General features: G+C 47.7%; 3 protein-coding genes and 1 pseudogene across 5 annotated transcripts; all 4 read right to left on the bottom strand.

The window, feature by feature from the left end:
- Positions 1 to 3,235: 3,235 nt before the first annotated feature.
- LOC140220259 (uncharacterized) lies at positions 3,236 to 12,804 on the bottom strand (annotated as a pseudogene).
- Positions 12,805 to 20,046: 7,242 nt separating this feature from the next.
- Positions 20,047 to 26,725, bottom strand: LOC117833875 (uncharacterized). Of its 2 annotated transcripts, XM_034713472.2 has the most exons (8): positions 26,125 to 26,723; positions 23,827 to 23,989; positions 23,266 to 23,466; positions 22,178 to 22,420; positions 21,568 to 21,715; positions 21,358 to 21,420; positions 20,782 to 20,950; positions 20,047 to 20,669 (listed from the first exon to the last, which is right to left on the bottom strand). In XM_034713472.2, exons 1-8 carry the CDS (start codon positions 26,495 to 26,497, stop codon positions 20,314 to 20,316), a joined length of 1,716 nt encoding a protein of 571 aa, XP_034569363.1. In that variant the 5' UTR covers positions 26,498 to 26,723; the 3' UTR covers positions 20,047 to 20,313. The 2 variants fall into 2 exon arrangements, with proteins under 2 accessions (XP_034569363.1, XP_034569364.1); XM_034713473.2 differs by lacking the exon at positions 22,178 to 22,420 and having other exon boundaries at positions 26,125 to 26,725.
- A 6,274-nt stretch (positions 26,726 to 32,999) lies between these two features.
- LOC117833767 (uncharacterized) lies at positions 33,000 to 37,455 on the bottom strand. The gene is made up of 12 exons (XM_034713367.2): positions 36,952 to 37,455; positions 36,708 to 36,832; positions 36,550 to 36,606; positions 35,821 to 35,937; positions 35,602 to 35,721; positions 35,353 to 35,494; positions 35,012 to 35,188; positions 34,396 to 34,894; positions 34,130 to 34,283; positions 33,928 to 34,044; positions 33,708 to 33,831; positions 33,000 to 33,616 (listed from the first exon to the last, which is right to left on the bottom strand). The coding sequence occupies exons 1-12, from the start codon at positions 37,111 to 37,113 to the stop codon at positions 33,269 to 33,271; spliced, it is 2,142 nt and encodes a 713-aa protein (XP_034569258.1). The 5' UTR covers positions 37,114 to 37,455; the 3' UTR covers positions 33,000 to 33,268.
- Positions 37,456 to 37,604: 149 nt separating this feature from the next.
- Positions 37,605 to 49,332, bottom strand: LOC117833768 (uncharacterized). 2 transcript variants are annotated; one of them, XM_034713370.2, is made up of 8 exons: positions 48,904 to 49,332; positions 47,709 to 47,865; positions 47,188 to 47,388; positions 40,122 to 40,364; positions 39,492 to 39,639; positions 39,271 to 39,336; positions 38,302 to 38,470; positions 37,605 to 38,194 (listed from the first exon to the last, which is right to left on the bottom strand). In XM_034713370.2, exons 1-8 carry the CDS (start codon positions 49,280 to 49,282, stop codon positions 37,836 to 37,838), a joined length of 1,722 nt encoding a protein of 573 aa, XP_034569261.1. In that variant the 5' UTR covers positions 49,283 to 49,332; the 3' UTR covers positions 37,605 to 37,835. The 2 variants fall into 2 exon arrangements, with proteins under 2 accessions (XP_034569261.1, XP_034569260.1); XM_034713369.2 differs by having other exon boundaries at positions 47,709 to 47,871.
- Between the last annotated feature and the right edge of the window lie 12,952 nt (positions 49,333 to 62,284).

Here is a 62,284-nt window from a genome sequence, read left to right on the forward strand (position 1 = left end):
GCGACCCTTCACGGTGCGTGGATGTCATGGGATTAGGTTCGCCATACATGGTTGAGAAATTCGAATCGATTCGTCTGCCTCTCACAGTTTGGGACTACTTGATCGCTATGCTACACTTAGTAAGAATGAAATATGATGATGAGCTAATGTTGTTACTTGTATTAATTGCTTGGAAGCTATGCTTGGTTTAGTATAGTTGCTAACTTTGAATGGTAAAACAACAATAGAACTTGTGGCTAAAATATTGAAAGTAAGGACCTACACTAGTCGCTTTTGGCAAAAACAAACCCTAGAGCCAAAAAGCTTGCATGTCTAGGTGTTGGCAGATTAGTACCACTGGTTGGTTAAGTCTTGTTGAGCGTAGTTGCTCAACCTTATTGTGGCACATCTTTTCAGGTAATGTTGATACTCCTGAGCTCGCTGCAAGTGGCACTTGGCCTACCCAACTTCCTCCTGGTTGGACGGTTGAGTGGGATCCCTCCTCGGATGGCGAGGAAAGGGATCATTGATGTCATGATCGGCTTCTTCATGATATCCTGCAATGATGTCTAGCTTCCGCTTATTTGTTTCTGTCATTTGAAAACTCTGCAAATTTTGTTTGAATTTCGAACTTGATGTTGTAATAATTCGATGCACTGTTTAATTTGGATGGATTGTTGTAATCTCTGTAACCACTCGCCTTCGTGCGAGTCTTGCTTTCTCAATCCTGAGTTAGGTGGTTTATCAGATGAAATCCAACAGACGACCAAGTTGACTTGTTTAAAGTACATGATCGCGTGTTAAGCGACTTAAGTGTGCTTTAGCCATGTTAATTTGGGCGGTTCCACCACACCGTCTTGTCTTGGTCAAGGACCGAGTTGATGTGTCATCTTGCCTAGCCCAATTTATCGTGCAACCACTCGATCTTTGTATCCGGCAAAGGCTTAGCATAAATCCCACTAGCTAGTCTGTTAGCCATCAGGAGAGCGGGTGAGCAACGGAAAACCATGGAGAAGGAGTAAGCATGTGTGGCTTAGGTCCCGGTTAAGACCTCGTTGGTAGGTCGTTAACCCCTTGGTTGCTTCCGTGTTGGCTAGTCAGGTGTTAGCTAAGGTGGGTAATGGCTTTGAAAGGATCCGCACTAACATTAAGGTGATCGAGTTGTGGTACTCTACTTGTGTGTAAAGTGTACACCTCAGCAGAGTTAAAACCTATTCGAATAGAAGTGTCCATGGTATTGGATGAGTTATGGTTTGGACACATAACTAGCTTTTGGGATGGATGATTTTCATGGCGTGCGTTGGATTTTAGAAGTGTCCGACAGTTGTGCCGTGAGCTATCGCGGACGGGGAGTCCGGTAGCATTAAAATTTGGATCCTTTGTGTAGGATCAAACCCACTCAATTATTTGGTTACTAAATAAATGCTTTGTGAAAACCTTTTTAAAGTGAACCCTTACATGTGTTAAAAATCTAGCTTTATTGCAAATGAACCTTAGCCTTATCCTTGTTATGACTTACACACATTCTTATTATTTCCCCCTCCGTGGGTGTGGTTGGATTTGTTGAGTACTTTGTACTCACCCTTGTTTTGTTGCTTCAGAGGAGGATCTGGACTTTTTTGCCAAGGACATCGATTAGGTGGTCGTTTTCGCACCCAACGTTGTCTGTGGTGTTGGACCTTTGCAGGATGGTTCCGCTAGCATGTAGTCCCGAGTGTTGTCTAGTGTTCATCTGAACAGTAGCTTGGGTCGACCATCGTTGTTTTACTTATTTTCAGTGTAGTTTTCGCGCCTGCTCCCTCGGGAGTTGTACAGTATATGAACCATCTAATAAATAAATGTGTTATCAGCCTCCTAGAACTGATATTTGTATCATATTTAGTCTCTGCTTACGTGAGGACGCTTCACTAATTTTTTGCTTTAGCCACATTAATCGAACATTAGGATTCTTGGTTGTAATGAATATCTTCATGTGTGTCTCAGACTCAAAGACATCCAAAGAATATGACTTCTCATTATCAGTTAATTCAGCCATAGCATCCACTTGATCAACACACTTCTCAACTGAAAATTCTTCATCACACCTTTTCCTTTCTTCAAGAGCTTGCAAAGTTTTGCTATTTTGGCTCTTTTTAAAATCCACATATCCTTGAAGAGCTGATCCAATGTGACTTTGCTTACGCTTTCTCCCACTTCCACCTTCTTCCTATCTTGAATCTTGAGCTTTATTGTGTTCACTATGTGCACTAGAAGTCTCTTGGCCATCGAAACTCGAAGCAAATGGATTAGTACCCAAGTGACTGCAGCTTTGTTTAGAGTTACTTCTTTCAACAGGAGGTGCAGGAGGAGGAAGAGCAGAAGGTGCAGCAAGAGGAAGAGCAGGAGGTGCAGGAGGAGAAGGTGGATCCACTTGCTTGGTTGATGTGAAGTTTAGTTTTCCTGTAGCAACACTTCCTATTTTCAAGAGACAATTGGAACTCATATTACAACCACTAAATTGTTTGATGCTGAAAGCAATAAATTAAGCTATGCAAGTGAGAAATCTTCACTTTCATATAGTGCTTCCAATTAGTAAAAGAGAGAAAATGGCTTTTTGCGGAACTTTGATACTCTAGGGTAATTCTGTGCAACATAAAACTATAATTAGTTCTCAATGGTAACTTAGCTACTTCTGAGCATATTTTGTACTTCTAAACAGGAAATGGCTTATCTTAATTAGTTTTTCCCAGACTTTTGAATATGCAAGTATCATACACATATATTCATTCCAGCCATTCCCACTTTCACTTTTAGCATCTCTTAGTGCCTTGTAGTTAGCTTTGAGCTCCTTCTTCTTCTCCTGCACCGCTGCTTTGTGAAATGAGCTATGGGAAACTTCTCATTGAACTTGGTGGTAATAACCCTCCAGTCCTTCGATACCCAACCATTTTGACCTTTATATTTGGGGTTATCTTTGTAGTCATATAATATTTCAACATATCAAAAAAAGACCTTCCTCATAAGTGGAGTTCCAAGAAGCCCTATCAACATCTCCTGCCATGGTTGCATTTCCCAAAACATGTTAAGATGAAGTTGACAGAAACATGAATGCAAGTTCAAGGTGTTTCAAAAAAACAAATTCAAGTACAAGGATAATAATTGCATTAAATAAAGGCATTGATTACAATAATGTTTGCAGTAGAAAGTTCCAAAATTACATAAGCAAATCATACACAAACTAGAGAAACCATACTCCTCTAAAAGACATTATTCTAAACTAATTATTATTATTATAAGTAGCCCACATTTGGTGTGCGATCTGATCTCATAGAGTATTGCCATCACTTGACTCCACCTCACTTGGATAGTTGTTGTCCCCCTTTGTCGGACATACACCCTAGGCCCACGAGTAAGCCCTGAACGGCCCACCAAGGGGCGTACTCAGACATGGTCAAGACAAGGGGGCTATGCAGCAATAGGCGTATCCCAGTCAGACTAGTTAAGTATGTGTATGGAAACTACTCGGGTCATACAGAGTAGGACTGTGTAATTGTACTCGACTAGGATTCAGACTTGTAACCCTGCCCTCCCATTTATATAAGGGCGGGCAGGGACCCCCCTCCAGAACAACTCCAATTCATCTAAGATCAATACAACCAAACACACAGGATGTAGGGTATTACGCGATCTAGCGGCCCGAACCTGTATAAATCGTGTTCCTTACATCACCATCGACTCCTTGATTCTCGATGGCCCTTACCGCACAAAAGACCACCTAGGGTACCCCCTAGGTAGGTTGCCGGTCTAAAACACCGACAACTGGCGTGCCAGGTAGGGGTGCTCGTCGAGTTTCTCAGCGTGAGCTCGATGGCACCCGTTGTTTTCAAGCCTATCTTCACCATCGAAGCAGGCGCAACCTTTGTTTTTGGATCCTGGCTCTTCGTCGCCGACGGTGCTGGATTGTTCTGGCGCCAGATCATCAACGTCCAGGAGAAGAAATCGGAGGATTCGGTCGAGAAAAACCAAAATTTCAAAGTCAACAATCCCGAGTTCGACTACGCATCGGACCCGACCTCAGTTCAGACTAGTCAGTCCCAGTCACTTCCCAAATCGACTTCGACTCCAAAATGGATCCCATACAGACTCCACAATGCAGCCGAAGTCTACCAAAGTTTCCTCACTCGAACTCAACTCGAACACGGGAAAGATGAAGACGACGACTCTGACTCAGACTATCTCCTAGAGCTCCCACTAACAGGACCAGCCAAAGGACTGGTAATAACTTCAACATCACAAGGCATATTCGTACACTGGATAGGAATGAGACCATCCCTCCTTGCCCGCGACTACGAGTCGCGCCTTGTCGCTCATATAGACAACCTCCCATACCAAGAAGGCGTCCCACTCACTTCAAGCCGCGATGAAAGTTCCACAGAAATTGCAACATCAAGCTTTGGAAGGTACTACCCAGACAGAGAAGCCTTTGTTATTACTCAAAATAACAACTCGGGTACTAGCCAGCAGAGAACTCCCCGGCGACTAGCACAACTCAACAATGTCTCAGAAGACGAGTCAACAACTAACGCCCCACAAGATGAAACCTCCGATCAAAGGAAAGAAAGAAGGGTGTGCAATGCTACTCGGGCTGAGCGATGACAAACGCTGGCTACAAACATTCCCATCACAAACCTCGAAAGAGCATTTGACACAGTACAGGCTCAAGAAAACAACACTCCACTCGCAGCAATTGCCTCTATCAACCTTATATCAACGCTCACACCTCAAGACAGAGACAACGAAGTCACAGCTCAACTTGCGCAGCGAGGCAACGGACTAATCGCACAACTCGCAGAACAAGCTTACAAGCTACTCGACAAAGAATCACCAATCCCGTCTGTTCCCCGCATCGTAGTTCATCAAGAAGGCAGTAGAGATGCTGCAGCCAACAACAACGAAGTACAAAGGAACGACAACGAAGTTGTAAACCAACCAAGGCAACACAACCAAGGTCTGAGTAAACACAATGCCCCAATACGCCAGAAGGACGTTGGAGAAGTCAGCTGCACCAACTCCGTGAAAAGTCCTCGCCCCACTCGGAAAAATCATGAAATATCAAATTTCAGTGATCTACGAGAAATAATCAACAGTCGACGTGAGCGAGAAGTCGACAACTACAACCACTTTCCTGCTTTCACAAACCGGGTAATGAGGACAAGACTACCCGAGAAGTTCAAACCAACAGGAATCACCAAATATGACGGCAAGCAAGACCCAATTCAATAGCTCCGATGCTACTCTTTAGCAGTGCAGGCAGTTGGGGGTAATAACGACACCAAAGTCATCCACTTTCCCATATGCATGGAACTCGCACCGCTGACATGGCTTGAGTCACTCAAACCTAGATCAATCGACTCTTGGGCAGATTTGACAAAGGCTTTCACCAACAATTATGCCGGCTCCATGGCTAGACCGGGCAACAAGATCGACCTGAGTCAGATAAAACAGAAAGAAGGTGAAACACTACGTGACTACTTGCGACGATTCTTCGAAAAGAATGTTACTATAGTTGACATTTCAGAAACAGACGTCATCGAGTGCTTCCAGAATGGATTCTATGATCGACGAACATACCAAGACTTCGGCAGACGATGACCATCTAATGTCAAAGACCTCAAAGTCATGGTACAACAATGGGCAGATGAAGAGGACAAAGAGCGAGAATGGTTCGGCTCTCATCGCAACCGTGGACACGACAACAACAACAATGATCAGGATAGAACTCGACACAATGATACTCAAAACAACTTTTTGAATAATCAAAATCGCAAACGGAAACCCGACAACACCATTGCTTTCATAACTAACTCCGGGAAAAAGGGATCCCGCAAAAACGATGAAGGGCCAACCTTGACCGAACTACTCAAAAAACAGTGCCCATGGCACCCGACTAGCAAGCGTCATGTGGCAATCTCCTTCAGTAGAACAATATGATGAAGAAATAGCAGAAGAAACAAGACGCACGGATCTGGACAGCCTAGAAGAAACAAGATGCACAGCATTAGTTCAATTAGCCAGATACCTTGACGGGTTAAGACGATACCACGACCGCAATGTCAAGGAACGGTCCTTCAACTTAGGCGACATGGTCCTCAAACGAATCCAAGACACGTTAGGGTTGCATAAACTCAATTCACCATGGGAAGGTCCTTACATTGTATCCAAGGTTACAGGACCCGGATCTTACAGACTACAAGAACTTTCAGGAGAACAAGTACCAAACTCTTGGAATATATAGTACCTCTGTCGCTACTACCCTTAGTAGACAAAAGAACTCGAGTTATTACTTCAAGCAGAAACTCATTTCAACTACTCGAGCTAGCAGCTCGACTACCGACTACAAGATATACTACTCTTGACACCAGACTACCAACTCAACAGGCATTCCAGCTCTAGTACAAAGCCTCAAGGGCAGAGTAATTTTTTACTTAAGTCCGAAGACAAATCAAAAAGTTACATACAAGTAAAGGTACTCGAAATAGAATACAAAAAGACTACAAGCAATTGCCTACTGGCGGGCTTCATTTAAGCCTCAGGCTTTTACAATATCACAAGGCCACTCAGGTCTGCCGACTACAATGGGAAGGGCCCACACGCAAGGAAGCTGCGCAAAACGCAGCCATACCCAGGTCCTCTACCCAAGGCAACACCAGGTACTCCTGCACCGCCGCTGCCTTGACAGCGGCAATGATGAATCCCACGTGCCGCGCAAAAAAGGAAACAAGGCTGCTCTTTTGCTAGCCTTGTCGACCCGACCCACATTGCGGCAACACCTCCTCCTCTAAGAGAGCAGGATAAAGACCGCGACACTCATCACCCATCACTCGCGAGTTCCAGTGCGTACCAGGCTGGATCACGAGCTGCAAGATGAGACGCGCGATGAAACCTCCTACGAGGATTCATCTAGCATCGCGGCTATCCCTACGAGTGCTAGAGTCTGTGGAGGGAAGGTGGCCCCAATCTACGAGGAATCTTCTAGCACCGGTGTACTCTTTGAAGGCTCTCTACACTCAAACAATAGCAACCGGAGGCAATCCATCGCTACTCAAAGCCTGATGCAGGTCGATCTCCATGGCGGTCTATTTATAGCCAAGCGCTACAACCGTCAACCACCCAGGAGTTACTATACGCCCATGATCGACGAGTCTGGATGACCTCTGACTCTGCCCACATGAAAGCATTCATGCCACAAAGGATAAAAGAGTATAGTACACCCGTGCACCCCCCATTCAAAGAGTAAAAAGCAGAATACTCGACAAAAGTGCGACTACCCAAACTCAACACTCGGAACTGCTCCAAATAACAAAGGATGGACAAGTGTTCATTTTTCAAACAAAATATTGTTCCAAAGTACTCGGCAGCTTACAAGAGTACACAAAAGCCTAAGGCTCCTCCAAAGATACAAAATCAGACATCTTCGACGCAATTGGTTCAACCTCCTCGAGGTACTGCGTATAAGCCTCCTCCGTGCAGTTGCGAGCAACGCCATCACCAGCCGCCGTCAAATCTGCTCTCGGGTAATAGGACTTGACCACAGCAAGGACTTGTTTACATACAGCCTTACAGAGGCTAGCTACCTCACCCGGAGCAACCTTCAAGCGCTCGACTGGTGAACGCGGTCCTGCGTCCTCTTCAAGAGGAGCAATGGCATTCACCAAGTCCTGAGCGGCATCAGTTAACTCTTGAAGCTCGCCGTGAAGTCTTCCTATGGTCTGGCCATGATCTCTATAGGCCACCATGGCCATAGCAAGCATCACTCCATTCTGGTTTTTCCTGTCTCGCTGATGCTCGCAGGCAGCCTGCGCTTCAGTCAGTGCAACCCAAAGATGATTAGCCTCATCAGCTACTCGGTCATGCGCGTTCCTCCAGTCAAGGAGTTGGCTACTCGCAGCAACCTCCTTCCTCTTGAGCTCTGCAAAAATGATCAAGTTCAAACAACCGACTACAGTCGGACATATTCGAAGAATGGAAAGTACTCACCTTGATATTTCTTATTCAATGACTTATAGAGGCTCTCCAATTTTTCTTGCAAAACTTCGTGGTCTAACCACTCAACGGCAAAAGATTTCGCAGCATCTTCATGAACCCTCAAAGATTCTGTAAGCTCGGCACACTCCCGCTCCAATTGTTCATTCTATTCATGAAGGGCCCGAGCATTCCTCTGAGTCTTGTCATATAGATCCTGCAAGGAAAAGCAAATGGATAAGTCTCTTAGCAACAAACAGACAGACAAGAGAAATAACACACCTGAAAGCTTTGCATAGCTCTCATAAACTCCAACTCTGACGGAAGCCCGAGTATTGGACCTTGAGCACTCTTCACAACATGAGGAGTCGTACCCAAGGCTGTACCTAAAAGCGACGAACATTAGTCAACACAATACTACGACTACAACACCAGTATCCCGAGTACATACCCGGTGCAGTCGCCTCTTTGGCCTTTGCCACATCAACCAACGCCAAAACTTCTCCAGTAGACGTCGACGGGGTCCACCTCCAGAACCTAAAGCAACTGAAGGATCCTCCACCAAGCAGATCACTTCCTGAAGCATGGACATAGTGGCACCAAGATGACTAGCATCAACTCCGGATACATCATCAACAGACAGATCGTCCAAGAGAGCAGAAAAAGTTGTCGGGGGACAAGACTCTACTCCTGCCTCTACAGGGATAGTCTCCTCCACATCCCTACATCAAAATACAAAGTCACCACACGACTTCCAGAAAGTTTGAAGATACACACCAAGAATAAAAAACTCACCGAGTTGATCGTGGCAGCAATCACACACGTTTTTTCTCAGCAATAGGCATCCGAGTACTCGGCACCGCAGGAGCAGCGGAAGGTGCAGTCTTTTTGCTAAGTCCTGCAAAAAACAGGGTCACGACTACAATAAACTCAGACTAACAAAAATAGTCGGGGGGAAAGCTCACCACTAGCGATCACATTGGATAACAAAGAGCCAGTAGCAACTACTGGCGATACTCCCTTCGCAACATCCACCACTCCAGCAGGCAAACCCAGAACTGCCTGGTCAGGGACCGGTAGCGCGGTAGCCAAAGAAGTCTAGACTGTTAGCTCAGGGGCTGCTCCAGCATCCGCTGGCGGCACCTCCCCTGGCACCTCTTTTACAGACGCAACATCAACATCATCGGCGGTTGCGGCCACCTCATCAGAAGTTGCTTCATCATCACCAAGGGTCGCGTCAACAACCTTTTCAGATAAATAAAGTGATCAAGAGGGTACAGGAAAAAATCTACCAGTTACCAATAAATACACGACTACATACCTTGGTACCCTGAGACTTCTCAGGAGTCGAAGTCGAGGCAGACTTAGCAGCAGACTTCTTGTGGACTACTCGGCGTTTCTTCACAGGAGGAGAAGGCTCGTCCTCTGACTCTTCAACAACCGACTCTTCCTCGGAGTACGCCAGATAGCCAGCAAGAACCCGAGACTACAAAAAGAAAAATTATTGTTACTCAAACAACCTCCCAAAAAGCTCAAAAGGTACAAGTCAAGTAAAAGACCATACCTCTTGTGGCTGATACCAGGCATCAAACTGGCGAAAAGCTGAAGGAACAACTAGTACTCCTTGATAGTTCCTGAAGAACTTGGCCAGCAGCGCCTCCACATCATCGTCAGAAATGTCATCAGGAGACATACGTGACAAGTCATTAAAACCTGAGTACTGCCCACCCGGGTGAGCCCGCTTCTGCAAAGGCTGCACTCTCCTCTTCAGAAATCTGGCCGCCACATTAATTCCAGTCAAACCTAGGGCCTTCAACTTGGCAATCTGGGTCAGCAAGCTGTCGATCTCAGGAGAATCTTCAGGTTCGCTGACCCAGTTCTCTGCATGCTTCAGGGCGTGACATGTGACTACCGGCAAGCGAGGCTCATGGTTTCCAATGTAGAACCACTTCCTTTTCCACTCCCCATGGGAATCAGTCAAATTATAATCAAGATAGGCGCCCGAGTTCCTAAGTTGGAACCCTGCACCTCCAAAAACCTCTGTCCTAATGGCACTAGGCTGAGGCTTGCAACGAAACAATTTCCTAAATAGCTCAAGGCTAGGAGGAATGCCCAAGTAAACTTCACACAAGTGTACAAAAATGGACATATGCAACACAACATTGGGATTCAAGTGAACGAGCTGAAGCTTGTAGTACTCGAGGATACCTCTGAAGAAGTTGGAGGTAGGCACTGCCAGTCCCCTCTCCACAAAGTGTGCAAGCATGACTGGCTCATTCGGATGCTTCTCGAACTGACACGCGTTAGCAAAGGCAGGCCTCCACTCGAGTACCTCCTTTGGCTGCAGAAACTTGGCGTCGACAAGCGCCTGAACGACCGCCTCCTTCATCACGGAGTTCTGCCACGTCACTCCAGGCGGTGGCGGCGCAGTCTGGTTCTTTGGACCCACCTTCGGCACCGGCAACACCAACTCCTTCCTTTTCTTTGATTTCACCTTACCCGCCGCCGGAGCTTTTGCCTGAGACTTTTCGGGTTTCTTCCCCATCTTCTTGGTGCGCATCCGCTGACTTCAGCCGCAGCAAGGAAAAATGCGGTCAACCTCAGATCTATCTCAAAGAGCAATAGCAATGGCGGCGGTGGTGCTGGAAGATCGTGATGGTGCAAAAGAGGAACAGAACAACGGGGCGAAGAAGAAAAATAGATCTGCTCCAATGAAACGTAACCCTAACCGAAAGGGGGCCCTCCAATTCTATCTCCCCCGCCTCTGGATTCCAAGCGTCAGTTACGCAACGGATAGGTTTAAAACAGATTTATTGCCATAACACCCAACGGCTACTCCTACCAACGGGTTTTGACCACTTCATCGACAAAAATCGCCTAAGTGCTTGGGGGTTGCGGGTACCGTACCCGATGGTCAGAATTTGCTTTTTCAGATTACCAGAGTAAAATAGCCAAGAAGCAGGATTGACCCTAAGCCTGACTCTTCGACTCAACCTAAGGCTCAGGGATACTCCATATGGAGTGCGATTGTCATCGCACTACCACATAAAATTCTTGGAATAGAAGCAACTCAAAGGAGCAAGAAGAGTACCTTTCATCCACGCGACAATACTCGCGCACTTTGGACACTACAACCTCTACGAAGAACTACTCGGATGGTGCCCACAGTACTCATGGCTGTGGCGCACGACTACAAAGTACTCGGGGGCTTGTCGGGCATACACCCCAGGCCCACGAGTAGGCCCTGAACGGCCCACCAAGGGACCTACTCGGACATGGTCAAGACCAGAGGGCTACGCAGCAATAGGCGTATCCTACTCAGACTAGTTAAGTATGTGTATGGAAACTACTCGGGTCATACCGAGTAGGACTCTGTAATTGTACTCGACTAGGATTCAGACTTGTAACCCTACCCTCCCGTGTATATAAGGGCGGGCAGGGACCCCCCCTCAAGAACAACTCCAATTCATCTAAGATCAATACAACCAAACACACAGGACGTAGGGTATTATGCGATCTAGTGGTCCCAACCTGTCTAAATCGTGTTCCTTGCATCACCATCGACTCCTTGATTCTCGACGTCCCTTACCGCACAAAAGACCACCTAGGGTACCCCCTAGGCGGGTTGCCGGTCTAAAACACCGATACCCTTCAACACGTCAACATATTGATCTGTTGAGATATACTCTAGTTGGTCATCCACCCATCCCTCTTGACCATTTTGGCCTCTAATTATATTGTGAAATGCAACTGCTGCAGTTGCAATCTTGATTTGATTTTCTATGGGATGGAAAGTGCCTACTTTCATAATCGGGAACCTCTTCTTTAGAACACCAATGGCCCTCTCTATATAGTTCCGAAGTAATGCATGACAATGGTTGAACAGTTCTTTGTAGTTTGCATAACCACTTTGAGACGAACGACGCCTTCTAAGCTCCCTAAGATGGTACCAAACTCCTCGATATGTGGCAATAAAGGCGTTATATTTGTGTACCCACCATCTACAAGATAGAAATTTTCCTCTGGCACACTAAATCCTTTGATAACAGTAGATCTAAGGACTCCTGCATCTGATGCTGATCCTTCCCATCCACATGAAATGAATGTGAAGTTAAGGTTGAAGTTACAGGCTAACATAACATTCTATGATAGGGTTTCTTTCCTATTTCTGTAGGGAGGGGTCGTGTCTTCTGCAACGATGATTGGTATATGAGTGCCATCGATTGCACCAATTCAATTCTGCACAAAAGGAAAGAAATTAAGGACTTGGCACGCAAGGAAAGAAAAGATTGGAGAAAGGATTATGTCTAGTAGTGTTAATGCCCCACCTGAAAGAAAACAAGGATCTGTCGCGATTCCGATATGAGTTTGGACAAAACTTGGAAGTCTCACAAATCGATGAGTTCAAGCAAGAATTATTTCGAAAACTTCTGTTATTTTCCAATGGATCGTCTCGCCGCTGTGTTGAAAAGGTTTCTGTAGCCTTTGGTTGCTAGCATTGTGTAAGAGCATGAACATGAACATCCCAAGCTGCTCCTCAATAGCAACACCTCGTGTGTCACGGAGCAAATTATCCCTTCTAAGAAAGTCCGCTATGATTTTAAATATTTCAGGCTCCATTCGGAACTTAACTTTACACCAACTCGGGTACCCTTCAAGGATTTCCTTAACCTTTTTGGCACCAGGAAGAGAAGATGTGTGCACAGGCATTTTCTCTTCTTGTAAGTATAGAATTATGACATGAACAAATACAAGAAATAGCTCATCATCCTCTTCCTCCTCCTCCAACAAGAACTGCCTAACTTGCTCCTCCCAATATCCCATTATCTAGTGTATGTATATATAAATCATATTCTTAATTAGCACAATGAATTAATCATTTCAGTAAACATGATGGAAAAACTTTGATACTTAGCACAAAATTGACATGACACAGGCTAAGACATATATAGTACTACAGACTAAGACATAAATGAGCACGTAGGTCCGGATAATCAGCAGGTATTAACAGGCACGAAATTGATTGGCCTTTTATTCAACTGAATCTAGTGCAGGCAGACATGCATTACTCAAGAAATATTGTATACAGTTCTGAACGAAGTACCACAGGGTAGAAAGAACATGTCCGCATGCCTCACTACACATCCATGCTACTGTTCTTTGATGTTCTACTATGATGAACAAGCACCAGTAGCATCAGCTAGACAAAAAAAAATGAAGAGAAACACAGGAGTAGCAAGCACACCTGGGGATCTTGATGACCTGACGTTGAAGTGGTACACAGTCGAACAAGATCCTAAGTCTGGAGCGGGAGATCAACCTGGGAAAGGAGCACGTTGCGCCCACACCAGGATTAGCAGCCTCAAATCGTCATCAGTTCGTGGCCGCAACTATTCTTCACGAGATCTACAAGAAATGTGAGGGGAGAAGAGGAGAAACCCTGACGGGTCAGCAAGATATAGGCCCTGTTTGTATACGCTTTTCTGGAACTCGCTTATCTGACAAGCAAGCTTATCTGATAAGCCTGCTGCCTGGAGAATCTGCTGTCTGAATAAGCAGGGTGTTTGGCAATCCTGATTATTTTGTGTCGATTGTCTGTCCAAGTTGGTAAATTGACCTGAATGCCCCTAAGACTGATAATAGCTCATTTTTGCTGCTTGCTATGCTCTAGATTACACCGTATGCTATTCATCTGGTCAAGAGGCTATAGCCCCCTTCAGATTAGCTAGAGTTAACAGAAAGTTGCTAAACTACCCAAACTTGCCAAGTCCAATTTCAACCATCCAAACCGAGGCGGCTCTGGCGTCCGGCGGCGGGGGCGGCGCCCAGGCAGTAGGGGCGTCCGGCAGCGGGGCGGCACCCAGGCGGCAGGGGAGTCCGGCGGTGGGGGCGTCCGGCGGCGGGGCGGCGCCTAGGCGGCAGGAGAGTCCGGCGGCGGGGCCGGATCCCAGGGGGCAGGAGCGTCGAGCGGCGGAGGCGACGCCCAGGCGGCCCGCGGCGGGGGCGTCCGGCGGCGGGGCGGCCCGCGGCGGGGGCCTGGCAGGGGCGGCCGGCGGAGGTAGGGAGGCAGGCCGGGCAACCCGAGTGGCGGCGGCGGGATCTGCAGCGGCGGCGGTCGCCTGGAGGCGGCGTTGCCCGAGGGTAGCCAGGGGAAAAATGCTCCGCTTGCCCCAGAAGCGTCTCCAGACCCGCGTAGGAGATAAGCTGGGTCCTAGTTCAATTCCAGATTTTCCACTAAGCGGCTTACGTGACAAGCGGGGAATAAGCAAGGCATTTGGGTGGGTTTATCGCTTATTTTCACCAATAAGCGGGAAATAAGCGACTCCAAATAGGCCCATAGGCGGAGGCGGACTCACCTGATGCGGCGCCGGAGTTGGAGGCGGGTGGTGGCAGCGCAGTCGGCGATGGAGGAGACGCAGCAGAAGCGATGGCGGAGGGGAAGATCTGGTGGTGGCAGCGTTATTGCTCGCTGCAGACTCGAGGAGGAGAGAACGAGTCGCACGAGACAGGGAAAGTTGCCTGACCTCTGTAGGCCGGGCATTTTTTCCACGCGGAAACTAGGCTCGATTGGGCTGGAGTCCCTCGCGTTGCAGGCTTCCAAATGCGCAAGTTGGATGCCGCGTGGAAATTTTCCACATGGGCTTCCAACGCGGGAAATGATCGAGTTTCCTGTGGGGAAGTGGGCTGCCAAAGGAGTCCTGATTGGGATATTTTCAAAATTCAGATTTTCACAAATGACAGTACTATTTGCTAACAATGTGGGCCACGGCAATAAATTGCATGGACAACAAGGAGCCATCGTGACAACCATTGGAGGACTAATGAAAAAAAGCTGGTTTGCATTAATTAGATGATAAGTAGAGTTGTTTTTCTTGGTCATTGTGTCAAGATGAAATATCCCTATCAAAAGAGAATGGAGGGAGTAATTTGTAAGATTTGTCTTTTTTTTCTAGAAACCTTGTGAGAGTTAATGTCATCCTCAAAGTCCCATTTTCACCCTTCAATTATAGAAGAAGTCTGATTTTCAACCCACAACTACAAACCCGGACATGAAGGCACATCCAGCTGTCAAAAAACCGGGCAAATTTAACCCTTTGGGTGGTTTCAAGAGTGGTTTTGTATTTTCTAGAAATTTTAAAAAATAGGTTTGACTAAAAAACTTATAACTAATTCATTTCAAATCAAAAAAAATATCCAATTGGTGCCAAAAAATTTATGAAAACATAATGATGTAAACAACTCCAAATAGAGTACCAACAAAGAGCCTACACTAGGACTAGTAACAAACATGAATTAGTTATGAATTTTTTATTAAATAAAAAATAAATTTCTAGGAAATACAGAATGACCCTCAAAACCACTCAAAGGGCTAAATTTTCCTAGTTTTGATAGTTGGATGGCCCTCACTCCCTGTCTGATTTTGTAGTTGTGGGTTTAAAATCAGATTTCTGCTATAGTTGGAGAGTGAAAATATAACGTTTCCCTATTATTAATGAATTAATAATAGTAAGGTATATCTCATGATATGAGAAACATCCTCTATTTCTTAACAGTAAGATATCCCATGATCTGTAGCCATTTACAAGCACAAGGGTAAACTAAAACGGCAGAGCTAGCGTCCACTGTCAACACCTAAACTCTTGTTTGCAGCTCAGCCAAAAGCCAACTCGAGCATGTGCCGTCAAGTAAGACGAACGAACAACCCTTTTCCCTCGCCTGCACGGACGTCCAACAGCTGAGAACGAAGCACCATACCCTTGGGTCTGTCTCAGTGGCGGAGCCAACCATGACCCCTAGGGCGCTCTTCTTCTTCCTCCCCCTTCCTCCCTCTTCTTCTTCCTCTTTTCTCCTCAAAAATGGAAGGGGGATTTAAGGGAGGCTCCATTTTTTTTGGGTGGGTAGAGGGGGGCTTGAGCCCCCCCCCCCCGACCCACCGCTGGTGATGAGGATATTGCCCTCACACACGAGTCATGGTCTTCTCCAAGTCACAAGTCGTCACCAACTCGGTCGTCGTGTTTAGTTCGGATTCAGCCGACACCCCTACACAGTTTCATCCATATCTCCCTCATACGACATCGAAACGAGGCATTCTTTGATGCATTGGAAAGGGGATGACGCCGCCGTTCTTTTGGTTCTGGTCCTATCTCCAGAAGGTTCATGGATCATTCTGTGTGACCATGATAAGGTGTTGCGTCACCTATTTGGGGCAACTTGGCCTTGTACCGTGTCGGGCCTTAAGCCCATGTTGTGGGCGCCTCCTCCCTAGTCTCCCCCAACCATAGGATGCCCCTTTGGGTATGGTATAAAACTCAGTAGCCACCACCTTTAGAACTTGGGTTTTGTTTAGTTCTAGTTTTCCATCGAGAAATTGAGATTGATTCATTGTCACTGTGGTGACAAATCCATTTACAGTGATCCAGGACCCCTGTTCTTATTCTCCTCGCCTGTGACGATTAGTCCGTTTGAATCGAGAGCTTGAACCCCATATTGATCTTTGCTTCATCCATATTTGCAATTTCAGATTGCATGTTTACCGTTATCTTGCTTGTGTTCTTCGATTCGCTTGCAGGGAAAGTCTTTTCAGCGAGGTCAATCAAGTTGTGCTTGGTTGATAACCAACGGAGTAGTGGTGTAGCTATTTTAGGGTTCGAATCGTGTTTGATTTGAAGCTGGATCGTCAACGTCGAGTCTCCACCAAATCGAGTGTATCTATACCTATCGGAAGATCGGGCCAGTGCTACATCAGCTGGCTTCGCCACTGGTCTGTCTGGACATTTGTGCAATCACGCGTCCTGCCCGTGACATTCCGCGTTGTTGCAGCTCGTGCCGGAAGACACTTGAAGGGTTTGTGAACAAGACACTGTTGGATTTAGGCCCATGTGTGGCCCAATCTGAAAAATTCCAAAGCATGCACAACCTTTAGTCCCATATTGTTGATTCAAGGAAAGATTGCTTTGCTTAAATATGGGAGTTTTCTCTCTATGCAAAATAGGTGTGTATGAGAGAGAAGGAGACTGTTGCTACACGCACACGTAACTCGCGCGTATTTTCACATGAAAAATCGCGTGACTTGTGATTTGTGACTTGTGACGAGCGTGACGCGTATGTGTATATCAGGCTATTATTTGTGCGGTTTCTATTTTTTTATGCTGAGCCTAGCTTCAATGTGATTGAAACTGTCGTTTTAAATAGCAATAAGATGCGTCAATTTCTGCTATTTGATTGCAGCAGTTTCTGTCATTCAAATGGGCAGTTTCTACTGCTTGATGAGGGGAATTTCATGCGCTATGAGGCCTATAACACCAGAAGACGTCCTGGTTGTAAGGCACGATGTCACACGCTCGCCTCCCCACTTGCGCACTCCATTTGTGTAGAACCTCTTGTTGTTATGCCTCGTCGACCTTTGAATTCTGCGTGCACAAGATTCGAAGGAAAGCAGGATTTCCGAAACCACTACCGCGAGACTCCTGCACGGGGCGGCAATTTGGATTTTGGCAGCGCCTACACGCAACTGCTTGGTGATTCTGCAACATCTACTTCAACACGTTCGACTTCGTTCTGCGCGGGGATCATTGAGTAATTTTTTTGTACAATCCTGTTCTAGTCAGTATGTTATCTGTTTACATGTGTTATATGCTTGCATCATTATTTATCTATATGTTTTTCCTCCAAATAAAATTTGGACAGTAATTTAGGCACATATTTTCAACAGATACATTTTTTTTTCAATTTCTCATATCGGACAAGTTGAGTTCGAGGAAGAACTGGCCCTGCAATCCGGACCGTGTGTTGCGCAATCAAGCCCACAAAACAGCGGTGCATCTCGTTCTTCAGTGTATTTTTCCGGTTGACAGTGTACAGCTCGGCTCGTTATGGATCGTTAAGGCTCGGCTCGTTTGATAATGAGCTGGCTCGGCTCTGCTCGTTAAGGTTGACAGCTAAAAAGTTGAGTTTGGCTTGGTTCATTAGGAAAATTCAAGCTGGCTTATTTGGCTCACGCGCCAAGCATTATTCAAACTTAAGATTTAAATTATTCAATATTTATCTTAATTTCTTTGTTTGTCTCTTTTCCCCTGTACTATCTTTTCTTATATAATATATAACTAGTAGGGATTCAAATCCCTCCTGTTTCATAAAAATTAAAAATGATATTAACCAGTGTGTGACAATTTAAATGTGCTAATAATACGTAAAAAGTTTAACTCAGGATGATATTATGAAAATAAATTACATTAGTCAAGAAATTGGGATAATATAGATGTTTGGAGACTTAAAATAAACTTAATTAGCACTGTTTGATTTAAAAATTGAATGAGAAGTTTATTTTACCCAAATAATAGTAATACAACTGTATTGATAAGAAAAGGTTTGGTGTTGTCATCTTTCTTAAGCCTAACGAGCCAATCCAACAGCCTTCAAGTGGTTCACGAGCTGGCTTGTTAAAAAAATAAGCTGAAATTGAGACTTATCTCGATTCATTTAAATGTCGAGCCGAGCTGAACGGAGCCGAAACTATGAACAAGCCAAGTCAGCCACAAACATTGAGCTTTTGTATCAGCCCTAATCATAAGAGCAGAAGGTCGTGGATGGGTGGCAGAGAGCGCTGCCAAATTGCCAAAAAAACAAGATGAGTCAAGACAGCCATCCTTATGTACACAGTTTGGAACATTTGAAAAGAAAGAAATTGGTGCATTTTCCATGATCGACGGATGAATGCAGTTCAGGTGGAGCAAGAGATTAAGGCAGAGATAAAAACTTCCCAAGACGGCATGCGGAGGTCCTGAGCTACCATGGTTACTATGTTATATGATTATTTGTATATATAAGGTTGTGAGATTATCCCTTTATGTAATAACGCTTATGTAAGATTTTGTATGCTCCTTCTTAAATGACATAGCAGTGCTTCTGCAAGCTTTTAAAATAAATTACAACAGCTTGTTAACAGTAGCACTCGGAATTTGTTGAGCAACATACGTAAATTAAGCCACTTGCTCATGGGCCAATGTGCTCTGCAAAATCTGCGAGCAAATGGAGCAACTGTGGCACAACAGGGTATCTCCTGCTTCCGGTAAAATGTCAATTGTTGCTGACACCATACAGGCAATGGAAGACCAAGTGCAGGCACAGATAGGCAAAGATAGTGCAGGCATTCATTCTTTTTATTTCCAATCTGAGATGTGTTTGTACAATCACGTTCGCGCCTTCGCCCAGTGTATCTCGGCGGAGCAAAGCGAATTTGAATTTGGACATGGGTCCATGGCCATAATGTTCTTATCAAGGTTTCAGAATCATACTAGACAAAGTAATTGCTTCAAAATACCTATCTAAAAACTTCAGGTCTAGCAGCAGCATTAACACCTGATTAAACATCTGACCGGAAACGGAACCATTAGAGGCACTATATAAAACTAGCAACATAGCGAATTAAGAAGGCGCAACTCTGATCCACATTTGTGGTAAATGCAACTACAAAACTGAGCATGGGACTTTTGTCATCCAACCATAGTAAGTTGAGAATTCTATCAGGAGGGAAGATGGTAGCCTATCCTTTTTGGGACGATGGCACGCTTTGTTTTGTATGTGTGGCACTATGACCAGGGGAGATTTCCTCATGATTTTTTATAAATTTTGAGTGGGATTAGAACTTGATTTGAAATCCTAAAAGATAGAAGAATCCACAAAAGTTTTTTTTCCCAAATAAATGAATGTCTTTTGAAAGTATATGGACCTAGAAGAGAGGGTGGGACAAGTTTAAGTACCGTTATGTGAATTTTGAGAGTACCAGGATCGGGACGAGAACTCTAGACAAGTTTGAGAATCGAGATGATAGCTCGGGACAAGTTTAACGACTTCTGTAGTCTATGTGCACTTTGAAAATACCATGACCGGAATGAAAACTCAGGACAAGTTGGCCGCCGGTGAAATTTACTCTAAAACAAAACATCACTGTTCTTTTTTCCTATAGAACAATGGGTGCACACTCGCACTTCTGACGTGCAATAGATCACAACTACAATCATTCACCAGATTAGAAGTAACGGCCAAACAGAAATATACAGAAAGAGCTAGTTGCAGCAAAGTTTCAACTATCAATATAAGATGTGTGTACAAAATATAGGTACCCCTTGCCCTTTTTTTCTTTTTGTTAATTATGTACAGTATCCCTGAAAAAGAGAGACAACTAGACTTCATGAGCTTATAGCCACGAATGCTCTCAATAGGCCTGGCGTGTATAGCGATGTATTCACAGTTAAGAGAATTTACCACACATGGCACCATATGGAGTACACATAGCTTTACCTATTACCACCATAGCACCCACAAGAGACATCATCATGAATTCTTGATGTCTGATGAAAGAACACTGTACCTATCCACATGATCTTCCCTCGACCTGCAATGTGCCAGGAGTTGGCTCTCATCCACCTCCCCCGTGATTGATAACTGAACACCATACTCCGATAATCTCTTGACATCCCTCGGATTGGGGCTTTGCCATGTACCGTCCCACCACGTAGGCGGTAGGAGCGGGGTCACAGCGCATTGGTGCGGCTGGTGCCCGCAGCTCAAAGGCCCGGCATATGTGTCCCAGATATGGCTCCGGCCAACCTGCGTCGAGAGCCCATGGACCAGCAGGCTACTGTGTATGCTGCTTAAGAACGTGAAGTTTGCACCTGAAGGCTTCAGGTCTGGTATAAAAGATGAAAATAGAAAATTGCAGGCTATGTTAGGGGGATCTAGCATCCGGGAAAATTCCCAGGCATGGAAAATTTCAAGAGGTAGAAACACAAGAACATGTACCATATGTGTTAGCTGCAGCCAATGCTGCAATAAGTTGTGCATAGGTTGTCCCCACACGAGGATGTGCTCCAGTGATAACTGCGTATCTGGCACGTGATGCTAGAAAGAAATCAACAATGGCTGCCCACCTTGGAGCTGGCCCCCAGTCTCTTAAACGAAAATCCAGAGGCTGCAAATAAAAAGGGTGCAGTTTAAGGTGACAAAGATGCGCTTCTGTGGACATGCCAATTAAAAAGATACATAACTCTTCATAGAAAAATACTTTAAATAAAATTAACGTACAGGCTGAGTTAACTTCACATGTAAGTGGAAGAATGGCATAATGGGATCAGAAAACATATGCCATGAAGATATCAGAGTGAAAATAAGCATAGCACAAACGAGATCAGCTACCAAAATCAGTTCAGAAGGGAATTTGTGCAATATGACAAGAAATATACTTGAAGTTCAACTGGGATTGATCGCTTCAGAATAAGGAGAATAATATTCTAACACTCTGGAAAATTCCAGTGAGCAAGTATCAGAATTTGCTAGAGAATGCCATAATGATAATCCAGGCATGAGTGTGTGGCGTACCGTATCATTTCCAAACATCCAGTTTGACTTGTTGACAAACAACTCATAATCAAAATAAATTACCTGCTCAACAAATAAAAGGATAAACATTCAATCTTCAATTTTTAGAAAATTCGACATCAATTGATAAGACATCTAATAATCCTTGGCATCCACAATACTTAGAGAAATCCAAAATTTATCCTCTAAACATTCACCAAAGTGGCTAACCTCAGCAAACTCGCTGATGTCTGACTTTATATCCTGGACAAATGATGGTGTGTCTGATACCAATGCCACCCGAGGAGTACCCTGAATATGGCAGATCTGTATGGCTCTCTTTATACAACTTGCTGCAGCTTGTCTTGCTTCCACTGGCCTGAATTCACAATAGTAGTTATTCTCAACTGTTCAAATTGTAGAACATTTGTATCGGACAGGCCTGCAAACTCTCAAGATAAAAGTTAAGGTGCAAACAAGTTCAGTCAACACCACTTGTGATAACATAACTAATCCTAGAACATTTCAAACTATCTTCTCCGGTCCATATATAGAACATTCCATGATAGTGTGTCACTTGGTAGCATCCCCAATGGAGAGGATCAAATATTGAGATCAAGGGTTTATGCACTAGGAAAATAAAGAAAATGTGTGGCCATCCTAGGTTCAGTCAACAATTTAACATAAATCTTTTCTCAATGCCTACTGAAGTACCAGATGTGTTGGCAAGTAAATTGTCATAATTCACATGTTATTGCATTGCTCTTCTTGTCAAGTGAATACGGACAATTTACCAGTAACCTTCAACTTGTTTAAGCATATACTATAAAGTGTTCTATACCTACTGGACATCATGCGCATGTGCAAAGCAATATCTGGATCGACACCTTTCAAAGCCCAGTTAACTGCTTCCTGGACTGTCCTGGAGGGAGATACTATAGCTCGCAAAAGTTCCCCAAATGTATTAGGCCTGGCATGTAATGAATCTGGCGATCCAAAAAGAGCTGATGCGGCAGCCTTCATCCCAGGATGAACATTCTTCAGAAAAAACTGGGTGCCCACTGAATCTGTCGTGCCACTAAACCTAAATTGTGAGAGTCATATGATATCAGCATGCTTGTATTTCATAATCATATTTTGAAAAAAAAATGCTGGATATGAGAAAGAAAAGCAATCCCACCTAGCATAACATAAATCAACATTCAACTGAACACTGAACACGAAATATCCAGTAAGTATCTTTGGGCTTTAGTGTTCGTACCATAAGCAAAAAATTCAAATACTAGATTTTTGGAAATTCAGAGTAATACCCGATAGAGCAAAAGAGTAGCAGCATCTTTCGTTAAGTCATATGTTCAGGGTAAATGAAAAGTTTTCTTTTTTCCAAGAATAAGAAACAAGACCGAAGTAAAATTTCCAATAAACAAAATCTTTCGTCAATGCAACCAATTGCCAAATTGCAGAGTATCGAGTTTAGAAATGGATAAAAGTAAGAACAAAGAAGATTAAACAGCTCGGTAAGCAGCTTTATTTGTCTGAGAACTGTCATTTGAAGTTCTGATAATTCCATGAATCTCCATTTCCACATTTCAATAATATGACTCCTTCTAGGAAACAAATTTTACAAATTTCATATGCTTTGGTACACAAAAAATATATTTAAATAGACTTGCCTAGAAACAAGGTGAGACCTAAATTAGCCTCCATTTACTGACTGCATGTACATTGCTCACTGCTAAGCTCAGGCAGCATTGTTAATCATAGATCTACAAAATTCCAAGGAAAAATCATATCTCAAATAAAGAATTAAATGTTGGTTTAGTATATGTCCAAATAGGAAAAATACATAAAACGCATCCAGAAACTGCCAGTAAATAAAGGAAATGTAAAAACATATGACTATCTGTTTGTTGAAAGTGTAGTACCTACCGGATAATAGGGTCTTTCCAGCTATTCCAGTCACTGCATAGAACATTTGTCTCTGATGGATGTTCAAAATTGTCGACTCTCATACTCAGATCTCTACCATATTTTGTAGCACAGCAATGTTTTCTCCATAAATGCTTGATTTCTTCAAGAGTAAACAAATGGTTTGCATAAGAAACATACTGTCCAAAAGGATATAGTCCCCTGTGAATGGAACAGAAAAAAGTCGAAGGATATTGATAATCAGATAATCAGTCACCGCTTTCTAGATTACACATTGCATTTAATCATGGCCCTAAAGACATTACAGGTTAAAAATTTTACATAGAACAAATTTGAAGTAAATTATTAAGAACTACAAGCATAATCTTGATATTAACTTCAGCTTATTATGGTTTCATAATCAATGCAAACTCTGTAATGACACTTAACAATTATAACAGGAAAATAGTAGTAATGCATTTTCATAGAACTAGGTGCTTTTAACCTGTTCGACTAAGTATCTAATATCTAGTCAAACAAAAGGTAGATGAAAAGTAGCAGAGTATAAGCGCACATGCATGCCTGGTTTGCTCAATTATCAGAGATCGGTTGAACATGACACTCAGCGCTGCTGCTGTTAGGATCCTGTACATTTCATTGCCAAAGCCAGCTTCAGATGCTTTCCCCAGCACAAATCCTTGTTTGCAGAACTCATGTGGAGGAAGTGTCCGCACTCTTGCAGCTCCTGCCAATTTAATTGAAGACATGAACATCAGGGATTGGACTCCAGAACCTGACAAGGAATTGCAAGTTGCAAAATGGATAGGGGGAAAAAATGACTGGCTAGCTATACGCTTTGGTTATATCATAGTAGACTCATGGTTAAAGCAACATTTCCTAGCTTCAAAGGGGGCAAAAAAAAGTTTGGACTAACAATTAATGTTTTAATTATTATCTAAAGGATCAGAGCGAATCATTTGATGGAAGGACAGTCAAATTAACAATTGGCTGGGATCGACCGGATCCGAAGATCAAACATGCTCTTGATCTTTTTTTTTTGCCAAGATCAAATATGTAGAATATAGGATTAGCACTGTATCTGTTACTACTTTACTAATACAAGGAACAGTTTCACTTAAAAACAAAACATGGATTAGGAAATCGAAGAAATTGGGAGTGGGAGGTACCCTGCGGCGCATTGTGGCCAAATCTTACGCGCGCGCTGTGGTAGCCGTGGAAGCCCGGGCAGATCTAGACGTGGGCAGGCTCCAGCCCCAGCGGCCAGCTCTAAATCTCGGAGTGAATGGTGGGCGGCGAGTGGCGGCAACGCTCATAGCCACCACTTCGAGCCTGGAGTGCAGGAGCCAGGAGGAGGAGGCGGTGGAGAGGCAGCCATGGCGGCGAGAGACGGAGAGAGGGACAGAAGATGAGGAAGAAGACGGAAAGGACGAGTGACAGGGGACTGACTGGTGGGACCATGGACCGCAAAGGGTTGCAGTGGCAACTTACCATTTCCCAAATCCCAATAAATCCTGAATCTCACACTACTTGAATAATTCCAAAAATTTGTTGGATTAAAGATTTGACAATATACCACAGTCAAATTTACCAATTTATAGTATCTCCAACTGGTCTCTCAAATTTGAACCCTAATTCATCCTACGAGGATTTCTCGTCCACATTACAACCTCCTATTTTTCTGTGCACTCCAACCGATCTCGCGCATGCATCCTACCTTGCACCCACCTCTATCTTCATTAATATCTTGTGACTAACAAATTTATGATTTTATATGTAAACAGTATCGTTTGCAAATAGTAAAATAAGCATATATTTTTGCATTGGAAAATCAAACCAAATATTAATTAATTTTGAAAAAAGGGCAATTGCAATTTCCCTCACAGCTAAAATCGAGCACGCGGCAGCAAAATTCTCTCTTCCTATCTCTACACGGAGCAGCACACCAATCTCCATCTCACAGCAGCAAAATCAATCCCTTTCTCTACTCACATCTCCATACACGAAGCAGCAGCAACAGTATATTCTCTCTGGTCCCGTCGATCTCTCTAGGCGGGCGGCGCACGCAGGGCCTGGGTGGCGGCTCGGCACTTCGGCTGGGTGGGGACGCGACGGCGCAGGCAGGCAGATCGAGGCAGCGGGCCTGCCGGCGCCCGTGCCGGGACGCGGGTCGAACGAAGCAGGGAGCACCCTGCAAGCACCGGCCGCGCAAGCATGCGGATGGGCGGCGGCGGATCTATCCGGTTCGACTCTTTCCCCTCTCTTCTACGACTTCTTGTTCTGTACGGAAACGCCGGCGCGGTGGTCGGAGAGGAGGAGGAGGGCGTGCCATCTCCATCGACGCGGCTAGCGCGGACAAGTCTGAGGACGCGCGGGAGCAGCAGCCGTTGCCGCCGCAGACCGGATGTGAGAGTTGATGAGGAAGAAATGAGAGACTCTCATCCGTTGGGGGCCAGATGAGAAATGGAGCATTCACCTATTCCATAAAAAGCATTTTTTTTTTGCAACCAACAAAACTGTAAGAATATTAAAGCTAGTCACGAGCAAAGAAAATTTCAGCTATGAGATTGACATGTGAGAAGACTACTTGACGCATCTTTCTGACGCCTTTAAGTTTATTTTTTCTTGAATTTTCTTGAAACGTATGAAACCGATTGCTATATCATGATCTACGTGTGTGGGTGGAGATTGATATCCTATTCCCCGATGGTGAGTCACCACGTTTTCTTGAGCAAATCATTCATGGTGTTTATTGGGTGCAGACCTGTTCAATGCGTTGTTGAACATACGTGTACAGGACACACGTGTCACGACTGTGATGGAGTAAGAGAGATCGGCGGACAAACTAGAGCTTGAACGCACCGTGGATTTCGAAGTGGCGCCGGATGAGCTCGCGGACCCGCAGGCTGGCCGCCTCGGCCGCCAAGCCCCGGCCGGCGGCGTCCTCCTCCCCCATCCTCTCCACCGTCGCGCAAGTGGTGGTCGCCGTGTCCCTGCCGGCGACCTCCGATTCCACCGCGGGCCGCGCCTTCTTCTCGGCCGGTGGCGGCGACCCGAAGAAGGCGTCGACGGCCCCGGACGACCACGACGAAGCAGGCCTGGAGATGAAGAGCCCGGGCCCGTGGCAGTAGACAATAGCGACGATGACCGCCGCGACGAGCGCTCGCTGGAGGAGACGCACGAGCGAGAAGCTGCACCATCGCCGCGCCGGCTCCGCCGCTGGCTCCGGCGTCATGGGAGCTGATGAGCGTAGCCTCTGCGATGGGGGTTTTGAACTCACGCCACAGTGCCGGGCCAGCGACGATCGACGACGTCGCGGCAGCAAGGCTAGTGATAATTAAGGAGGCCGAGCGGGCCGGGCGTGGTGCGCTGTGAAGTGTGAAGTCGTTGACGCCAGCGCCACGATCCGGCACGTCGCGGCGGGTGGCTTCTCGAGAAAAAACCATGGAGAGCGCGCGCGCTGGGATCGAATTGAAGACCGGGAAATTATCCTCTCAAAAAAGACCGGGGAATAGAAATACGTGAGCCTCTGTTTTTATGTGGCGGACGACAGCGGAGCGCAGTAGTCCGTCTCAGTTGACTGCAGTTGCTTGCATGTGGAGAAAAGATTCTGCTGACCATCTCGATGGTTTGTTTGGTTTCGTGGGAGGAATGTCGTCGTGTAATAAATTGTCAAATCTCCCAACCCCATGCATGGGAGTATATGGGATCATAGTGCTCCTCACGACATGACCCACAACACTAACATTCTTGTTTTTTTTGTCCTTGTAGGCCCTGTTTGGAAGGAAGGTGCTAAAATTTAGTCCTGGACTAAATTTTAGCCCTCTCCAAAAGAGTGCTAAACTTTAGCCTTTGGGGGTGTCTGGGAGGGAGGCTAAAGTTTAGCACCTGCTATGCCAAAGGACCCTTTTACCCCTACATAGCTGCCCCTCCGGATCACCACCCGCTCCTCCTCAGCCCCTCCGTCGCCAGGCACCGGATTGGCGCCGCCAACGACACGCCCCCTCCTCCGCCGGCTAGCCCGCCCCCGCCGTCGACATGGTGGCCACGGAGGGCGCGGCCGCCGCCGACGGGCGATGCCGCCGGGCAGCGCGCCCGCGTGGTCCTACTCCTACTCCTACTCCGCCTGCTCCCCCTACCGCGGTGGCCGGCGAGGCGAGGCCGCGGGGGCGGGCGGGGCGGGCGAGGCGAGGCCGCGGGGGCGGGCGGGGCGGGCGAGGCGAGGCGAGGCCGCGGGGGCGAACGGGGCGGGGCCGGCCGGAGACGAAGGCGGCGGCGGCGAGGCGGAGGCAGGCAGGGTCGGCGTAGGCCGCGGGGGCGGGCGGGGCGGGCGAGGCGAGGCCGCGGGGGTGGGCGGCGGCGAGGCGGAGGCAGGCGGGGCCGGCGTAGACCGCGGGGGCGGGCGGGCAGCGGCGGGGCTGGTCGGAGGCGGGCGGCGGCGGCGGCCGGACGGAGGAGGATGGCGGCGAGGCGGAGGCGGTCGGGCGAGTCGGAGGCGGCGGTTCGGGCGAAGGAGGCGGGGGAGAGAGAGAGTGAGGGGAGGAGAGAGGGGAGGGGGGCAGGGGGGAAAGTGGTAGAGGGGGACCACTTTTTAGTCCATTTAGTCCATTTTAGCTACCCCCAAGTTACTAAATGATTAGTGGGGGGCTAAAGTTTAGCCCACAAGATTTAGCCCACCTGTTTGGGAAGCTTGGGGGCTAAAATGGACTAAAGTGGGGGTGCTAAAGTTTAGCACCCCTCTCCCAAACACCCCCGTAATGATAAATTAGCAGGGTGACCTGCACGACAAGAACATGCTTTCATGTTTCATCAACTATTTAACCGGAAGGTGTCTTCTGTTGCATGTTGCAGGCTCAAACAAACAAACCCTTGCACACTCCTCCTGTGCTTGTTATGCCACCCCTTGAAGGTGCCATATGCTTTTATTTTCCATCCTCACTATAAATATACTCTCGAACCTATCTTCTTATCCGCCACAATAACGACCGAAAAGGCCCATGCATTGCTTGGGCCACCAACCACATTACTAATGCCATGTCACGTGGTTAATCCTCTAGACCAGATTATTGCACGTACCGTGGCCACATTCAGGCCTCTAAAAGGACACCCCTAACCTCCTTGGCACATATCTTTCCACACCTATCGCTGTTGAGCTCTGCGCCTCGTGACTCTCTAGGCACAGCCCTAACTTAGATTATTGGTAGTAAGATGCACTACAGCGTAACTCACATTGTTGGCCATTGGTAATCCCCCCCCCAGCAAAGGAGCAAAAACAAAAAAAAAAGTTGGCATTCGTTGTTGTCTATTGAGCTGTTGCTGCTACCCGAATCCTCTCCTTGCAACTAATGTTGCCCACCTTAATTGTGCCAATTGTAACAAAAGAAATTTGTAGTTGCCAATTCTTTTCTTCTAACATATATTCCTGAGACTGGTCGCAGTGCTATATGTATTAGTGTACAAACTAAATGAAAAATATGTAAAACAAAGTGGTTTTCTCAATTTGGGACCTTATGGAAACTATTATTTGTTTTTTTTTCAAAAATAGACCTTAGCAAAATAATTTTCAAGAATAGTCCCAAAGCTTGGGGTGCAACATATGGACGCTAAGGTATGAAGCTTAGCATTATCCCATGGGACACCAAGCTCATGCCAAGTAAGCGACAGCATGATGCCATGATTTGACTTGGGTCAGGGTGTTAGGGGACCTCGAAGCAAGACCGTTGACATATGATCCCCAAGGAGATAGAGGGGAAAGGAATCGAAGGTACCCTAAGCCATTCTAGGCTCCTTTGTGCCAAGAATTGGAAGTACCGAAGAGCCATTAGGCCTCAATAACAAGCGCATCGATACCTAGAACACTCGAGTCCAGCCTAGTTAAATCACATTGAAAATCAGGCTATAGGCAATAACATCATGATGAGAAGGACGTGTCACCATGCATGTACTGGTGGCTAATTCTTTTCTTACCTCTACGTGGACCAACATTTTCAGTGATTCAAGGGACATGTAAATACTCGATTGGCTTGTATCCTAAAAGGGGATCTGACACCCCTCCCATATATATACACTCATTCTCCCTTCAAGAGTCAAGGAGAGAGACAACATTTTGTCAACATAAACAATCTTGTGAACATCAGGAATTGCTATCTATCCTTACTATGGAGTGATAGCCTTGCTTCTTTATCCTTCCTCCTCAAGCTTGAATCTCTCCTCCAGGAGTTGAAATCCTCAATGAATAGCTATTGCCCCTTCTGGTCCATTTCTGCTACAACATAGGTCTAGGCATCGGGCCTGACTATGAAAATAGAGCCCCATCCTAAACCCTAGGGTCTTCATGAATCAACCATTGCTAATGAATCTAATGGGATGAATGAAAGTGGTAGGAGGGGTTGCATGCTACCTTAGGGAAGCGAATCCACACCAAATGCAGCCTAAGAGATTGTGTATTTGGAAGATTGGGAGAGGGAATTGAGAGGCCATGAAGAGAGAAAGAAAATGATGGTGGCACATGACAAAAGAAGAAACAAGGAGGAAGAAGCTAGCCATAGGTTAAGGGGCCTAGACCTTAGCATGGACATGGTGCTTACTGAGGATTGGTCCTTAGCATTAACGACCCAATGTCAAACCTCGGTGCCATGCTAGCACTGATGTGGCAAGGTCGCAAGGCCTTAATGTCCTGTTGACCAACGTAGAGACACATACCTCAGCGTGTGCTAGATGCATATTGCAGTTTTGGTGTAATCATAGAAAAAGTTTCACTAGGGTTCTATTTGTGAAATAAGTTTTCAAAAATGGTCAAAGTGTAAAAGCCACCTGAAATAACACTCACTAACATGGTCTTGTAAATAAGGTTTGTGAATTATAGGATTTTGATTATCTAAAGGTTGTTCATGCATAAAGCATGCTTGACTTCTAATCTTCAACTCTAGTTGCACATGCAATAAGACCACGATACATAACCAATTATTTGACATCTGCTCAAGACTTTGGTTTCATAATTTGACTTAACTTAGTTAAACATAGGTAAAGTTTTGTTTCTTTCCCTCTGATTCTTTCTCTCTTAAGACATTGGTGTACAATTTAAATTTTTGTCTTTATAAAACTGATGCAGGTGCCATTCTAGAATAGTTCATTCGAATGAAGCACCAAATCCATGTTAGGGGAATGGTTCATGGACCAAGAAGATGATCATGGATCCAAGGAAGAGGATTTGGAGGTCCAGCGGAGCTGAAAGGTACTACTTGTACCCACCAAGCAATCTATGTCCATGAAGCAAATGGTGAGGGTGGCACTGCTGAGCTTGAGCTAGGCTCATTACCGGGAGGAAGGGCACCAAAGGGGCTGATGAAAGGAGCCCTCTAACTAGGCTGATATCCCTAGCCACTTGTTGCCAATGGCATCCCTATGCACTATCAGAGGAAGGTTAAACCCTTGCCTGAAAGAGGAAAGACAAACAGAACCTAGGATTCATTAGGCATCCCCCCTAATCATACTAGGGATAAACCTATAGTTGGGAGAACCCCTACCACTCCCGACACCTATAAATACCCATCACAAGAGCCATAAAAACATGTAAATTCTCAAGCGAATACATTGAGCTACATTCTGTTCTCCATTTAGGACCTTGTGGGCTTTGTAACCACCAACACATAGGATCTCCAACTCTCCACACTTGGCCACTTCCCTTTATGCTCCTATCCTCTCTCCTTTCTTTCTTGATTCTGAAGCCAAAAGATTGGTTCTCAATGGCCGTCTTGCTAGCCCTTACCCTCCCCTGATCATTGCAGCATGTTAGGTCATCCCTTTGTGTTAGTGAGAGGTACACTTTAACATTTTTCAGCTGAAAGAAAGGTCATTTTGGATAATGATGAAGGGTAATTGCTTAATGGAAAATAGACATAAGAAGGACTACCCAAGGCCAACACTTGCGCTAATAAATGATGGCAATTATGGTTATTTGCACTTCTACTAATCTATCTTAGGTTTTTTATAATGATTTCTTTTTAGGGACAAAGGGAATAATTGTTAATCAAGAAGAACTAAAAAATGAATCAATATTCCTCTTGCTATGCCTCTTTCTTTATCTATTGCCCCATGTGGCAAGGGTAATCACCCTATACTACTTATTTGACATGCATGAAAGTTAACATGGGTCCTGCTTTCACTGTGTGCCAGATCACGGACAAGGTGAGGAAGGCCACCAAAGGTAGAAACCAACCCCCATTCAAACCTGATCAAGTGACACCAACTTTGAAACGCCTCTAGAGGAAGGCCCTTCCAAGAAAAAAAGGTGATCCACAATCTTCCTCTCTTCCTTTCTCAAGACTTCCATTGGATAGTTTGGCTCAAATTATTTAAAAACAGGTAACATTTTGTTTCTTCCCCTCTCATTCTTTCTCTTTTAAGACTTTGTTGTACATTTTAAAATTTTCCTCTTTATAAAATTGATGCAGCACCGTTGTAGAATACTTTATCTGGACAAGGCACCAAACCCATGTTGGGGGAATTGTTCACAGATTGAGATGATGATCATGGATCCAAGAAAGAGGATATCGAGGCCCAATAGAGCTGAAAGAGCCCTAACAAGAGTACCAAGGCCCCCAAGAGCCCTTTGGAAGGTACTACTAGCACCCAAGAGAGCTGAGTCCATGAAGCATACGGTTAGGCAGCATTGCCAAGTTTCAAATGGGCTAATTTCTTGAAGGAAGGGCACCAAAAGGGGTTCCTTAAAGGAGCCCTCCAATTAGGCCGGTATGCCTTGCCACATGTTGCTAGTGGGCATCATTGTTTATTATCAGAGCAAAGCTAAACCCTAGCCTGAAAGAGGAAAGATATAGAGACCCTAGGGATATGTCAAACATCTACCCGACCATACTAGGGGTAAAACTATAATTGAGAGAACCTCTACCCCTCCCGAACACCTATAAATACCGATCCCAAGAGCCATGAAAAGAGGTCAATTCTCAAGCGAATACATTGAGCCACATTTTGTTCTAAATTTAGCCCTTAGAGCATCCTTCTGGCCAGGGCCGACACTATGTTTTTTTGGAGGGTTTGGGGGGCTTTTATGTAACAGTTGCAAGAATACCTCAGGTCTCAAAGATGGCTTCAACAATACACTGGTGAAGGAAGAAAAATATTAAAAGCACTAATGAGGTGTTGTATAGATGACCAACGGGGTGAACATGGTATGGTTATTTGCTTGTTTTTGTTGGAAGATGATATTGCTTGGTTCACATTTTTGTAGCACTTGGGGACTTGGTTTACAGCAGTATATATAGGACCTTGGATCAAGACATGTACTACTACTCCTATACATGTTAGGAGCCCTTTGGAGTTTGGGGGCTCAGGGTTGGCCGTCCCAGTTGATTACACTATAGGGTCGGCCCTGCTTCTAGCTCCAGGGTCCTGTGAGCTTTGTATCCACCAACACACATGACCTTCAGCTCTGATTCCCGAACTTTGCCAGTTCCCTCTATGTCCCCATCCCTCTCCTTTCTTTCTCGATTCACAAGCCAAAAGATCAGTGCCCAGTGCCCGCCTTGCCAACCCCTACCTTTCCTTGATCATTGTAGACCGTTAGGACATCCCTTTGTATTAGTGAGAGGTATGCTTCAACATTTTTTTTCTCTAAAATAAAGGTCATTTTTTGTAATGATGAAGGGTAATTGTTGAATGGAAAATAGATACGAGGAGGCCTGCCCAAGGCCAACACTGGCGCTAACAAATAGGGACAATTAAGGTTATTTATACTTTCGCTAACATATCTTAGGTATCATGAATAATTTCCTTTTAGGTGTAGAGGGAACAATAATTATTAACCAAGAAGAACTAAAAAAATGAATCAATATTTCTCTTGCTCTGTCTCTTTCTCTATCTACTTCCACCAGCCCATAGGGGCAAGGGTAATCACCTTCTATATACTACCTATTTGACATGCATCAAAGTTACAGCAGGAAACGTGGATCCAATGCAACTTCTTCGTATTAGTTGCTTCCACTGCGTGCTAGATCACTGGACATGGCATGGCGAGGAAGGCCACTAAAGATAGAAACAAAATCCCCATCCAAACCCGGTCAAGCGGTGCCAACGTTGGAATGCCTCCGGAGGAAGGCCCTTCTAAGCGGATGTAATCATACATGACCCCGGCGATCTTGGCCGGAGCTGCTGCTCCAGTCTGAGTGAGTTTCATGTCAATGGTGTTGTCGCCTTGGATCAGCAGGTGCCCCGCGATCTCAAACTTGAAGCTCCACTGAAGTCCGTGGATCCCATGGCGTGCAATCGCGTTGTCATCCCCCATCGCCGGCGTCGTAAACACGTTGCCGCCTCCCCTCGCACCCCCGTTCACTTGCACCTTTAAATTAGCAGTAGTTCACAGAGTTCAGGTTACCACAGAACATGAACTGCACTTAGAATCAGTTCCCCAAGATCTAGAGATCATGTACCTGCAATCTACACGTTTCGGCAGCTGCCAAGGCGATCCGCAGAGCGTAGGTGCCGTCTTCTACAACCCGGTCCAGATTGAACCGTACCTGCCATGTCGTTGGCACGGTGTCCTGACCTACCTTCCTGCAGATCAAAGATCGCATCCATGGGGATAATAGTTTAGCGTCCACAACGTGAAACAAAATGGAACAACAAAGCACGATAGAGTATTAGTGTTACCTTGTAACTTGCGCGAAGAACCAGTCCTTGGATTCGTCGCTTTTACCAACGGTGAAGACGAGATCATTCTCCGGGTACAAGGCGTCGTATCTCTCCCATAACCCGTATTGCCTGTACCTGTCAGCATCAAAGCCAAGCATGAACAATCAAGAAGAGCACCCCTGATGTCATTGCCACGCATATTCTCATCATGTAGGACGACCTGTCTTTGCTGACGAAGACCTTGTTGATGTACTTGGGGTCAGGGTCAGGGACATAGAACTCCGCAGCTGTCCGGTCCGGGACGCCAATCTCCCACAGGGTCGGGCCTGACCTCGGCGGCTTGAACACTAGGTCACCGACGTTGATGGAACCACCTGCTCCAATCGATCCAACAGAGGTCAAGCACATGGTAGCCATAGCTATGGTCCATTGTGGCTGCACTCACAAAATGCATTCCGTGCTGAGAGACGAAGTAGTTGCACGGACCTGGTGCTATGGTTAGAGGTGAATTATAGCAGTAGTTTCCGAGAACCCCGGGAACAAACGCGTGCAGATTGTACACTCCTCCCCGGACATTGTCGATGCTGAAAGCGCCATCGGATGTGGCGCTTGTCCAGAACTGGTAGCCCTTGCTCTCTGTGGCCCAGGATCCGGGCTGCCCAGGCGAGGCGAGCCCGATGTAGGCCATTGCAGCAGGCATGTCTTTCTTGCTCAGGTACCTGTCTCTGACGAGGAGCCTTCCTGTAATGGATCCCCTCTCGTGTGCCTTTGGGAAGTCCGGCGATGCAAGGAAGCTGTAGGGCCAGTTCCTCGCCTCGGCTTGTGCCTGTGCTTTGGCGTCCTCCCAGAGAGACTGGAGGTCGTTGCTGCTCTTGGGGCTTGAGTTGAGGTAGATGAACACCGGGCCTAGAACTTTCTTCCAGCTCTCGCCGTCGTCGATCTTGAACACCATGTTCTTACCAACGTAATGCGTCCCAAAAAACATCTGATGGAGACATTAAGATCGTATATATAAACTTTTTTGTTTACTGCCATAGTCCAGAGACTGGATTCAAGTAAGCTGATGAATCTCTTGATCTGGATGGTATCCGTGGAGACTTACCGTGAGGGATGTGGGGCCGACATGGGAAGTGAGTTCCCGCTTGAAAGGGCCACCGCTCTTGAACTCGTTGCTGGGCGTGATGACCCAGAAACCCATGGGGTTTGGGTCGCCGCCGCTGATCCATCCGTGAACAATGTTGTCCTTGTTGTCCAGAGAGTACTGGTACTTGTCATCCACCTGTAGACATGTTCATGCATGTTTCTCAAGTCTGTCGCTTCATCCAAAATTTAATTATTTGAAATTCTTCTCCACTTCAGTTCTTGATTTACCATTCTAACAATCAAATATAATTCATTAAGCATGTCACTGATTCTCTAGCTTGCTAAAGTTAGCTAATATACCTCTCCTCTGAACTGGGGCTCCTTGGGGTCAACCAGGAGCACAGCCTCCTTGTATGCCAGTGGGACGGCACGAGGTTCATCTCTGTCGACCGCACTGGGCATGTACCTCTGTATGTCGTCTGTAATAGCCATGTAACTGAACCTAGCATACATTTGACGTAGACAAAAACTCGGCTTTCGGTCATGGGCCAACATGAGAAAGCAACAGAGTGATGATGAATGTGTTTACACTGAAAAAGGGATGCTCACTTTCCCGTGTTAAGCTTGAAGACGAGCCGAGCCTCGGTGATGTTCAGAGCAGGGTAGTCGCCGTCATGCTCAAAGATGGCATAGCAGTAGAACCCAGAGCTACCTCTGAGCATTACAAGCCTGAACAAACGGTCTTATATTAGCAGGGAGTTGGTACTAATTCAGATGAGGAGTAAAACAAGCGACTGTACAATCTGAATGGCATGAGGAATATGGCACCTCTTGTCGATGTTTAAGCGAAAGCTGTTTTCAAGTGATGGGCTGTATGTACTCCTGAAAGAAAGCTCCACTTGATCTTCACTTGAGGATACTACGTTGAACTCTGTACCATCCAACCTGTACAAATGTAATCAGTATATCCTACTTCATCGCTGCAAAGCACAGGAGACTTCGGTGAAAATGCATCCTATACCACCGAAACATGCTGGGTTTCGCAAGTATAAATTTCCTGTTTTGTGCAGTGGTGCTATCTGAAGCGGTCTATACACTCTCTTCTATTGAGCAATAAATTTCTGACGGGGCTTTAGTGCAATTGCTTTTCAGACAGATTAAATCTGGATAAATACTTTCTATTCCCCTGTAGCCATGATGGAGAAAGGGACCTTCGATCACCTTGACTGGCGAACAGGTCGTCCCACGTAAGAACTGAGAAGTGGTAGAAGGGAAAGTACTTTATCGAAGAACGAAAGTAACTAGCAACAATCAAGTTGTGAGCAATGCTCATGTGTGGCAAGAACACACTTTGGATGTTTGGTACATGCTTAGTTCTTCTATGAGTGGTTTCAAATGGCTGTCACTTTCATTGATTGTTGCACTACTAATAAGTACGACATGGACGCAATCTGCATCATAGTCCATTCATGTTTCGTGACTTGGTCAGCAATGGCAAGACAGTTAGTAACGCACCGACGAGGCCACAAGTCAAAAGAAAGATAGCAGTTGACTCACGTATTGTACAGTCCTGGCAGACCAGAGCCGGGGTAGTTCCAAACAGAATCCCAGTAGCTGCAGTTCAATCAGCTTCAACGTGTCACAAGCTATAGCAACAAGAGTGCAGCTGAATGAGGAGCGCAACTGTAAAAGATGTGCCGGGTTATATTAGTTACCCTCCGTAGTCTCCCACGCCGGCGTCGTAATCGAGGAGGTTGGGCTCGCCGCCGTAGCTGACGCCGGTGATCCGGCCCTCCGGCGCCGACAGCGCCACCTGCACCACGCCGTTGTCCACCACCACCTGCATGCGGATCAATTGGCGAATGAACCAATTGATGATCATCTATCCGAGGCTCCCAGCATGATACCCAGCCAACAGAAGGATTTACAGGAGCATCCGTCGCGCGCGTAGGCAAATACCTGGCGCGAGCCGACGCGCAGCGTGACGCCACCTGCGGCAGCTGCTTCCGTCGAGGCCGCTGCGAGCAGGGACGCCGCTGCCATGGCGACTATGGCGAGCAGGACGATGAGGAACGACGGCCGGATGGCCCTAGCAGCGGCGGCGGCCGCAGCTATGGTCATGTCGTGCTATGTTGTCCGGCCGGAGCAGAACGATAGCGAGCCTCGTCCATGTTAGATGGCATCGTTCAGCGAATAGGTACTGAGAGCTAAAATAACAGGAAGGATGAGGATCGGAGTGAGCCGCCTCTGCTGGGCAAGGCAATGGGCCGGGTTGCCGTGGGTCTTTGCCCAGGAATCTCTCCTGCGGGAAGCCGAGGAAACGCATCGAATCGGCGGCGGAGTGCAGTGGAGGACCACCTTCTACCATGCGACAACTACGCACGCAGTGGTCAACCTTCAAATCTGCTTTGTGCACGCACGCTTTTTTAAAGGCCCACTTTGCACAATTCCAAGCTGAAACACAACCCCAACCTGAAACAAACAGATGGAACGTAACAAACCGGGCCTAACTGCGACGCCCACGTCTACATCTGTGTCCAATAGCACTGCGACGATATGAGAATGAATAGCATCAAAATAGCGCTAGCTAGAAGGCGAATAACACACCACTCTGCAGCTATGGATGAACACTGGGACTTTGATGTTGCCGTGATGTACAGCACGATTCATGATACTACCAGCCGAGCACCTGCGCTAAATCTCGCCAAAACCGGCACCGTCAGAGTCGCGGCACAGAAATTAGCACCATGGCCAGATGAAACCCTGGCCTCTCTAACCTACACTCGCCATAAGTGGTTTAATGCAAAACCGAGCTCTTCAAGAGCGCGACGTGAGTTGTTCCCTCATCGGGCTGGGTTCTTGTATGGTGGGAGGACATGGTACCTCTTCACATGGTCTTTCCTCGACCTGCAGTGCGACACAAGGTGCCTCTCATCCACCTTCCCAGTGTTTGATAGCCGAACGCCGTACTCCAGTAGCCTCCTCACGTCCCTGGGAATGGGGCTCTGCCACTGGCCGTCCCACCAAGCGGGAGGGAGGAGCGGGGTAAGGGCGCATTGGTGCGGCTGGCGCTGGCAGCTGAGTGGGCCAGCGTATCTGTTCCAGATGTGGCCCCAGCCGACTTGCGTCGAGAGCCCGTCAACCAACAGGTTGCTGTGGACGCTGCTTAAGAACGTGAAGTTGGTGCCTGAAGGCTCTTGACCTGATCACACGAGAAAAAGGGTAGGCTGATTCAGTTAGGGGTTTACAGACTGGACACTGAACAGGCTGCACAAAATCAGGACAGGTTTAAAGAAAAGGCATATGTACCATGTCTGTTTGCTGCAGCCAATGCTGCAATGAGTTGAGCGTATGTTGTCCCCACACGACGATGTGCTCCGGTGACAACTGCGTATTTGGCTTGTGCAGCTAGAAAGAAATCAACAAATGCCACCCACCTTGGAGCTGATCCCCAGTCTCTTGAACGAAAATTCAAAGGCTGGCACAGAAAAAGGTCTTGATTTCAGGAAATAAGATGTGCAAACAGATAGATGCAAAAGTATTCACAAAAATTAATTCAAATGCTGTAAGGTACCCATTGTTGAACAAAACAAAACCAGTGGCAATTTGTGTTCTTAGACTAAACCAGATTTTTTCTTACAATAACCAATAGTTCTATGTCTGTGACCAGGATATTTTTTGAATGGTAAGTTGATCGCTTTAGAAATAGATTAACATTTAAAGGTTGCCTCATGCACATTTTGTAGCTAAGGCACATAGCCAATCCTACCTAGCAAACGAATACTGCATTGTATGCTTTCTGTAAAAGGAGATGAATCTTTCTATTAAAAAGGGAATACTGCATTGTGTTGTCGCTCTATGCACACAGTACATGTACAACTATTTCTTACAGGAATTGAATGCGCACATAATGGTTATCTTAATTTAACATGTATGGAAGAACGCCACAACCCAGAAACACAGCATATAGAAATGCAAGGAGATCCTTTGGAAAGCAGGGCAGGATAAAATATGTACAAGACGATGAGATATATGCATAAATTTTAATTGGAAAAATTACTGAAGTTCGGTGGCCAGCTCCAGACTAAGCAAAATAGAGGTGTGTGTTACTAATCTAGCAAATTTAGGAAATAAGTATATTATTTTTTTCATTCTCATATAAACTGTAATGTCCATGACACAAATCTTGTATAAAAAGTTTATTCCTGAAAAATCCACTAAGGTTCTGAAGCTACACAGGAAACAATAACAATATGCAGCTAAGAGAGTAAAGAATACCTTATCATTTCCATCTATCTCTAGACCAGAAGTCTTGGTAAACAGCTTGTAATCAAAATAAAGTACCTGAAAATAATTGCAGATTAAACATCCAACTTTCCAATATTTCTAGAAATACATAACCAATTAGTTTATGCTACTTCAAATCTACCAAGCTTCATGCCACTTAAAAAATGGCACAAAATTCATTCAACAGTATACAATTTAACCAAGCAGCTAACCTCTGCAAACTCACTGATGTCTGACTTTATCTCCTTCACAAATGCTGGTGTGTCTGAGACCAATGCCACCCGAGGTGTACCCTTCATACTGCAAATCTGTAGGGCTCTCTTGATACAAAGAACTGCAGCTTTTCTTGCTCGGACTGGCCTAAAGTAACAATAGGAGTTAATCTTGTTCAAATATATGATGCAGAAGAGTCATTTGTCTAAAACATACCCAACTATTGCATGATTAATGCTTAGCTGACTTAATGTGCTGTTACACACCAGGTGAGACCCAACTGCAAACGCAGTGCCTAGGGCTTTGTACGACGACACTTGCAAGAGTTGCTAACAACAAAAATTGGCCATTACCAACTTAGCAAGCTCCCAAAACATTTCCAAAGATATTCAACTAGAGAGGATCAAACTTGAGATCAAAGAATTATATATCAGAAAGAAAAGAAAATATGAAGCTATACTAGGCCCCATTTACAATTCTGATACAAAGAAACATTTTCAGTGGCTCGTGATGAACCAGATACGTCGACAGGTTAAATTGCATGATATCAATATTGTTTTCTAAGTAGACGGACAATTTATAATAGTTACATTCAATTTATGCAAGCATAAACCAAAAGTGTGCCATACCTATTCGCCATCATGCGCATGTGCAAAACAATATCTGGATTCGCACCCTTCAAAGCCCAGTTAACTGCTGCTTGGACTGTACTGGATGGTGATATGATAGCTCGCATAAGTTCACCGAATGTATTTGGCCTGGCATGTAATGAGTCTGGCAATCCAAAAAGCGCCAATGCAGCAGCCTTCATTCTAGGATGAACATTCTTCAGAAAAAACTGAATCCCAACAGCATCTGTCGTGCCATCAAACCTAGAATTGTGAATAAGTAGCATCATTCAGCATGTCTCTTATATTTAGCTTTTGTATGAAAAAACAGCTCAGTGAAAGAAAGCAAAGGAACCCAAGATGATGCAATAGAAACTGAAAAAAAAAAAGAAACAGATAATATGTACAAGAACAAATAATTAGTTACATAAGAAATGCGCATTAAAGGTAATGAACGGTTATCTAAACACTAGTTCCTGTGTAAGTGCAAGATGTGTTAGAATAAGTCTATTTAGTGGTGTAGTAGGTGTGAGTGTGGTTGGTGGTGCATGTGAGCACCTTATCTATGCAGTAGCTATGTTATCCCTGAAATACCCTGCTACCTACCCCTGTCTTATCTCTATATGTACCCCCAAACTGCTATCTATTATCTGAGAAATAGAGAACAAAATCCAAGTTAAGCCAACAATTGGTATCTAGAGCTAGGGTTTCTTCTCTCTCCAGCCCTCTCTCTCCTCTCCACCTCTGCCCCACGGCACCCCACCTACCCCAGGTGGCGGCACACCCCTTTCCTTTCCCGATCCGGCGGAGGACTTCCCTCCTCCACCCTCCCACGGCCCGGATCCAGTGGCGGCGCACGCGGATCGAGCGGCAGCACGCACGGCGATCGAGCGGGCGGCGGCGACTCCTCTCCCCGAGGATCCGGCAGCCTTCTTCCCCGACTCCCTCCCTTCTCCAGCCATGGCGGACCCGAGATGCAGGTGGCGCAGGCCTTGCAGGCGGCGCAGGCCCTGCAAGCGGCGCCGGCGCACCACCGGCGGTGACGAGGCACCGTCGGCCTGTCTCGCTCGCTGGCCTCCTCCCACAGCTCGATTACCTGAGCGCGCGGCACCACAAGGCGGCGGCCGAGGAGGAGGAGGCAGCAGTGTTGAAGCGCGCGGACCGGCGCGAGGAGCGGCGCGCGGCGCGGCAGGAGGAGGCCGCGGCAATGGTGGTGACGCTACACGACGCCGAGGCGCAGGAGGCGGCTGCGGCTCGGGCAGCGCGCGCGGCGACCATGGAGGCCGAGGCGGCACGCCCAGCCGATGCAGCCCGCCTTGCCGCAGCAGAGGCAGGCGGCGGCCGTTGCTCAACGTCGTTTGGAGGCTGAGCAGTTGCGCAAGGAAATGGAGGCGACGCGCGAGATGGCTCGGCGCAAGCCGCCGGTGCCTCGGCGCCGGGCGGCTGTCCCATGCCATAGGAGGCGGATCGACGGCAAGACGCAAATGTGGACCGATGGGTCCAGGATCCACGTCGAGGCGCGGACGGCCACTGTCCACATAGCAGGAGGAGCTCCGTCCACGAGTCCGGCCTCGACTCCGAGACTCGACCCCCAAGGGTCGTGAAGACCATCATCCGGGAGACGAGCGGCAACATGCAGTGGCCGATGCTCACCAAGACCAACCACCGAGTGGAGTTCGGTGATGAAGGTGAAGCTTCAGGTGCGGAACATGTGGGACGCGGTGCGGTACAGCGATATCGACTACCACGAGGACTGGCGAGCACTGGAGGCACTCTGCGCTGCGGTCCCGATGGAGATGGCGGCCAATCTCTCGGAGAAGAGGACCACCAAGGCCGCCTGGGACGTCATCACCGCGGCTCGAGTCAGCAGCAACCGCACCCGCAAGTCCACTCTGCAGAAGCTACGTTAGGAGTGGGATCATCTAGCTTTCAAGCCAGGTGAGGATGTTGACGACTTCGCACTCCACCTCTCCAGCTTGATGCAGCAGCTAGCACGGTACGGCGACGACAGCATCAACGAGGAGAAAGCCGTTGAGAAGTTTCTGCGCGTCGTCCCCAAGTACTCGCAGCTCACCATCTCCATCGAGATGTTGCTCGACCTCTCAGCGTTGTCAATCGAGAAGGTGATGGGGCGGCTCAAGGCGGTCGACGACCGCGAGGAGCTGCCACTTGGCGGACCGGTCACCATCGTTGGCAAGCTCCACTTCACCAAGGAGCAGTGGCTCGCCTGCCAGAAGGAGCGAAAGAAGGGGAAGCCTTCTTTCCCGACAGGCGGCCGCAAGTGCAAACTGCACAAAGCGCCCAAGGCGTGAGGAGGCGCTGAGGGCGACGCCGCCGGCGAGCGCAAGGCAGCACAAGACGACACCTACCACAACTATGGCAGGACTGGCCATTGGGCCAGGGAGTGCCGCCAACCGAGGCGCGATCAAGCTCACGTCAAGCGGGCTGAGGAGGAGGATGAGCCAGCTTTGTTCCTGGTTCACGGGAGCATCGAGCTATCTCCAGCGGCATCGGCTGCCCGCCGACGAGCGCAAGGCAGCACAAGACGACACCTACCACAACTATGGCAGGACTGGCCATTGGGCCAGGGAGTGCCGCCAACCGAGGCGCGGTCAAGCTCACGTCAAGCGGGGTGAGGAGGAGGATGAGCCAGCTTTGTTCCTGGTTCACGGGAGCATCGAGCTATCTCCAGCGGCATCGGCTGCCCCTGCTCTCCTCCACCTCGACGAGCCGCGCGCCCATGTCTTTCCTCGGCAACGGCTCCAGCGACGACAAGATCGATGGGTGGTTCCTCGATAGTGGTGCCACGCACCACATGACCGGGCATCGAGAGTTCTTCTCCGACCTAAACATCGATGTTCGCGGCTCCGTCAAGTTCGGTAACTCTTCGGCCGTGGAGATCAAGGGCATCGGCTCCGTCATCCTCATCGCCAAGACTGGCGAGCACCAACTCCTCATCGAAGTCTTCTACATCCCCGCGCTACGGAACTCAATCATCAGCCTTGGGCAGTTGGGTGAGAACAGTTCGCGCATGGAGATCGAAGGCGAAGTGCTCCACATCTTTAGGATCGACAACAGCGCCTTGTCGCCAAGGTGGAGAGGGGGAGCAACCGCCTCTACATCCTCTACGCAAAGGTGGCGCAGCCTCTCTGCCTTGCTACCCGCCGCGACGACAAGGCTTGGCGTGGCACGAGCGCTTTGGGCATCTTCACTTCGAGGCCCTGAGGCAGCTCGGCACCAAGGAGATGGTGCGGGGCATGCATCATGTCAACAACGTCGAGCAACTCTGCGACACCTGCGTCATGACGAAGCAGAAGCGGCACCCCTTCCCTTGCCAAGCGAGCTTCCGAGCCAAAGAGAAGCTTGAGCTCGTGCACGGCAACCTCTGCGGTCCGGTGACGCCGGCCTACTCCTGGAGGGCGGCACTACTTCGTTCTACTTGTCGACGACGTCTCTCGGTACATTTGGGCGGTCCTTCTCGACACCAAGGCAGCCGCAACAAATGCTATCAAGCACATTCAAGCTGCTGTGGAGAACGAGTGAGGCCGCAAGCTACGCGCCGATGACGGGATCCAACGCCACTACTCCGCGCCGTACACCCCTCAGTAGAGCGGCGTCATCGAGCGACGCAACCAGATGGTGGTGGCCATGGCACGGGCCCTCCTCAAGCAGAGGGGGATGCCGGCCATCTTTTGGAGAGAGGCGAAGATGACAGCCATCCACATCTTCAACCGCTTGCCCACCAAGGTTGTCAACGGCATGACACCATACGAGGCTTGGCCTGGGCGCAAGCCGGCGATTGGCCACCTCCGCGTCTTCGGCTGCCTCGTGTACGTTAAGGAGCTGAACCACGTTAGCAAGCTTGAAGACAGGAGCACCATAGGGGTGTTCATCAGCTACCCTAAGTAGGGATGGCAACGGGGCGGGTTGGGGTCGGGTGGAGCTTCCGCAGACCAGCCCCCGAAACACGAGAATAAAACCAGCCCCGAACCCAAACCTTATTTTGGGTGACAATGTGCACCTGCCCCGAAACCCGCGGGACCCCCAAAACCCGAGCAACAGTGACTGGGGGGCAGCAGAGCTCGCGGGCGGCCGGCAGCAATCGCAGGCGGCTGGCGGCGCTCAGGGTCGGGGGCGAGGGGCGCAGGCGGCGGGGCGCTCTCGGGCGAGGGGCTCGCGCGGCCGACGGCACGCGCGGGCGAGGGCGGCCGGCGGCGCTCGGGGTCAGGGTCGGCGGCACTCGGGGTTGAGGGTGGAGGGGCCGGCGGCGCTCCCGGGCGAGGGCAGCCGGCAACGCTCAAGGCCGACGGCGCTTGGGGTTGAGGGCGGAGGGGTGCTCTCGCGACAATGGGGATTTAGGGTGCGGCAGGGAGACGGACTGAGTAGGGTTGAAACGTGGAAGTGGAGAGTTATATACCTACGTTATTTGGGCTAGGCTATACCTATTTTCTGGGCTGAAATGTACACTTCGGGGCCCCATGGGTCACCGGCGGGGGAAATTATAAACCCACCCCCTCCCCGCTCAGTTTTGGGTCCCCGAACCCGCAAACCCGTAGGGGGAAAACAGACCCACCCCCACCCCCATCGGGTCTAAAACCCGTGAGTTTTGGGTCCAAACCCGCCCGACTGCCAGCCCTAACCCTGAGGGAGTGAAGGCCTACCGCATCCTCGACCCGGAGACACAGCGTGTGCGCACGACATGCGATGTTGTGTTCGACGAAGGGCGAGGTTGGGAGTGGGGCAAGATGGTGGACAACGGCTCGACTCTGACGTACGACGACTTCACCATCGACTACGTCCTCTTTGAGGGAGCTGGGGGAGTAGGCAGCTCTTCTTCACCAAGCGGGCCTACCCCAGTACACGAGTCTCCATCGACACCGGCGAGCTCTTCACCGACACCGGTGAGTCCTCCACCGACTTTGGTGAGTACTCCACCGGCTGCGGCAAGCTCGCCACCACCACAAGCATGGCTGAATCGACATCGGCTCACGATGAGCACAGCCCGATGGAGTTCGCCACGCCACTCTCCAACAACAAGGATCGTGTCGACGCGTACCACGACGGCGATCCTATGCGGTAACGCACCATGGAGGACATCCTCAGCGACCAGCCGGTGCTGGGACATGTACCGCACGACTTGGAGGCGAAGCTGCACCTCGCGTATGACGACGGCAAGCCTCGTTCCTTCACTGAGGAGGCTGAGGGACGCGGCATGGCGCGCCGCGATGAAGCTGGAGATGGACGCGATCAAGAAGAACCGGACTTGGGAGCTGGCTGATCTCCCTGCTGATCACCGCGCGATCACCCTTAAGTGGGTGTACAAGCTGAAGAAAGATGAAGCTAGTGCTATCGTCAAGCACAAGGCTCAACTGGTGGCGCGTGGATTCGAGTAGCAAGAGGTGATCGACTACAACAACACCTTCGCTCCTATCGCACGAATGGAGTCCGTGCGTCTCCTCGCGCTGGTAGCCCAGGAGGACTGGCGTGTCGACCGCATGGACATCAAGTCTGCCTTCCTCAACGACGACTTGAAGGAGGAGGTTACGTCCACCAGCCGCCGGGATTCATCATCCCCGGCAAGGAGAACAAGGTTCTACACCTGCGCAAGACCCTCTACGGCTTGCGGCAGGCACCGCGAGCTTGGAATGCCAAGCTGGATTCCACCCTGAAGACCATGAGCTTCGAGCAAAGCCCACACGAGGCGACCGTCTGCTGGCGGGGCAAGGGAGGCTATGCCCTGCTGGTGGGTGTCTACGTCGACGACCTCGTGATCACCAGCGCTAGGGAAGATGAGGTGGAGGCGTTCAAGGACAAAATGAAGACCGCTTTCCAGATGAGTGACCTTGGGCCTCTCCTACCCGTGGATCAAGGTACACCAGAATGACTCCAACATCACTCTACGACAGACCGCCTACGCCAAGCGCATTGTTGAGCTAGGTGGGCTCACCAACTGCAACCCTGCTCTCACACCGATGGAGGAGAGGCTGAAGCTAAGCCGCGACAACACGGCTGAGGAGGTCGACGCCACGCAGTACTAGCGCCTTGTGGGGAGCCTTCGCTACCTCACCCACACGCGGCCGGACTTGGCGTTCTTCATCGGCTACGTCAGTCGGTTCATGCAGCAACCGACGATGGAGCACCAGTAGGCCGTCAAAAGGATCCTCCGCTACGTTGCGGGTACTCTCAACTACTGCCTACACTACCCGAGGTGTACCGGCACTGCGCACTTCATCGGCTCCAGCGACAACGACCACACCGGCAACATTGACACCAGCAAGAGCACGAGCAGGATGTTATTCTTCCTCGACAAGTGCCTTGTCAGTTGGCAGTAGGTCAAGCAACAGGTGGCGGCCCTGTCCAGCTGCGAGGCCGAGTACATTGCTGCTACTTCCACTTCGACTTTAGCTCTCTGGCTCGCTCGGCTGCTTGGTGATCTTCTTGGCAGAGACACTGAAGCAGTGGAGCTTAGGGTGGGCAGCAAGTCCGCTCTGGCCTTGGCGAAGAACCCCATCTTCCACGAGCAAAGCAAGCATATCCGGGTCAAGTACCACTTCATCAGGGGCTGCTTGGAAGAAGGAAGCGTCAAGGCAAACTACATCAACACCAAATACCAGCTCGCTGACCTCCTGACCAAGTCACTTGGAAGGATCAAGTTCCAGGAACTTTGCTCCAGGATTGGGATGGTTCAGCTACCACTAAAAACTTAGGGGGAGAATGTTAGAATAAGTCTATTTAGTGGTGTAGTAAGTGTGAGTGTGGTTGGTGGTGCATGTGAGCACCTTATCTATGTAGTAGCTATGTTCTCCCTAAAATACCCCTGCTACCTACCCCTGTCTTATCTCTATATGTACCCCAAACTGCTATCTATTATCTGAGAAATAGAGAAGAAAATCCAATTTGGGCCAACAAGATGTCGAAACAGATATCTCCATCAGCTACTGTACCTTCCAAGTCAATTAAATCCCTAGAGAAATTATCTCCATTACCATTTTGTGCACTCCATTACAACAAAAACATGTCCAGCTTATGCCAAGAGAAAATATTGCAAAACATGTAATTTATTCTAGGATGAAATTATAGTACTAACCAGATAATTGGATCCTTCCAGCTATTCCAGTCACTACACAGAACATTCGTCTCAGCCGGGTTTTCAAAAATGTCCACTCTTATATTCAGATCTCGACCATACGTTCTAGCACAGTGATGTTTCCTCCACAAATGTTTGATTTCATGAATAGTGAACGACTGGTTGGTATAAGAAATGTACTCCCAAAAAGGATACAATCCCCTGTAACCCAGCGAGAGGAACAGAAAATGGTAAGTGCATAATGAAAATCAATCACCACTATTTCTAAACTACAGATTTCATTTATCACAGCCATGACAATATGCAATTCACAATTAAACATCACGTAAAAAATTAACACTGCATATGCAAGGACAAACAAGCAGAGGATAGTCAACCAAAATTCTGAAGTATGTTTAGCAATGATAAGTTGATAGCAAGAAAAGAATAGAGGGGTTTAAGAAAATCAATGCTTTCAACCTATCCCATAGTAACCAAATCAAAGAAAAAGATGAAAAGAAGCTGGGTGTAAATGCATATGCCTGGTTTGCCCGATGATTAAAGACCGGTTTAACATGACACTCAAGGCTCCTGCTGTTAAGATCTTGTACATTTCATTGCCAAATCCAGCTTCAGATGCTTTGCCCAACACAAAGCCTTGTTTGCAGAATTCATGGGCAGGAAGCATTCTCACTCTTTCTGCTCCTGGCAAGTTAAGTGAAGATGTAAACGCTGGGCTCCGGTATGTAACTAGAAACTGAAATTCTCAATGCAAAACTAGACAAGCTAGCTATGCACTCTGACTGCATCATCGTTGATTTATGACTGGATTGTGTGATGACATGTTAATTTTACATTTCCTATGATGTGCTGGGCATAAGTGTGATAGCTTTAATTTTTACATTTCCGTTGAATTAAGTAAACCAATGTCTCAAACCCTTGGCATAAGCAGTAGGGTATATTTATTCATGTTTCAATTTTAGGGAAAAGATATTAGTACATAGCTTTGTGATGTTATAGTTTTACTCGGTTATGTAAATAGATCAAAACAGAATTAATGGCCCATGTCGCGAGTTTGGAGACAGTGTTCATGTCCACAATGAGTAACAAACAATGTATCTACACAGTGCTGTTACAAATGGATATATCTATGCACTAATAATGGGTATATACCAAAATTCAGTTAATACCTCTGTAAAATCAGGTGCAATCCTAATCTTAAATTGGAAGCAATAACGACACGTCATTCATAAAGGGGTAAACGGTGGCAGCAAGTGCTTACTGAACATTATTCCAGAACCATTGACTTCTGCCACTCTGAACAATAAACACTCGAGTAATGCATCCCAAACAAGCAAAGTACAAAAAATAGACAACTAGGGTACGAGAACATACATTAGTTGTTGAAAATTACAGAGGGCAGAAGTCAATTCCTTAATTAAGCAACTAGAACATAAACTAATCTTCTAACGCTTGGACACTGTGAGGCTGTCAGCTGCTTCCTCAGTTCCCAGGCTAGTTCACCAGGTCGATTCCTTAATTAAGCACATAAGTAACTACTGCCTTCGACATAGCATGATCACTTATCTCTACTAGGCCATCCAATCAAATGTTTTAACCATCATAATCTAATTCATCTAGACGGAGTGTGATTAACAAACCATTTTGGCGCAACATTTCCAGGGGCCAAAAGGTGAGATCAAATAGAGGAGCGCCCGCTTCGTTATCGGAACGCACCTTGGAGCTCGAAGTGTTGCCGGATCATCTCGCGGACCCGCAGGCTGGCCTGCTCCGGCGAGCCCCGCCCCTCGCCCGCGGCCTCCTCCCCCATCCTCTCCACCGTCGCGCACGTGGCCCAGTCCCCGACGACCGCGGCGTCCCCGACCCCCGCATCCCGCTCCGCGGGGGGCGAGTCGTCGGGGAGCTGGTCGGAGAAGGCGCGGGCGCCGGACGCGGTGGAGGGGTTTGGGGGTTTAGGGCCGTGGTGGTGCTGGAGTAGTATGAGGAGGATAAGGGCCGCGGCGAAGAAGGCGGCCACGAGGAAGGCGCGCTGGAGGAGACGCGGGGGCAAGGGCGACCGGCCCCCGCGCCGCCATCGCGCCGGCGCCGGCGGCATGGGGAATGGGAGCCGCGGCGGACGGAGCGGTGGCTGGTCTGGGTGGATCTCGCACCGGAGGACACGACGGATGGGACGAGGCCTGGTCCGGTAACGTTTTGGGCCGGGCCTGGCAATTAGGCCCGGCAGAAATTGCAGCGCGATAAATATATCCGAATTCGTATTCGAAATAAATATGGATGTGGACAGATATCCGCATAATCACTGCTTTAAATCATATATAAAATAAATATATTATTATGATTTATTTTTAAAATGATATACTTGTTTATTTAAATTACTTCAAATAATTTATTTTATTATTGTTCAAATAATTTATTTTATAATCTTTTTCTCCATGTGTTATATTCGATCATACATATAACTATATGTTTAATGATGGTTACAAAACTATTAACAAATCGAATGAATACTTACTAATTTCTACTACCTAAATTAAGTGGATATCCAAATAGAAATCCGAATTTGAGCATTCCATTTTGCATTCGCATTCGATAACATCCGAATTCGAATTGGTATTCGAGTAAAAGTAAAATAAATAGTGCTATCCAATCCAATTTACGTCCCTATGTCTTATATCTTCACCTTGTGTTAATAAATCATTCTCTAAGAGCATCTCCAGCAGTCTTCCTTTCTCCAATCCAACTATCGTGTTGGGAGGGTTGGTGAAAAACTAGTGCTCCAGGAGTCTCCCTTTACTTTTCCCTTTTCCTAGTAATTATTGAGCAAATTCCCGCAATGCCATTGAAAATTATACCACTTTCCTCATTGCCATCAAAATTCAATTATACCACTTTCCTCATTGCCATCAAAATTCTTCGATTCCCTTCGGTGCCACTACTTCAATTTTCCAATTTCTTCGCTGCCATTACCGTCCATTGGTTGTTAAGTTGTTGTTACCTTCAGTGCAAAAGATGATTATGCCCCTCCTAGTAGAATGAGCGATCGAGCAGCGAGGTAGGCTCGTAGACGCTATGGCTGCCGCTCGTAGCATCACCATTGTCCTTCTCCTCTACGCCCTCGCTGTTGTGGCTACCTGTCGTCATGCGAAAACAACATACATGGGTAGGATTAATCGCCTCTTTGAGATCCGGGCACGGACTGAACGTGCTGATCTCCTTGAGCAGCACGCATGGTTAACGCACAGAGATTTTACCCAGGTTCAGGCTTCCCGAAGCCCTACGTCCTGCTTGTGTGTATGTTTTTCTGTAGTTTGAGTGGGAGATTACATAGAGCCGGAAGTCCCCGAGCTCCTTCCTAGGAGCCCCCCTTGTATAGCATTGAGAGGGCTCATCCTTTGCCTAATAAAACAAAAGAGCTACTATTGCTAGTCTTCCCTTTGCCTAATAAGATAAAAGAGCTACTATTGCTAGTATTTACTCGTATGTCATAGAGGTAAATTTGATCTTGTCTTGTCCATGCATGCACGCTACATGCCATCCATATCCTAAAGGTCCTCTGTAGAGGTGCATGCATGAATTCTTCAACAATATTGGGTGGTGGTCTTCATCTTGGGATGTGTGCGTACATATGTCAGGATAAGGTAGAGATTGAAGACTTGCTTGTCCATTTATACGGTCAGTGTGGTAGGACGTTTAATGCCAACCCCAAGCTCTTTCTTCGTAGCGAAGGTAGCCCACTCACTCCTCCGAGATCCTTCCATAGCGACGTCCCCAAGGTCTCCAAACTCCCGAGAGCCGGGAGTTAGGTGGGCCCCTTCCGTGGCCCACCTTCCGAATGGCGTGGCAGCCAAGCGTCTCCACACTTCGTAAAGGCGGGGACCCTCTTTCTCTTGGCGCTGACACTACCACCTCTCTCTCCCCCCAACCCTAGCTGATGCACACACCCGCTGTCATGAACCATCCTCGCTGCCACCGGTCTCGACCTCTACCCCCTCTCCGGCTCTGATGCCCCACTATCCTAGGGTGGCAGCATGGGAGCTCCCGCAGTTCGCACTCCGCCCTTCCACTGCTGCCTGCAGCCGTCGGCGGTGGCACCCATCCCCTTCGCCTTCACGGACCCAACCTCCATGGCGCTGCTGCCGTTGGACATGTGGGCGTCGCAGATGTTTCGGCTGGCGAAATCGCCTAGTGTGACGTTCATGGTGGCGCCATGGGAGGGAAGAGGAGGCAATAAGGTGAGGAGCAAGAGACCCTTGTTGGAAAATTAGACAGCTGCATGATTAAATTCCGAACTAGATTTATCATAGCAAGAATCAAACTTAACATGCAAATCTCTAACATACTAGGCAACTGTTGACGTCAGATTTCGTCATCAGTAGAATCGGCGTCAAAGAGGGAAGAAATCGAAAGAATACAGTTGGGAATCGGTCAAAAGGTGCTACAGTGTGGAATCGGTCAAGTGGCTTTTGCTTCGCTTCAGGTTCCCAATCGGCAGCCCTTTGCTGATAAGAAATCGCCCGACCAGGAAGGAAGACTAAAGTAGGCCTATATGGGCCTGGTTAGGTGGAAAGATAAGGTGGAGTTCAGCCCACGAAGCGTGGGGTAGTTAGTTTAACACGGATTGTGCTTGTAGATATTTGTTTTCTGTTTGAATTAGAGATAGAGTCCTACTCGGTTAAGAAAGATTATTTGTACGGGGCTATAAATAGCTACCTTTGTAAATCTGTAAGACAACAATCAATCAATACAACAAGTTACTTTATTCTTCATACTACTTTCAAGCAGGCGACTTCGCCATCGTTTTTTCTTCTCACGAGTTCGTGCGGGTTGGCAGGGCTGCATCATCTTGATCTCCGGCCGATTCTGTAAGTTCCGCTTATCGAGTAACGTCTAAGCTTTAACTTCCGGCGTATCGCTGTCGTTTCGTTTAGATTTATTCACCAGTTATCGATATCAACTAGATTCATAGGTTTTTTACCTGTTTTTCTAGCTTTTATCACCAGTTATCCCGCTAGGAATCGGTAGTATCGGCTTTTATTACCTTCTGTTGTTAGATCCGTTCGTTGCCGATTAGATCTTTTCCTAGTGTTATTTTCATAAGCTTTGTACCGATTGTTTTAGTATTTTTCTGTCTACAAGGCTATAAGGATCGCGCTCTCTCGTAGCCGGTTACTTTACTACAGTAAATCGGCTGATCTGCCGATTTGTCCTCTCGATCGGAAACTTAGCCGATCGTAGTTACCGAATTTGACACGTGTTCTTCCTTGCCAATCAACAGGTCAGATTGGCTGGCACGCCGCGCGAACCGCACCAGGGCATTCACCCGAACAGGAGCTAAGCAGATTCTCCCGGGTCGTGTGTCGGCCGCTGGACCGATTTCTAGCGCCAACACACTTTTGGCACGCCCGGTGGGACAATTGCAACCGCCGTTATGTCGAAAGCTGCTGAAATCACCGAAGATAACGTCATCGAAGTAACGGAAGCAGATCTAAAGGACGACCAAAGAGAAGATCTGAATCAGTATTTGGAGCAAGTCCGGAAAGCTTGCTTGAAATCCTTCAGTCGTTCCAGAAGCGAGGAAACTGTTAAGAAATCTCCTTTCACTACTCCTCGCCAGATCACGATTTCAGAAGATTCGGACAAGATGTCCGATATGATTCAGCAATCTCTTCATCACGCTTTCATCAACCAATCCTCGGTACTTTCAAACATGGTACACAATGCTGTTGTCAATTCCTTCGCCGGGGGTATACCACAGGGATACAGGGGGCCTACGTATTTTCAGCCGATTCCACCAAATCAGGCTTATCAAGCTTCTCAGCCGATCCAATCCTCCGTCGGAGGGATCGGTGCCTCTACGTCATCAATTCCTTTGGGATACGGAGGAGTCGGTGCCTCTACGTCGTCAACTCCTGTGGGACACGGCTCCGTCCAGCCGTCCACTACACCACTCCCTCCAGTTATTCCTTTACCCTGGGGGGCACCTCTAAACATGACCGGTTTGAATCAATCGGTCAGCCAAGGGAATCCTCTGTTCCAGACACCTTCCCAAACGGCCACTCGGCCGATCATACCTCCATACCAACCTATCTCTCCGGAGGTCAACAAGACGTCAGAGCTCATGCTATATGATGAAACGAGTGGTGCCTACAAGCAGCCGTCCTTTACTACACCACCGGCTTATACTCAGATACCACCGTTTCACCAATCCCCTTTCATTCAAGCTCCGATCTATCAACATGTGCCGATTCCGCCGCCAGTTATTCCCCAGCAACAACCAGATTGGGCGGCGCAAATCGCAGAAGTGATGCAAGAGCAATTCGGCTTGAAGCCGAAGGTTCAAACTTATACCTACAGGACACCATACCCGTCTACATATGACTTGTTGCCGTTTCCCCATCGGTACAAAGTTCCGGATTTCACTAAATTTTCCGGAATGGATGATACTTCTACCGTAGAACATGTGAATAGATTCATCATCCAATGCGGCGAAGCAGCTACACAAGATGCCCTGCGGGTACGGTTGTTCTCGTCATCTTTGTCTGGATCGGCTTTCCAATGGTTCACCACTCTACCACCAAACTCGATTATCACATGGGCCGATCTAGAAAAGCAATTTCACAAGTACTTTTATGCTGGAGTCCACGAAATGAAGCTATCTGATCTGACTAGCCTCCGACAACGAAGCGATGAGCCGATACCCTCGTACATACAGAGGTTTCGGGAAATCAGAAATAAGTGCTACTCCTTGGCTCTAACTGATGCACAGTTGGCCGATATAGCCTTCCAAGGACTACTGCCACACATCAAGGAGAAATATGCGTCACAAGAGTTCGAGAGCCTAAGCCAGATTGTCCACCGATTGTCCGGACAAGGAGTGCGTCCATTTGACCCAAGGAGGAATTTCCAAAAGAAAGTAGCATTCCTGGAAGAAATAGAGGACGAAGAAGACGCCGAAATCGGGCTTGCAGAGTGGATTAAGGGGAAGAAGCCAATATCATGCCCATTCGGCAAAAAAGAGCCGGAAGCATTCGGTTTCGATACCACTAAAGCTGACAAAATATTTGATCTTCTACTCCAGGAAGGACAGATTAAACTATCACCTTACCACACAATCCCCTCTGCCGAGCAGTTGAAGAAGATGAAGTATTGCAAATGGCACAATGCCACGTCGCATGATACCAATGAGTGCAAAATCTTCAGACAACAAATACAGTCGGCCATTGAACAGGGCAGACTCAAGTTTGAAGTGCCGACAAAACCGGCCAAACCAATGAAGATTGATCAGCATCCGTTCCCTACCAACATGGTGGATACGGGTAAGAATCCCCTCCAAACGAAGGTGCTGACATCCGAATCGGCAAAAAAGAGTGGCGCTGTCGATCCCAGGAATCAAGTCTCGTCTGAAGACATCAAGGGGAAGCGACGGATGGAGGCCGATGACGATGAGCCAGAAGGACCACGCATTACCTCCCAGTTCTTGCTCCAAAAATACCAGCGCCAACATGAACGATCAAGGTCCCGAGAGGAAGCAATACGTCGGCACGAGGAACATTGGAGATGCCCATTCTTCATCCACTGTTGGGAAAATAACCTCAGACTTCCATCAGCTGATACGTGCCCAGAGTGCAACGGCCCCTATCGAAACAATCGGCCGTTCACAAGGTCTCGCTCTAGAGACGGAAGGCCAGAACCGATCAGCAGGAATCGGCGAATCTCAGATGATCAACGCCCTTCCATGCGTGATCGGCTGGGGGGCAGAAGCGACCGATATGATCGGTCAGAAGGAAGAGGCCATGATAGGCAGGGGGGCAGAACCGATCACCACGATCAATCAAGTAGCAAAACCAGCGTTCACAGCCGGCTCGAAAACATGGCCGATGCGCGGGTGACAGACGAGAACCCGTTAGGACGCGAACCAGAACGGGAACGCGCTGGGAGAGAAGGGAGGCCAATAAACCCCAGATGGTGCCCCGACGGTTTAACCAAATCACAAAAACGGAGAATCCAACGCCTCCGCCAATGGGAACAGCAAGAAGAAGAGGGCACGACGGACAAAAAGCAAGAAAGGCCTCGGGTGTGGCGCCCCAAGAGAAGCGACAAAGGCAACGACGAGTCGGCAGGTGACGAATCGGCGGCTGAAATCAATATGGTTTTCATATTGCCGATGGAGTTCATGACCCCCGCCGATCAACAGGATGTGTCGGCGATAGAGGAACAAACAGCAAGGTTGGTTTTAGAACCGATGACGGCCACGTTCGAAAAGCCCGAAGACGACGAACGACAACATATGAAGGCGTTGTTCCTTAAAGGGCATGTTGACGGTCGCCCCCTCACTAAGTTGATGGTCGACGGGGGAGCTGCCGTCAACATCATGCCATATGCTGTACTCCGAAAGCTGGAAAAAAGCGACGACGACCTGACCAGGACCGACATGATGCTCAAGGACTTCGAAGGCAAGGTGTCAAACGCTCGCGGTGCCCTCTGCGTCGACCTCACCATCGGCAGTAAGACCCTTCCTACCACATTTTTCGTCATTAACGGCAAAGGGTCCTATAATATGCTTCTTGGTCGAGACTGGATACACGCAAACTGCTGCATCCCATCGACTATGCATCAATGCCTTGTACAATGGATCGGCGATAACATCGAAGTGGTCAAAGCCGACTCCGCGTACAGCATCGCAGCAGCCGACGCACAACATTGGAGCTGCGAAACTGTCAAGTGCATATCAGGTAGGGTGTGGGAAACCGATTTCCTGAAGGTCACCGATTTTGGCCTACAGCCGATCCGAGCAGTCGGCTCCGAAGAAGCGCAGTAAATGGATCAGTCCGCCAGAGAAGACGGGAAGCTGGGACACGGATTCACGTCGGCCGATTCTTTAGAGATGGTAGATTTAGGTGACGGGACCAAACCAAGGCCGACTTTCATTAGTGCAAATTTAGATCCGGAGTACAAGTGTAAATTAACAAATTTATTAAGAGAATTCAAGGATTGTTTTGCGTGGGAGTATCACGAGATGCCCGGATTAGATCGATCTATTGTTGAACATCGGCTACCCATAAAACCAGGGTATCGGCCGTACCAACAACCCGCACGACGATGCAATCCTAAAATTTTACCGGACATAAAAGCCGAAATAACTCGGCTAATCGAAGCAAAATTTATTCGGCAATGTCGTTACGCCGAGTGGATTTCCAATATCGTACCGGTGTATAAGAAAAACGGGAAGTTGCGCGTTTGCGTCGATTTCAGAAATCTTAATCAGGCTACACCAATGGATGGCTACCCCATGCCTACGGCCGATGTACTGATCGACGCCGCCGCAGGGCACAAAATTATTAGCTTCATGGATGGGAACGCCGGATACAATCAAATACTTATGGCCGAAGAGGATATACCCAAAACGGCTTTCAGATGTCCAGGCCATCTCGGTCTGTTCGAGTGGGTGGTAATGACTTTCGGGTTGAAAAATGCTGGTGCTACATATCAGAGGGCTATGAACTATATTTTTCACAAGCTCATCGGCCTCCTGGTGGAAATCTACATCGACGACGTCGTGGTCAAGTCCAAAAGCCACGAGGAACACCTAGCCGATTTGCGAAGGGTCCTGGAGTGTACTAAAAAACATGGTCTTAAGATGAATCCCAACAAATGCGCTTTCGGCGTCTCCGCCGGACAGTTCTTAGGATTCATGGTGCACGAACGAGGCATTGAAGTCAATCAGAAGACCATAGCGGCTATCAACAAAGTCGTCGCCCCACAAAACAAAACTGAGCTACAGTCTCTAATCGGCAAGGTAAATTTCATCAGAAGATTTATATCTAATCTATCTGGACGAATTCAGGCGTTCACACCACTTCTGAAGTTAAAGCCAGACCAGGAGTTTATATGGGGAGAAGAACAACGCAAGGCATTAGAAGACATCAAGCGGTACCTAGTCTCACCCCCAGTCCTGGTTCCTCCTCAAACGGGTAAGCCGTTTAAACTATATTTATCAGCCGATGACAAAGCTATTGGGTCGGCTCTAGTCCAAGAGTTTGAAGGCAAAGAACGGGTAATTTATTACGTTAGCAGAAGACTCCTGGATGCCGAAACAAGATATCCTCCAGTAGAGCGGTTGTGTTTGTGTCTTTACTTCTCGTGCACCAAACTCAGACACTATCTACTGTCGGCAGAATGTATAGTCGTATGCAAAGATGACGTAGTGAAATACATGCTGTCACTGCCGATATTGAAAGGGAGAATCGGCAAATGGATTTTGGCTTTATCAGAATTCGACCTACGATACGAATCGGCAAAAGCCGTCAAGGGTCAAGTCATGGCCGATTTCGTTGCCCAACACTGTGGGCCAGAGGTCACCTTCGTAGAACCGGCGCCTTGGCAGTTGTTTTTCGATGGGTCATCATGCGGAGCCGGATCGGGAATCGGCATCGTCCTCATATCGCCTCGGGGGGCAAGATATGATTTTTCTCTGCCGATAGAAACCGCCGCAACAAACAATCAAGCAGAATACAGAGCTGTATTAAAAGGCTTACGATTATTAAGAGAGATCAAGGCCGATTCTGTCGAGGTCTTCGGAGATTCGATGCTAATTGTGGATCAGCTAACCGGAAAAGCTGAGTGCAAAGATGATATATTGCGACTCCATCACGAAGATTGCTTACAACTGTTGAAAGAATTCAGATCGGCAGTAATCGAACACGTCCCAAGAGACCGCAACGAAGAAGCAAACAAACTCGCTCAACATGCATCTGGGTATCGGCCAATTCTGGGCGCCATGGCCTTAGAGCTTGCAGCTGATGATTGGCGTAAGGAAGTTGCCGATTACCTAAAAGATCCTTCCAAAAAGGTGGAGCGACGAGTGCGTTTTCACGCTACCAAATACGTGCTGCTCGAAGATGATCTGTTCTACCGAACGATCGATGGTGTTCTTCTTAAATGCCTTGGAACAGAAGAGGCCAAGACTCTAATGGGAGAAATCCATGAAGGGGTGTGCGGGGCTCACCAATCAGCACATAAGATGAAGTGGATGATCAGAAACAATGGATACTATTGGCCTACGATCCTGGAAGATTGTTTCAAATATTATAAGGGTTGTCAGGAGTGTCAAAAGTTTGGAGACGTCCAGCGTGCACCCGCATCGGCCATGAACCCCATCATCAAACCATGGCCGTTCAGAGGGTGGGGAATAGACCTTATCGGCCAAATTTATCCGCCATCAAGCAAGGGGCACAAATTTATTCTGGTCGCCACCGATTACTTCACCAAATGGGTGGAGGCAATCCCACTAAGGAATGTGACTTCGGCTATCATGGCCGATTTCGTAAGGGATCACATCGTCTACCGATTCGGTATCCCTCAAACTATAACGACCGATCAAGGAACAATGTTCACATCGGGAGAATTTGAGCAATTTACGACCGATATGGGCATCAAGCTGCTGAATTCGTCTCCGTATTACGCTCAAGCCAATGGTCAGGCAGAATCTTCCAACAAAGGAATAATCAAGTTGATCAAAAGGAAGATTGAAGAATGCCCTAAGAAGTGGCACTTATGTTTAACCGAAGCCCTATGGGCATACAGGATGGCCTGTCACGGGGCTACCAAGTTATCCCCCTACCAGTTGGTATACGGTCATGATGCAGTGCTTCCATGGGAGTCAAGGGCAGGATCAAGGCGCCTTTCACTGCAAGACCAATTGTCGGCCGATGACTACTCGGCTCTGATGAAGGGAGAACTTGATGACTTGGCCGGCCAACGACTGAGAGCTCTAATAAGCATCGAAGAGAACAAAAAAAGAGTGGCCAGGTGGTATGATAAAAAGGTCAAAGTCAAACAGTTCTCCCCTGGAGATTTGGTATGGAAGTTGGTACTACCGATCGGGTCGAAAGATCCTAAATTCGGCAAATGGTCTCCTACCTGGGAAGGGCCGTATAGAATCGGCAGATGCGCCCCTGGGAATGCATATATTTTGGAAACAACAGAGGGGGAAGAATTCACTAGGGCTCTGAATGGGAGATATTTAAAAAGGTATTTCCCGAGTATATGGGTCGGGGCCTAAAGAGATAAACACAGTCAAATATGACCGACACAACTCGGTTTTGAGATTCACATGAGATCGACCAGATTGGCCGAGTACGTTCATAGATGGCCGATTACATTCATTCGGGCCGATTACATTCGGTACGGGCGACTGATTACATGGCCGACAAAACACTAAGTCGCCCTTAGAATAAAAAATACAACAACTAATTATTCTTGTTCTTACGCTCCCTCTCAGCCCTACCCAACTCTATCATGAGCCGGATGTAGTCTTCTTCTATGGCCTTCATGGAACTCTCTGCTTCGACTTGACGGGGGAGATCCGTGGGAGGGCGCGAGGCCTCCGCCGCCGCCAGAGCAACGGGCCGAGGAAGCATGCGGACCCTGTCGACGGAAGGCCGCGGGTTCGGAGGAGGCAGACGGGCCCTAGCGGTAGGAACCCGCGAGTCACCATTCCTTTCCAGAAAGTCCAAGACCGAGCAGGCCGTCGAGGTAATGTCACTCTCGGGAACATTACGGCAGCGACCCATCGTAGCTAGAGATCGATCGCGGTGTTCGTTCACCACGGCATCCAAGACCACTCGGGCTTCTGCGGTAATATGGTCTTCGAGCTCCTCTTGATGAGCCAAAATCAGAGCCTTGTCCTCCAAAGTCAAGGGGTCCTCAGAATGTATGCACTCAATGGCACGCACGAGTCCCGGACTAAGGCGTTGAGGCTGGAACAAAGAAGGCATAAGACGGCACATCCTATTCCTAGAGATCCAAGAGAGAAGGCGAAGCGTCACCTGGTTGACGGAGGAAGACGATGACGAGGCCATGACAATGTGGTTGCGCCGATGAGAGGAAGAGGAGAAATGAGATAGAAGCCAAATCGGTGTTATCGGAAAGGAAGCGCCGGGGTCGATATTTATGGAGGGACACAGTAAAATCTGATGAAGCCACGTCCCATCGGTAATAAGGAAGGCAGTAAATAGAAAGCATCACGAAAGGTCGGTCAAAGACGGCAGTAAATATTCGTACAAAACGGTCAGAGTTTTACAGATTACCCAAAAGGGTATCGATAGCCGTGACGGCCCGACGTCGGATCTGATCGGCAGAGTCGAGAACCCGTTGGTCTTCTTCTGCCGATCCGGGGACTTCCGATGCGGTGCGGTGGAGCCTCAGAGCTTCCTGAGCAAGACGCTGCCTCTCCCGTGTCAAATCGGCAATGGCCGAAGGTAATTCTTGAAGTCTGCTCTCTTCGGCGCTGATGGCTTTGGTTACTTGTTCCATCTCTTTGGCAAGGTCCGCCCTCCGTCGTTTGAGGCGATCTATTTCACTAATGATCGCCGGCCGTGAATCTTCCAAGACATGGATCCGCCGATTTGCTTCTCGAGCCTGGTGCTTGAAAGCATTTTCATCTTCACGAATCTTGGCCAGTTTCGCGCGATCGGCCATATGACGAAGGGCTCTAAAAACAGGAATCCTCATGGACTCAATAAAAGCCGCCGGTGCCAACGCCTCTTCCGCTTCCTCTGGTACACGTCCACTGACGTCACTAAAGAGCTGCCGAATCGGCGAAGCATCTTCTACCAATCGGCCGATATCCCCTTGAAGGAGGGATCGGATATTGATAAGCTTAGCCCGGACGTCGTCAGGGACGGAGCTCAATGCAACTTGGCGAGAAGAAGTCTCCTCATCATCAGAGAGAGCGACCGCGAAAGAGAAGAGACTGTTGTTGGGAGAGTCCTGTTCCTGAAAGAATAAAGAAAAGGGGTAAATCGGCAGGGGGGGCAGAGTAAATGGTAAATCGGCAGGGGGGCAGAGTAAATCGGCTGGTGAGGTTAGTTCAAGAACTTACCCTCTTAAAACGGATTTCCTCGTGCTGCACTTGTAGAGCCGTTGTACCTTGTTCAGTGACCTGAGTCATAGGTTCATCCGATGAAGAAGACTCTACTACAATCGGCACTGTGCTCGGACCGGCTCCCTGGGAAGGAATCGGTTGTTGAGGGACGCTTGGTGTGCCGATGGTCTGCGTCGAAGGATCGGTTAAAAATCTTATGCAAATACTCGAAAGAAGACCACAAGACAAGTACTGTACCTCAGTGGATGAAGGCAGGGGCGTGATGGCCTCCGGTCGAGTTGTTGCTGACTGTGGTATTTCTATAGAAGAATCCTGAGAAGTACAAAGAGTTAACAAGAGTAATCACCGAGTTGACAAATCGGAAGAGATAAAAGCTTGAACTCACTTGTAAAGCTTCCAGCAGTAGTGAGGCGGCTGCCGCTCCGGCTTGTGTAATGGCTTGAGTATCAGTACTTTGCGTGGCCAGGAACGGTGCAGTTAAAGCTTCTGCCGATGTGGGTACAGGAGGGTCTACCGATTCTGTACGAGCCCGAACTCGGCGACTGGTCTTTTTGACGACTTTCTTCTGAACTCTCTTCGATCGGCCAGCAATCACATCGACCGATGGAGCGTCATAGCCGATGAGAGGGTAAGTGGTGTACGGGTAGCTCTCTATTAGCCGACCACTGCGGCTGTGCGTGGGAGGGGCTTGATTCCCAGTCTAAAAGAAAAATGAAATCATTAAGTGCTCAAATTATGGTGAAAAGAGTACAGTCAGTGATCAAAAATACCTCGGCGTTGGGGTCAATGTTGGATGGATCCAGAAGGTTGCAGTACGCCGATGCTGAATTGCAGAATAAGAATTGCTTCCATTCGGCCCACCAAAGCTTGAAAGGTTGGGTTGCAAATGGATATAATAGCCATTCATTCAAGTTGATCGTACTGGAATCCGGAATTCGGTCTCGCAGCCGGCAATAGTCCAGGCCAGATTTGAGTGCTTCTCTAAACTTGATTTGGCCAGCAAAATACACTCGTATCGGCAGTTGACCCATGCCGAATTGCCGAGCAACAGTAGATGGGTTGTAGAACTCATATGTGGGGGCATTTTTCCCCGAGAAGAAGTTGGCCGGTAAAAGTCCTGGTTTGATTAACTCTTCATAAAGGCCTTCATCAAATCGGCCAGAAGTCGAGTCGAAGCAGGAGGGGAGTTCGAAGACTGGGATGTCTCGTTGG

This window comes from Setaria viridis, chromosome 8, assembly GCF_005286985.2.
Source record: "Setaria viridis chromosome 8, Setaria_viridis_v4.0, whole genome shotgun sequence".
Taxonomy (NCBI): domain Eukaryota; kingdom Viridiplantae; phylum Streptophyta; class Magnoliopsida; order Poales; family Poaceae; genus Setaria; species Setaria viridis.

Coding starts and splice junctions, on each gene's coding strand:
- LOC117833875 (XM_034713472.2), bottom strand. CDS start 26,497: ATGACGCCGGAGCCAGCGGCGGAGCCGGCGCGGCGATGGTGCAGCTTC. Junction 20,951..21,357: donor GGATGTTTGGAAATGATACG/GTACGCCACACA, acceptor TTTTATTTGCAG/CCTCTGGATTTTCGTTTAAG. Junction 20,670..20,781: donor GGCTGCAGCTAACACATATG/GTACATGTTCTT, acceptor CTTTTATACCAG/ACCTGAAGCCTTCAGGTGCA.
- LOC117833767 (XM_034713367.2), bottom strand. CDS start 37,113: ATGACCATAGCTGCGGCCGCCGCCGCTGCTAGGGCCATCCGGCCGTCG. Junction 34,284..34,395: donor ACCTCTAACCATAGCACCAG/GTCCGTGCAACT, acceptor CGATTGGAGCAG/GTGGTTCCATCAACGTCGGT. Junction 33,617..33,707: donor CCGAAACGTGTAGATTGCAG/GTACATGATCTC, acceptor GCTAATTTAAAG/GTGCAAGTGAACGGGGGTGC.
- LOC117833768 (XM_034713369.2), bottom strand. CDS start 49,282: ATGCCGCCGGCGCCGGCGCGATGGCGGCGCGGGGGCCGGTCGCCCTTG. Junction 47,389..47,708: donor TTAATCATCGGGCAAACCAG/GCATATGCATTT, acceptor GCTGGGTTACAG/GGGATTGTATCCTTTTTGGG. Junction 40,365..47,187: donor TGGAAGGATCCAATTATCTG/GTTAGTACTATA, acceptor TCACAATTCTAG/GTTTGATGGCACGACAGATG.